The sequence below is a fragment of the Pseudonaja textilis genome, chromosome Z, assembly GCF_049901715.1.
Source record: "Pseudonaja textilis isolate UNSWEBS1 chromosome Z, rPseTex1.2, whole genome shotgun sequence".
Classification (NCBI taxonomy): domain Eukaryota; kingdom Metazoa; phylum Chordata; class Lepidosauria; order Squamata; family Elapidae; genus Pseudonaja; species Pseudonaja textilis.
In genome coordinates this window covers 106,514,351-106,586,439 of record NC_142008.1, presented here as the reverse complement: position 1 = coordinate 106,586,439, position 72,089 = coordinate 106,514,351, and the positions used below count along the sequence as shown (strand labels likewise).

General features: G+C 36.2%; 5 protein-coding genes and 1 pseudogene across 5 annotated transcripts; 4 read left to right on the top strand and 2 right to left on the bottom strand.

Moving 5' to 3' along the window:
* Positions 1–10,266: 10,266 nt before the first annotated feature.
* On the top strand, positions 10,267–11,187 carry LOC148124218 (olfactory receptor 14I1-like). Its single transcript, XM_087915988.1, has one exon. The coding sequence runs from the start codon at positions 10,276–10,278 to the stop codon at positions 11,185–11,187; it is 912 nt and encodes a 303-aa protein (XP_087772114.1). The 5' UTR covers positions 10,267–10,275.
* Positions 11,188–22,664: 11,477 nt separating this feature from the next.
* Positions 22,665–23,591, top strand: LOC113448566 (olfactory receptor 14A16-like). Its single transcript, XM_026719268.1, has one exon. The coding sequence runs from the start codon at positions 22,665–22,667 to the stop codon at positions 23,589–23,591; it is 927 nt and encodes a 308-aa protein (XP_026575053.1).
* An 8,280-nt stretch (positions 23,592–31,871) lies between these two features.
* LOC148124217 (olfactory receptor 14J1-like) lies at positions 31,872–32,648 on the top strand. Its single transcript, XM_087915984.1, has one exon. The coding sequence runs from the start codon at positions 31,872–31,874 to the stop codon at positions 32,646–32,648; it is 777 nt and encodes a 258-aa protein (XP_087772110.1).
* Positions 32,649–42,282: 9,634 nt separating this feature from the next.
* Positions 42,283–43,074, top strand: LOC113448565 (olfactory receptor 14J1-like). Its single transcript, XM_026719267.2, has one exon. The coding sequence runs from the start codon at positions 42,298–42,300 to the stop codon at positions 43,072–43,074; it is 777 nt and encodes a 258-aa protein (XP_026575052.2). The 5' UTR covers positions 42,283–42,297.
* A 9,702-nt stretch (positions 43,075–52,776) lies between these two features.
* Positions 52,777–53,746, bottom strand: LOC113448563 (olfactory receptor 14I1-like; annotated as a pseudogene).
* Positions 53,747–58,819: 5,073 nt separating this feature from the next.
* Positions 58,820–59,743, bottom strand: LOC113448562 (olfactory receptor 14A2-like). The gene has a single exon (XM_087917953.1). It carries the CDS (start codon positions 59,735–59,737, stop codon positions 58,820–58,822), a length of 918 nt encoding a protein of 305 aa, XP_087774079.1. The 5' UTR covers positions 59,738–59,743.
* Positions 59,744–72,089: the final 12,346 nt, after the last annotated feature.

Here is a 72,089-nt window from a genome sequence, read left to right as displayed (position 1 = left end):
AAATGGCCTCCAAGGTCCCTTCTAACTCTGATATTCTAAGGATCTCCTGCTGGAGCAGGGAGTTGGATTAGAACAGGGGTCTTCAAACTTAACAGCTTTACGACTTGTGGACTTCAACTCCCAGAATTGCTCCTCCAGTCATGTTAGATCAGGAATTCTGGGAGATGAAATCCACAAGTCTTAAACTTGCAAAATTTGAAGACCCTTGGACTAGAAGATGACCTCCAAGATCCCTTCCAGCCCTAGATTCCTGTGCTATTTCAAAGAGTCTTCTGATGCCAGGGTTTGTGTCCTTCCTTCCTCTCCTTTTTTCCTCTCTCCCCCCGTCCTTCCATGTATCTATCTATCCATCCATTTATCTCATTCACTTTCTCCTCTCTCCCTCCTGCTCTCTCTTTCTTTCTCTCCTTTCCTTCCATCCTCTCTTTCTTTGTCTATCCTTTTCTCTTTCTTTCTTCCTTTTTCTTTCTTTCCCTTTTCTTTCTTTTCTCTTCCTTCTCTCTCTCTCTCTCTTTCGCTTTCCCTCTCTCTTTCTATCCCTTCCCTTCCTCCTTCCCTCTTTCCTTCTTAAGCTAGGAGAGGAGACCCACCTGAAACAAACACACACACACACACACACACACACACACATGCTTCCAAGTGCCCACCTGAAACAAACAAACACATACATACACAAGCTTTCAAGGGCCCGGCAACATCACTCCTTATGAGGGTTCTTCCTGGGCAGTCTCTGGTCCTGCATTGCCTGGAAAAGCTGGCAGGCAAGGTTCCAGGTCCAACAAAGAACCCTCCCCTCCTGCTTCTGGGGAAACAAAAGGGCTGGGAACTTCAAGCAAGGCATGTGCTGCAACCTTACATCCCCCCACCACCGGCAGCTTGGGGGTAGGGAACAGTTTGGCTTTCCTGGCTGCCTGAAATGTTATCTTCCTCCCACAGCTGGTGGCAGAGGAAAAGGCAAGCCAGCCAGGTCAAAGCCATTGGCACCTGGCTCCCTGCCAGCCCACATTTCATCCCCTGCCCGGATTCTCCAGAAGCTTCTGGGGCTCACCTGCCAGGAGGCACCGGGGGTGTGTGACCAAGAAGCATGAAGCTATTCCACCTGTATTGCCCCTCTGCCAGCTGCCCCTCCCTCACCGAATGAGCATTTTGGCAATTGTTGGGGGCAGGGCAGGGGAGCTTCATTTGTTCAACTTCTACCTGTCCAGCCACAAATGTAATGTATGTAAACATTTCATCTATTTAAGCTAAATAATTTTTTATCTTGATTTTAAGCCTAGCTTATTAGTCAATTTCCCTCATTTTTTTTAATAAATCTGCAGTTTAATCATAAACATTATGTTACTGAACTTTTCTCTTCGTTTATGTAGCATCAACTTGTGGATACCATATCTTTATTTTACATCCAGGCAATGGACATTTGTATACATAGATAACTCCCATCCTCAGGTGGATAGCATGAGCATGACATCACAATGGATAATGTTTTGTTTCCATGTAGACTGAACTACCACAAAATGTATAGACAAGCTTAGGTAGCACTTCAGGCACCCAAACTAATAAGCCAAATCTAAGACTGAATGTGATGTGGTTGAGTAATCTTGTAGTTCTATTGCACACATATCTAAGGATAATCAAAATGTTGGTAAGATTCTGCCTATTTTAAATTTCCATTTTCTGAAGTTTTGCATTTCCATTTAGTTCTTATATTTTAGGGAAAAAATCTGAACAATGAATAATAATTTTCCTAAACTTAACAAGAAAAACTGTTTTATCCCATATATACTTCATCAATTTTTTGTTGCTATTCTTTGAGACACATTTAATTATACCTTCTCACTTTGTGTTCTACGTGCCTTGTAAATGGGTAGGAATTGGCTTCTTTAGATTTCTTGCAATATAGCCTTGGTCAATGGTTGGAAGCTTATGCAAAGAAAATCCTCATATATCATTTAATGAGATGTTAACCTCTCAAGAGTGAAGTAATGTAATCTACATTAATGACAAGGGAATACATAAATAAAATTTAATTAGTTCTCCAACAAATAGCACATGATAACTAAGATTTCTTTTAAGCATTTTCATGTCCACATTTTTCATTCACATTCTTATCAAATCCTATCAGGAAAATTCCTGTTAAGCATGAGGGCAAAGAAAATAAGTTGTAGCATGATAAATCCATCCTTCTCCTTTCTGTCACTGTTGTCCCTCAATAATTCTTGCGGTACTTTTTTATTAAATAATTTTTATTAAATCATATTAGCAAATAGATAAAAAATAAAGCATACTAATAAACAGTATATACGGAAAATGGAAAAGAAAGCAAAATGTGTAAGAAAAAAGTGTTAAGAAAAATGAAACAGAATAAATAATAATAATGTGATTTTCAACATTCTGTGGAACATAAGTACAAATATATTTTAACTTTCTCTCTACAGTTAGTTTGTATAATGTATTCTGCCTAATGATTGCTGCTACCAATCCTGGAGTAGATATATGTTGCTCAATGTTCAATGTTCAGCTTGTGGTTGATTTCCAAAGTGCTCCAGTTTAAAACTAGTCAATTCATTGTTCTTCATACAATTAAGAACACATTCCTTACTTTATTTTTTAAAAATTGCTTTCTTATTATGTTTGAATCAATTTTCTCTTCCTTTTCATTGTCAAGTTACTAAATTTAGATGCAGTTGATATGAATCACCAAAACTGTTAGACATTGAGTAAAATATCATTGGTCCCTTAGGCCAAGTGGGAAAAACAAGTGCAAGTCAGTGGCTGAAGCTGTGGATAGCTCCCTTTAAATGGGGTTGCCATGGTACGATTTCTCCCTTGCATTCTCCGGAACTGAATAAAGAACTTAGAAGTACTTTGGTGTCCTGCATCTTCACTCTGTCCACTATACAACATTGGAAAGGAAGGTGGGATCCTGAAGAGGGATCAGGACTGAAGCGAAGGCATCCACGTGCTATTGTCAGCTATTGAACTCAATCTGGCCAACCCCAAAATGTCTGCAGTAATCATTCCATCAGCTCCACTCAACCTAGTGGGAGAAGACTGGTACTCCTATATGGATCACTTCCACATGTTCTTGGAAGCAAACAACCTCCTGAGCCTCTTGGAACAGATGAAGAGGGTACTCTTCCTCAGTCATTGTGGACCCATGATATTCAAATGGCAAAAGACCTCTCTTTACCAACTGAGATGAAAACCATGACCTGGCTGGCACTAGAGTGATTGCTCAGGGCACATTATGCCTCACAAGCCTCTTTATTCACGAAATGGCATGAATTCTAGTTCTGGGAATAACAGCCAAACAACTCAAGCCACAGAAAATGACACCAAAGGACTACCAAAGAAACCGAATTCCAGTGCTGGGAATTGGTTGTTTCGAGATAACATTTAAAAAATTCAACAGACAACTCCCCTGACCATAGTAGACTGGGACTGGCCTAGCCTGCTAGAATGGTTCAAACCCCTTGGATTAGCAGTGACTGGTATCAACAACATAGAAGATTGCAATTTTGAGACAACCTCCTAAAGGACTTTGAGGACGTGTTCAATGGAAAGCTTGGCAAGTAAACAGGGACACCTATATCTTTCAATATAGATCCCAAGGTTGCCCCTGTCCGGATGAAGCCTGGAAGGGTCCCATTGCTCTTCGGCCCAAAATAGATGAACAATTGGATAAGTTAATTGCTCAAGGGGGTTGGAACTGACCAATCATGCCAAGTTGGAAACCCCCATTGTAATCCCACGAAGCCAGATGGGTCAGTGTGCATATACACTGATGATAAATGCACAGAGTGTTGCAACAGAGTACATACCTTTTGCCAGTTGTGCAGCACCTATTGTATTCCCCGGGTCAAGGAAAAACCTTAGCAAAGCTTGATCTGGCTCAAGCATACCAACAATTACATGTCAATGATGTGACAACAGAAGCCCAGACAATTGTCATCCACCAGGGGTATTCAAATGCCGACAGTTGCAGTTTGGGGTAAGCATGGCCCTGGGGTTGTTCCAGAGTCTAATGGAATGCCTAATGTTATGATATGTACAGAATAACCCTTGATTAACAAGGATATGCACATGGAAATGTTTATGAGAATAGTTATGAGTAAGTATTCAGCCACACACAGATACACTAAATTGAGTTAAAGTTTACTTTAAGAAATAGCACAGTTGAATAAACAGTCCAGGTCATATACGTTTTACAGTCCAAAGAATATCCAATTACAAGGTCTTCTTACTGGTTGTCTTTGTCATTTACAGTAAACAAAAATATCAAAGTATAAGGACAGCATAAATACAACAGAGAACCTTAGATAGCAAAAGAATGTCAGAGAGACAGAATGTCAGAGAGATAGAATGTCAGAGAGAGCAAGTTATAATCTCTAGCTCCCTCTTATGGAAATCTGCAATGCAATCAACCAATTGGAACACAGTACAAATCAATACAGTGATTTTGTCTTAAAGCTACAAACATACATTGCTGGTTTATATATTGCCAAACCAACTAATTGGTGGACAGATTCCTAACACCTCCTTAAGGGGAACCAAATGGTTAGTGCCCTATTCTGATGACATCCTCATGTCAGCAATGGACAGAGAGCAATTACATCAATGTTTATGAATAGTCTTGAGCCATTTTCAGGAAGTCAGTTTAAAAGTGAAGAAGGAAAAGTGCCAACTAGCTGTCAAAAAGGTTGAATTCTTGAGATACATAATTGATAGTTATGGCATACACCCCACTGACAGTAAACTGAAGGCTATCTCAGAAGCCTCAACCCCCCCAAAATAAATCAGAATTACAAGCATTCCTGGTGTTACTTAATTTCTACAACATTTTCTTGCCACAGAAGGTGACGATTGCTAAACCTCTTCATCAGCTACTAGACAAAAGGGCAGAATGGAGATGGGGACAAAAAAGCAAGCGCATTTGGGGAAATAAAAAAACTTTTAACATCAGACAGTATACTTGTGCAATATAGTGAAACATTACCCCTGGTATTAACGTGCAACACTTCAACTTTCAATATAGGGGCTATCCTTAACCATCGCATGCCAAACAGACAGGAAGCCCCTATTTTATTTTACTCTAAGACATCCAAAGCAGAAAGGAACTAAAGTCAGCTTGATAAGGTTGCAGTTGCTGGAATCAAGCGATTCCATGAATATTTATATATGGGAGAAATTTTGAACTAATCACCAACCATAAGTCACTCCTGGGAATCATTGTGGGGGATCACCTAACACCGAATATATTGTTCTTGAGAATGATGAGATGGACAGAATTCCTCGCTGCATACAAATACCAACTTATCTACAGACCAGGAAAAACCATCAACCATGCTGGTGCATTCAGCAGATGTCCCTTACCAGAACCCATGGAGTACCCTGCTCCAGCTTCATCCACACTTCTCATAGAAACTCTCATGAGCAGTCATGGCATCAGAGATTATGAGAGCTACGGCCAAAGACAGAATGCTAGCATGAATTTTAAATTGGGTATGGAAGGGGTGGCCAGAGGCTACAGTAGAGGATGAATTCAAACCATTTAAAACTCACCAGCTTGAACTATTGGGACTAAAAAGGTGTCTGGGCGGGGTGATAGAGTAGTAATCCCTAAAGCCTTACAGGAGACAATTCTTGAAATGCTACATAAGGGACACCCGAGGATGGTAAAAATGAAATCATTGGCTAGAAGCTATGTGTGGTGGCCAGAGATGGACAAGGAGATAGAAACATAGGTTGCCACATATACACCTCACCAAGAATCCAGGCCAACTCCATACAGAGCACCCACACATGAATGGGAAAACCCAAAGACATCCTGGTCCCAAATTCATATTGATTTTGTGTGACTATTTTATCTTGGTTCTGTCTTGTATTTTTCCACAAAAAGAAATCTTGCTAAAAAGCACGTATTCAGTTCAGAACATTATAGAAGGAAAGCACTGACAGGAAGGGAGTTAATAAAAGATTAACCTCAGACAATTCAAAGAAGATTTGCTTATCTATAGTAGTTACAAAGTAGCACCTACAGAGTACGTTGCTCATGTCACGTAGACTGGTCTAAAAGATTTACATTGTATCTCTTTATCTTCCTGTAAAATTCCTCTCTCACCTCCTCCCTTGAATTAGCACAATAAAGGAGGACAGCAAAAAGCCTGGGGAAGAGGAAGGAGCAAAGAAGCCCAGAAGCCCGGACTTTTCCATCTGTTCCAGGGCAGCCGGGGAATCCCATCTCCCCCAGGCTCAAAGTGTTGCCTCATTTTAAGATCTCTTGTGTTTTGTGTGTTTTATTTCTTGAGCTTGCTTGGCAGTCACTCTTGCGAGAGTCTTGCCTAGCCTCGCCCTTGCGAGGGCTATTTTCTCACCCTTGCGAGGGTTACTTTAAACTTCGTCCTTGCGAGGACTAATCTCGCCCTTGCGAGGGCTACTTTAAATCTCACCCTTGCGAGGGTTATTCTCTGAGAGGAATTCAGCAATCAACCAGAAAGGCGAAACAACAGACCGGTCGCTCAACGCGACAATTTTGCAGGAACATGTCAGGGCAAAACTTTCTTTATCATAGTTGATGCATACTCTAAATGGTTAAAGGTCAGCATCAAGACATCGACCATGACATTGAGGCAGTAATCAGGGTTTTAAGAAAACTATTCACAACACAGAGGTTACAAGATGTGGTGGTGTCAGACAATAGTCACCAATTCACCGCCAATCAATTCAAGATTTTTCTGGCAGCCCAAGGGATCTGGCATCCATTATCCATGCCTGGACATCCCTTGACCAATGGTCAGGCAGAACGGATGGTGAGCTCCACAAAAGAAACACTATCCATGATGGGCCTCAGGGACACCCCAGCTAAGATAGAAAATTTGCTAAGCATCCAACATATTACACCAAGCTCCACCACTAACAGAAGTCCAGCGGTGTTACTGTTGGGTAGGAAACTAAGGTCTCCACTGGACAGACTACACCCACAATATAACACAGAGGTAACCATAGACTCTACCAGTAAATGGTAGAGTAAACAGTAAACAGAGTAAATACCAGGAACTACAGCGGTGACCTTACCTGGATATCAGCAAAAATAATACAAGTTACAGCCCCCCTCTCTTACTGCACAGAGATAGACAATGGAAGAGCATGAAAAAGACACATTGATCAATTCCGAGGATGAATAACCAGAAGGGGACACAATACCCAAGAGAAGGCCTTGGAACGAGAGGGTAAACACAACCAAAGAATAGCAGATTCTGACCAGGCTCTACCAAGTATCAAAGCAAACACACAACAATTAGTCTCAAACCCAAGCATAGGTTGCAATCACTTAGCTGAAGTCTATCAGTGGGTCCAGGAAACAGTAGAAAGTCCCCTGGCACCACAGGAGAATGAAGCGGCATCCAGTTGGAAAGAAATACCATGCCTCCAGGAGACTTTGAAGCATTTCCACAGGCTAACACAGGAGCAACAACTCGTTAAACTCTCAGTCCAGGGCTGCCGAGTCAGATTAGGTCAGGTTGCACCCACAAGCATCTCATCTACTCACAGGACCACGTTCCATAACTCAATCTGATTGGGTAAAACTATTCCAGAGGGGAGAGCTGTTAGATATTGAGTAAAATGATGTAGGGACCAATTATTAGTCAGGTGAAGCAGGAAAAACAAGCACATGCTGGAGCCACAGATAGCTCCCTTTAAAAAGGGCTGCCATGGCATGATTTTTCCCTTGCATTCTCTGGAGCCAAATAAAGAACTTAGAAGTACTTTGGTCTTCACTCCACCCACTATATAACAAAAACCTACTTGCTCAATAAGTTAGATGAGAATATATTGTATACTAGAATAATAGAGACTGAAGTTTGCAAGTTACTAATTAAGACAAGCATATAGAGTTAACTGCCATCACACAAAAATAACAAAACATATTTTATGATGTGTTGGTCAAAGCCTTTTCTTTTCAAACCTTTGCTTCAACATCACACATAAGTTTATGAAGGAGGGCATTGGACACATATTTTTTCACATGTGCCATTTATACTTCTGTGGATGCCTACAGGATATTAGATTTGTGTTCCTTGTATCACTGATGGACTCTGCTTGCAACTAATCTTATTTATTCAACCATAGATCTTTATTCAAATCGACTTTCATTGGGCAAATAAAATTTTTGATGTACAGTAGTCTTCATTGTAAAGAATAGTTGGGATACATAGAGTGGTGTTTAAGGGACAGTTTTAGCTCATGACATAATATTTTTTGAAAACTAAAGGCAGAGATTGAAAAGATAAGATATTATATCAATCCTTAATTACAGAAAGAGAAACTTGTACTATTCATTATTTGCTAAAGTAATATTACTCTCAGTAATATTTTGTACCTATACTATATGTTGTAATGATGAGGCAGTCGAGTTGTTTGATCATGAACCACTGAATTATGATGATCTTTATTGGAGTATAGTCTTGCATTTACATATATTTTTAGTTATCCTCCATCATTGGTTAACTTTGGTTACTGCTTAACTTTCATTACTGTTTAGTACAGTAATCCATACAATTAATTATCTCTAGTTAAAGTCCCTTATATGTCTACTTCCCCTCTCTAATCCTCCTTTATCCATAGATTAGTGACTTTGTTTGTCTGAGTTGTATTTGCTTGGAAACATTCTTTATCTGAGGTTTGCCATCCGAGATTGGAACATTCCTGCAATTACAACTCTACAACTATACATTCATTTTATTGAATGTAAACATTATGTGCTTTCAGTGCCCTGGAGAATGGCAGCTTCCACCTTTGTGTATAGAAGTCTTCAATATTGTGTGCATGTTCCCTATGGGACTAGTTAATAAATGTTGAGGAGGAAGCCATGTCTGAATCTCACCAAATTTGCAGTATGTAACTGCTGGATGACAAGAATAGTAGCTGTAGAATAAGAATTTAAAGATACATCAGCGAGGAAATGTTTTTCTTTATTCTTTTTTAAAAATTATGTCTATTTTTGAATACAAGTAATACTCTCTGGATCCTAATTAAGGATTCATTTCCCTTATATAATTATCATATCCACTGGTGTTCAATGCTAGCCTTTTTCCATTGATCTGTATCATACACTTATGCTTGAAATAGGGTGTGCTATAAATCTTCCACAAGAAGACTTTGAGAGGTTGTGAAAGAAATATAAAGAAACAAAAGAAAAAAGTGGACATAGACCACCTTGCAAAATTATTTCCATTGTCAATTTAAAATGATCAATGGAGAAAAAGTAAGTTTTTAAATTTTAAATTTGTAAGTATTATTCAAAGAAGATTTAACAGGTAACCTATCTTCTTATGAATTTTGACAAAGGAGTTTTATTGTTGTTGAATTCATAGTTTTGATAAACATAGGCTAAAGTCTGAAAGGAGAAATGTAACATTACCAATAAAACAACTGAAGTGCTAGTTTTGTGCTAATCAACAGATATTGAACTTTCTTTTGACACTTCACATCCTTGAATATATCCCATGGCTGCAGATAATTTCTCTGTAACAGTAGAAGAAAGGTCTATCTCTAAAATTTCAAAGGTTGGTAACTCCCTACTGATATGAAAAAAATAAAATGCTCCTCTAAAGTTTGATAACCATAACAGTGCTACGTTCTTCTTTAAAATTTCTTTTCTGATAACAGGAAGCTGGAATGAAGAACTGTCTTTTTAGCTGAAGATATGGTCTTTTATGATACAGGAGATATCATTTAATTATTAATATAAAATAATTGATGTAAATCTGGGTTCATATCATCACAAGAAAACTTATATCACCTTTATTTTTAAAAAATTAAAATTTCAGTAAAATGCCAGAATAACAGTCCCCATTACCCCTCCATTATACATAAATAATTTAAGTAGGCTTGAAATCCATCTTGAGGTATTTCATATCTTTAGGATGTCAAGCAGTTGAAATTTTTTGGTGCAAAGTAACAATTTTTGCATATTTGTATCTGAATTCCAGGTTTAAATAAGACCAGAATTATATGATTAAATAAGAGAATAACAATTCAACTATATTATATTTTTCTCCTGCAGAATTGGTTCCTTAATAAAGGACATCACTACTGAGGAACTTGAACTTATATAGCTTTCTATGTTATGGAGTGCGCATATCAAATTGAAAATTTGTTAATTGGAGTGTACGGTTTTCTAAAATAGAATCATATTCAATGGGACAACTGGTTAAATTGATATGATTTTCTCTAACAGTTAAAATTTCAACAATGCCGAACAGAACCATCATCATGGATTTCTTGCTTATGGGATTTTCTGAGCAACGAGAGTTTCAGCTTTTGCATTTTGTGGTCTTTCTCATGATGTATCTGGTTATACTGACAGGAAATCTTCTTCTCGTTATTCTAGTAGTAATGAACAACCATCTTCAGACACCAATGTATTTCTTTCTGGTCAATTTAGCGATTGTTGATCTGGGATCCACCACTGTCACCATTCCTAGATCTATAGCCAGCGCCCTCATGAGTACAAGAAAGATATCATACTCTGAATGTGCTGCACAAATGTTTTTCTTTGTTTTCTTCCTGTCATCAGACCTTTTCCTTCTCACTGCTATGGCCTATGACAGATATGTGGCTATCTGCTATCCTTTACATTATATGTCTATGATGCAATGGAGAAACTGCTTCCAGATCGCAGGGGTTGCATGGATACTAGGGTTTCTTAATGCTGCCATGTATACAGGAATCATTTTTTCATTGCCTTTCTGTTCCACAGTCATTCATCAGTTCTTCTGTGAAATCCCACACCTCATGAAGATTTCCTGCTTTGATCCCAAATTCAATGAAAAGTGGGTACTTCTTTTTAGTGCTTTTCTTGGTGTTGTTTGTTTTATGTTAATTATCATATCATATGTAAAAATCTTTAAGACAGTACTAAGCATGTCCTCAATGGCAAGTAGACAGAAGGCCTTCTCTACTTGCATTCCCCATCTCCTTGTTGTCTGCTTATTATGTGGTACAGGTATATTTTCTCATTTGATTCCAAATTATGATTGGGATGAGATTCTTGCAGTGATCTATTCTGTGATTCCTCCAATGATGAACCCTGTAATCTATAGCATGAGGAATAAGGATATCAAAGTTGCTTTATGGAAGTTGTTTAATCAAAGGATTACAAATCAAAATGCAAAACCTGCTTAAGTTAAATTCTTAAGATTACTTTTGCTGAATGTTTCAAAAATCCCACTAACTTTGTTAACCTAGAGACTAACATCTTTATTATCATTTATATCTTGTGAACTATGGTTTGCTTATTTGGATGCATAGGGACAGTTCAGAGAACTCCACACATACACTTATCTGAAATTGTTGAAAAATTGCCATTACTTGCAAGTAACCTTTAGCAAAATAGAAATTAGATGTAGCACACACATTTTAACATTGATATATTCATTACAGTATACCTGTTTAATCAATTGAAAATATTCTAGTCTTCCTATGAAATCTCTATTTTGTTCTCATTTTCTGTTTTAAATCTTGAAATCAGGCTCAGAATGCCCTGAGAAATGCTTTTTACTGTTATATGTTTTGTTTTATCCCATCTAAAATGTATTGAGGCCAGGGTCATAGATGATAAAAATATGTGCTTGTCCTGTGAAATTTGCATGAAAAAATGGGATTTGTTATTCTGCATTTATTACACTGGTACACTATGCTTTTGCTGATTGATAACTTCTTCATCCAACAAAAAATGGAAACAGCAACTGCAAACAGGGAAAATACCAATATTAGATGTAAGAATAAACATTGTCAATCCATTGAAGGTAGCACAACAATCTATCTGTTGCTTATTGTTATTCTCCATCTACCATTTATTGTGTATTTCTGAAGCTCTAACAGAATACACACATTACAAGAAGGCATTACTTTTGATGCTGAAGTAATATATGCCACTGTAGAATCAATCTACATATAAACAAACACACACACTATAATAGTGAACAATTGAAACTCATTGAAGCTGGTATTCCCCAGAGATTGCAATATATGTTATAGTTAGGAAATCCTTAACTATCATCTCCTACACAATTTTGCAGATACTATGTGCCTATGGATATTTGGACCTTTTCTCTGAGAACTTTCTGTCTTTAATTTTGGATGAGGTTGCATGGCTCCACTCAAGACTGGTACACAATCTGGTAGTTGCCCTAAACTCATAGCTCCTGCTCAATAGTAGATGGCAGCCATGGCCAAGAGGACCTTTGCAGCAGTTTATTTAATGTACTATTTTTATCTGTTCCTAGAACAGGAGATTCCCCCAGATGGTCACTCATGTGCTACTCACTTGATGACTGGACTACTGCACTATGCAATATATATGAAGCTGCTCTTGAAGAAGTTGCAAATGCTACTGCTGGTCCCGAATATGTTGGTGCAATTAATGATGGACATGTTACATTCTGTCTAGCTGATGTCACTGTATTTGAGTGGCAATTGCTACTAGTTTTATTCAATCTGCAGTTCATGATTATGGTTATCACCAATGAAGACCTTCATGCATAGGGCCTATTTATTTGTAATATTACCTGTTTCCAATTGTTTGTGCCTAGCTGCTGACATCACACTTCAGGTCCCTTTGATACAACATCATCTATTCAGGGGTGGGATTCAAATTTCTTAACAACCAATTCTCTGGGCATGGCTTAATTTGTGGGTGTGTCTTGGTGGTCATGTGTCTGGGTGGGTGTGGCTCAGTGGTCACATGACTGGCTGGGCATGACCAACTCAATGTCACTCATGTCAAGGGTTACCTTGCCTGGCCCCTCCTTTTCCAGCCACACCTAGCCTCAATGTTTCTATAGTTGTGTAAAAATGTTGTTCACCTTTTTTTTTAACTTTATTATCTACATACTATAGCTGTACTGTCATAGACCACTGAAAGGAGGAAATGCTTTGCCCAGGAGGATGATAGGCAACAGGCTTTTAAGGGGTTGCCAGAAAGAAGGGGGGGGGGGGGGCGCAATGTATTTTCCAAAGAAGCAGAAGCCAAAACAAGAAGCAATGGATGGAAATTGAACAAAGAGAGAAGCAACCTAAAACTAAAGAGAAACTTCTTGACCATGAGAACAATTAACCAGTGGACCTGCTTGTCTCCAGAAGTTCTGGGTGCTCCAGCACGGGAGGTTTTTAAGAAAAGACTGGATAGCCATTTCTCTGAAATGGTATAGAGTTGCCCCCAAGGTCCCTTCTAAGTTCTGATACCTTTCCCAGAACTTCCACTCAGATCCAAAATGTGGCTGTGTTAGTTGATCAGAGCCCCTCTGTTTTTTTATGTGCAGCAGCGTTAGTGTTTAGGACAGAGGTCTCCAAACTTGGCAACTTAAAGACTTGTGGACTTCAACTCCCAGAATTCCTCAGCCAGCAGAGCTTGGGGACTCCTGGTTTAGGATCAGATCTAAGTTAGATGCTTCTCTGTTAATACATAATCCTTAAAAGGGCTCGCCTGTAGGGACCTTACATGGTCTAATTCAGAGGTTCCCAACCTTTCTGGCACCAGGGAATGATTTCATGGAAGACAATTTTACCATGGACCTGTCTCTCTCTCTCTCTCTGTAGATGTGTGTGTGTGAGAGAGAGAAGTGGGGAGGGGGAAAAAAAGAAAAGTATAGAGTTTGGGAAAGAATCACAAAAAGAAATGGTAAATGAAATAGTGGATGGCCACACATGGAGTAAAATAAGTGTGAGGTTGTTTCTTAAAGCCTGCCATCAGATGATTTTGCTTTCTTTTGCTCCTGGAGAAAATCAGAATAAAGAACTGGAAAAGCCTTCACAGGAAGAGGCTTTTTTGTTCTGCTCTGGAAGAAAATTAGAAGATACAGATAAATCTTCACTGGAAGAGGCTCTCTACTTTTGCTCCAAAGGAAACCCCCAATAAAAGACCTGGGGAAGCAGGAAAAGGGTGAATGACCACCACCTGCACTTTTCAATGGTTCAGCACAAGCAATTCTCTTCCAGATTAGACCTGTGACTTTCTGCTTCTAAGACAATTCTAACTCACCCTTCCAGCAAAACAAACCAAAGATCCAGCACATTGAGGAAGTGCTGACAAAACCATTCAAAAGAGAGAAGGAGGGGGAGGGGGAGAGGCAGAGACACACACAGAGAGACCAAACAAACTCAACTAGTAGTCTTGGTGCAAACGAGAAAGGAATTCCCTTGGAGATCCAGCACTTAAGGTGACATTCCCATGCACATACATACTTTGGAGGGGTCCCCTTCAACAAGGCTTTGGGAAAGCACTTTGTTGCAAGTTGTGTTGCTGCTTGTTTGTCTTGCAAACTTGGAGAGGTGCAGGAAGGGAAAGCAAGCCCAGGTGCAGTGCTGGAAGAAAAGTGGGAAAGAAGCAGAGGAAGGAAGAAGAGGTAGCTGGAGAAACAGGAAGCAGGATCAGGAAGAGGAGGCAGAAGCAGGCATAGCACAAGGAGCCGGAGGAGGAAGGACCTGGAACTCAGGTGTTGCAAACCAACTGCAAGCCCAGCTGCTGGAGAATCTTTGCACTTTGCAGGTGCCAGCCTTACTGTCTGAGGGCAGGAACAAACTGAATGAAGCCCTTACATGCCAGCCGGTGGGAGGGAGAGCAGGCAGCCCTTGGGTGAGAGAGGCAAACTAATCACCTAATTTAGCAGCCCATTCTCTGCCCTATTCACCAGCTGGTTGGGTGTGGCCAGGAGTGAGTGACAGGCAGCACTCCTCCTGCACCCCCCTGAAAGCAAAAATGGGTCATTTTTAGTATAACAAGCCTACCTGGAGCCTTAGGAGACCCAAAATGCGGCATGGGGGGCACAGGGGAGGCAGTGGGGCAATGCCCCCCACATCCCCCACACCCCATTTTTGGCCTTACAAGTCTCCCTACACTTTCCTGGGAGCCAGAGCCAGGAACATGGGGACTTCTGGGAGGGGCGGGGTGGGGTGGGTAGGGCCAGCTGGTCTACGGAACTACTGGTTCACTGAACTGGATGTACAATTAACATCCAGTTCACCTGAACCAGCCTGAACTGGTAGAATTCTACCCCTGCATCTATGGGGACCAAAGAACTGAGCCTTCTATGTTACAACTGCAGCCTTCTGGAATAGTCCCCCCACCCCCGCTCCCCAGAATTCTATGTACTTTTAGTTGAAGATATTCAGAAAATTATTGAAAATCTGACTATTCTCCCAGGCTGCTAGTAAGACTAATCCCTTAGAGAATGTTTTATTGTTTTATCATCATCATCATCGTCATCAATTGACTTGTATTGCTACCTATTTGCCCATGGTGACTTGAGGTGGTTTACAGAATGTAAAGCCATATTTAAAAAGAAAAAACAACATAAAAACTAACAAAAAGAATCAAATAAATGAATAATGTACAATAGAACAAAATCTGAAATTTTTTTTTTAAAAAATCAGCCCCAAAGACAGCAGATCACATGAGCCATTTGATGTGCTCCATCCTGCTCTGGGTTCCCCAGGCCCGCAGGCAGAACCTTTTGGAGAGTTTGCCTTCTGGATGATTATGATTTTTTTTTCTTTTCCTTTCCCCCCTCTTTTTTTCATGTAAGCCACTCAGAATAATTGGGGATCTTGTTTCTAAATTATATTAAATGAATAATTTTATCTTATGCTTCTCTGAGATAAACAACTGGTTCTTAGATTCACAGCTATTGTCAGTAGATGGGGGGGAAAAAATCCCAACATTGGCCACTTGCAACCTAGTTCAGAGTAAGAGGATCTGACCATTCATGTTTTTATCAGGATAGATTACTAAAACGTGCTATAAATTGGCAGAACATTGGACAATACTTGAAAAGTGTAGTTGCAGAAGAAACCAGATGCTCAAATGCTTCATTTACCCTATATATTTCATTCATTTCTTTGGTCAATTTATATTCAGTAGTTTTCTTAACATATGACTTATGGTAATGTGTATTTCATAAAATATAAAAAATATGGCAGTAAATAGACAATTATATCAAAAACTATTAAAAAATGAAAACTATCTCAACAAGTTTGGAAGATCACCTTACAGGGTATTGAATGTCTAGGAGTAGGACCAAGTTTTCAAGGGTTTACAAAAGATAGCAAATCTAGATTTAACTTTGAAGATAACTCAGAAAGTGCATTTGTAAAGAAGGCAGATGTGAATGATTATAGCCATATGATATCTATAGTGTGGTGAGTGATAAATTTTGGATAAGTTTCTAGATACAAATAAAAAAAAATGGTTTTAAATGTTAAGGTCCTATATGCTGGCTTCTAGGTATCTAGGTATATAAAGAACAATATTTTCACATAGGTATTCAATCATTTGTTTAGTACATTTGCCCTGATTGGTAGTATTGAGAATCCCTCTATGTGAAAAGTGGAGGATTAGAGGTAATGTTTCTTGGCAGTAGCTAGCCTCTTGCAGAATAACTTCCATATGGAAGTCTGATTGGCATCAACTTGGGGCCTTTAGGTACACTGATTATATTTATCTGATTTTATTGTTTCTTATTTGGCTTGTAAGTTATCTTATGTTTTATTATTTCCCACTCCTTTCAGTTTCAGTTTGGAGACTTTTCCATGCATACTGAATCACAAGTTTAGGTAGCTTTTCAGGGACCCAAATAAATAGGCCAAGTCTAAGACTGAATGCAAGTTTTCCATGACCTTGTGGTTCTGTTGGACATAGATCTAAGTATAATTAGAATGTTTATCTTTACAAAGACACACACACACACATACACACACACACACACAGAGTGAGCAATTGACATTTGCATCAGTAGATATCTCTTATCCCCAGGCATCAGTATAACATCAAAGTGGGTAATGTTTTGTTTCCACATAGACTGAATCCTCACAAAATAGTCAAGCTTAGGTAGGTTCAGGGGCCAAAATGAGTAAACTTATACTCAGTCTTTGACTAAATTTCTCATGAGGTTGCGATTCAACTGGACACAGTTCCAGGGATAATCAAAATGTTGATAAGAATCTGACTATGATAAAAGTTACAATTTTATGAAGTACATTTCCATTTCATTTCTATATTTTACAAAACAGATTTCTGAACGGGCACATTAGTTTTCGCATTTTTGCTTACATCTTTGTATTATAACAATTATTTCCATGTATTACATTAATTTAGATTCTAAACATAGGAGTTTACGGAAGGAAAAGCTTCCACTTTGGACTATTTGCTGAACTAATGCTACTATCTGTCATATTTTGTACCCCTAGTGCATTTTCCTCAAGTTGAAAGAAGACATCGCATCCTTACAGTGTCTGGGAAAATTGCATCTAACCACTATAATTCTAATTGTGCAATCAATCCATCACACATAGAGGTCATTAAAGTTGTTCCCTGTGGAACTAGTTAGCAAATGCTGAGGAGGAAGCCATGTTTAAATCCCACCAAATCTGTAGCATGTAACCATTGCAGTGAATAAATGGTAGCTGGAGAATGCGAATTGAAGGATAGTATGTTACTGAGAAACATAGTGTTTTTTCTCTTTTTTATTTTTTAAATTCACTTCTGTTTTGGAATAAGAACAATAATCTCTGCATGCTGATTAAGGATTCATTTCTGCAGCCTGCTTGAACTAGAGTTGTGCTGCAAATCAGCTCCAAATGATTTTGAGAGGCTTGTGGAATGTGAAAGAAATACAAACAAAAAGAAGAAAAAAGAAGCTTGTATCGTTGTTTTCATTATGAATTTAAAAGGATCAATAGGAAAAAGTAAGTTTTTTAAATTTAAATTTCTAAAGATTATTCAAGAAAGGTTCAATAGGCACTTTTTCAAAAATTTCTTATGCCTTTTAACCAAGGTTTTGTTGTTGTTGTTGTTGTTGTATTCATAATTTTTATTAAAATAGACTAAAAACTGGAAGGAGATATGTAACACTTTAAACGATATAAATGCAGGGCAAATTTTGTGCTAAATAACTAATATATCAAGTATAGAGGTTTCTATTGAACAATTGTAGATATGATTAGTTATCTAGATTCAGGCTTCTTCAATAGCATTCTATTGTCTACACAAGGTCTGCACAAACAATATGGTAGTTCTTATATTCTATTCCAGATAGAGAATTAAATTAAATCTGCAAGCAAACCTGATTTATTTCATATCCTTGGATATATCTCAATTTCATAGCTGCAAGTTTGGAAGAGGGGGTGTAAGTATGAATAATATTTGTAATATCTCTAAATATTAGAAGAAAGGCCTATCTCTAAAATTTCAAAGGTATGCAAAATCAGTATTTCCTAGTGATATGAAAAAAATCTAATGTCACATTAATGTAATACCATAGCCACACCATGCTTTCCATCTATGATTTTTTTTTCTTTAAAGAAAGGAAGCTGACACTGCAGAACTGCCTTTTCAATTCTAGATCTGGCCTTTTATGTCACAGAAGTTATTATATTATGATGAATATAAAATGGTTGGACTGTGTTGTGTCATTATATGGGATCATATTTTCATATAAGCAGCTTATATGGTCTTTCTTTTCAGTTTAAAGTTCATTGAAATCCATAACAGGACACAGTGGCCCCTCCATTAGAAATAAAGAATATAGCAGGATCCAATCTGGGTCAGTCACTGGGACCAGAGGTTTTGTCTTCTGAGCTTTTGGACTTGTGCTGAAGCCCAGCTTCAAGGAACTTCTCTATAGCAGACACGCACATATTATTAGAGATAAGTTTTTTGAAGATGGGCTCCTGCACGAGCTTGGATGACAAAGCCTCTTGTTCCATTGACTGACCCAGATTGGATCCTGCAACATTATCCTGGGACATGTTGTATATTTGCCTTCATTGATAAAGAATCTAATTGGGATTGTATTTAAGCCTGATATATTTCACATCCCTGAGATATCATGCAGCTGAAGATTTTACAGGTGTAATACCAAACAATATTTGCAATATCTTTGCATATTAGAAGAAAACAAATTCCTATTTGAACTTCAAGTTTAAGCAAGATTGTAATTATCTGATTAGATAAAATGATAAAGTATTGCACTATATTATATTCTTCTCCTGCAGAAATGCTTACTTAATAAAGGATGTCAGTACTGAAGAACTATCTTGAATGTATAAATATAGCTTTCTTGTTCTGGGAGTCACTATATCATATTCAAAAGCAAGAGTTGTTATGATACTTCTTTCTCTGACAGTTAAAATTTCAACAATGCCAAACAGAACCATCTTCATGGATTTCTTGATTATGGGATTTTTTGAGCAATGAGAGTTCCAGCTTTTGCACTTTGTGCTCTTCCTCTTGATGTATCTGGCTATCCTTATAGGAAATCTTCTCCTCATTATTCTATTAGTAGTGAGCAACCATCTTCAGACACCAATGTATTTCTTTTTGGTCACTTTAGCAATTGTTGATCTGGGATCCACGACTGTCACTATTCCCAGATCAATAGTCAGTGCCCTGATGAAAGCAAGAAGGATTTCATATTCAGAATGTCTTGCACAAATGTTTTTCTTTCTTTTCTTCCTGTCATCAGACCTTTTCGTTCTCACGGCTATGGCCTATGGACAGATATGTGGCTATCTGCTATCCTTTACATTACATGTCTATGATGTTGAGGTGGTATTCAGCAGGTTCTGACCAGTTCTGAAGAACCAGTAGTGGAAATTTTGAGTAGTTTGGAGAACTGGCAAATACCACCTCTGACTGGAGATTTTACAGTATCCTTCCCCTGCCACGGCCACCAAGCCATGCCCACACAACCGGTAGTAAAATTTTTTGAATCCCACCATTGCTATGATGCAATGGAGAAACTGCTTCCAGATGGCTGGGGTTGCATCGGGGTGGGATTCTACCAGTTCCCTCTGGTTCTATAGAACCATATGTTATGATTCTGCTCAGTTCGGAGAACTGGAAAATCATTCCCTTGGCTGGTCCCGCGCCTTCCCCTCCTGGCCACTTGCCTCTGATGAAGCTGAAGATATGTTTCTGGAGCTGTCGGACTTTAAGCCTGGAACAAGAATGCCTTCCTCTCCTCCCCCATGCCATCCCATTTGGAAGATATTGAGTTTTGCTCTTGCTGACGATGTCCTCCAAGCTTCCTAAATGAGGTAGATCGAGTGGGAAGTGGCTGGTTTGTGTGTGTGTGAATTTAAGCCTCCTTCCTATAAAATCCATTCAGAAAACAAAGAAGCAGATATGGTTCAATTCTGTTTCAGCCCAGATTGCTGGGAGAGAAAGTAGTTTAAAAGTATTATTTAATTGACTAATTCATTGGCTTCCCGGCACTTCTTGTAGTACTGAGCTTGCCTTTTAAAATCCAGCGCTGAAACCCAAGAGTGCTGGATTTCAAAATAAAAGCCAAGGAGCTCAGTGCTACAAGGAGAAGTTCCCGGAAACGTTGGAGCTGAACCGGGTTTCAAAGAATTTTAAAGTAGCCTGGAGCAAGTATCCCTTGCGTGGGGACTTTAATATCTTTAAAGCTGTGCCCTTGTGATGAAGGGGAAGTTTATATTACATTTTATAGATTAATCCACCAGTAGAAAACAGGTAACATCCATTTGAGGTCAATCCATGCATTTAGTGAGGAGGAGGAGGAGGAGTAAGAGGCAATATTAAATCAGAACCTTGGTACAAGGAGCAATCCAGTAGAAGTGCCTTGATGGTTCTGTCCAAGCAGAGACAGGAGTGTGGTAAGTATGGAATCTTACTAAATCGATTCATACAGAGATACAATCCTCAGTATCTTTAAAGTTGGCAATTCTTTCATGTTACTGACTTGGGAATAATCAAATGATCAGGTCTCATGATGCCTGAGGAATTCTGGGAATTGAAGTTCACATGTCTTAAAGTTGCTAAGCTTGAAAAACATCAGAAGTACAACTTCTTGTAAGCCTGGGTTATTTTCCTGCGTTTTGGGAATAAGGAAATTATCCTATGTACTTGATGCAGAGATGCAGCTGAAATTTAGTTAGATGCTAATTGGAAGGTTAAAGCAGCAGATACAGATAGTCTTTGACTTACAACTATTTATTTAGCCTCCATTTAAAGTTACAACAACACTGAAAAAAAGTGAGTTATCTTCCCTCCCCCCTAGGGACGGTCATACAGAGAGCGATGGAGGGAGAGCAAGAGAGAGACAGGAGACAGAGAGAAAGGGTGGGGAGACAAGAAACACAGAGAGAGAGAGAGAGAGAGAGAGAGAAAGAGAGGGAGAGGGAAAGAGAGACAAGAGACACAGAAAAAGAGAGAGGGAAAGAGAGAAACAAGAGATACATACAGATAGAGAGAAAGAAAGAGGGAGGGAGGGAAAGAGAGAGAAGACACACACACAGAGAAGACAGAGAAAGACAGACAGTGAGGGAGAGAGAGAGAGAGAGAGAAGAGACAGATGAGAGAGAGAGAAAGAAAAAGGGAGAAAGAAAAAAGAGATGAGAAAGAGGGAGAAAGAAAGAGAGAGAGATATGTTTAAAAGAAAATAGAAAATGGCTCTTTGAGTGTTTAAGGTTGCAGACCCCAGGTTAGGCAAACACATTAAGTGAACCTTGTGGTCATTAAGCAAACACTGTGGTTGTTAAACAAGTCCATTTTCCCCAATGGGCTTTTTAACTGGAAACCAGAAGGAATTGTTGGAAACTGGCAAAAAACATAGAAAATCTCAGTCACAAGACTGTGTGGGATGTTGTAACTGATCAAAGTGTGTGTGTGTGTGTGTGTGTGTGTGTGTGTTTATGGCTGTCAAAACACCAAAAACATGGGAGGTCAGTCATAAATTAGAACATTTGCTAAGCAAGTGGCCATTAAGCGAGGACCACTTATATTTGGTTTGCTAGTCACATGGCCACCTAGCCACACCTACCCCAGTCACATGACCAACAAGCCACACCCAGCCAGTCACATGTCCACAAAACTATGCCCAGTCAGCAAGCCACACCCAGCCAGTCACATGACCACCAAGACACACCCACAAATTAGGCCATACCCACAGAACCCTTTGTTAAGAAATCTGAATCCCATCCCTGGGTTTCATGGATACTAACTAGCCTTTCTTAATGCTACCATGCATACAGGAACCCTTTTCTTCATTGCCTTTCTGTTCCACAGTCATCCATTAGTTCTTCTGTGAAATCAAATACCTCATGAAGATTTCCTGCTTCAATCCCAAATTCAGTGAAATCAGGATTCTTCTCTTTGGTACTTTGGTTGGGGTTGCTTGTTTTATGGTAATTATCATGTCCTACATTAAAATATTTAAGAAAATATTTGTTTTATGTTAATTATCATATCCTATGTAAAAATCTTTAAGACACTACTAAGCATGTCCTCAATGGCCAGCAGACAAAGGTCTTTTTTACCTGCATTCCCCATCTCTTTTTTGTTTGCTCATTCCTGCGTACAAGTATATTTTCCTATTTCATATCAAATTCTGGGTCTTTTTACAATTGGGATGAGATACTTGCAATGATCTGTGATCCCTCCAATGATGAACCCTGTAATCGATAGCATGAAGAATAAGGATATCAAAGCTGCTTATAGAAGTTGTTTAATCAAAGAATTAGAAATCAAATTACAAAATTTTGCTAAAAAACTACTTAGTATTTTTGCTTAATATTATTTCATATTCAATGCGGAGATTTGTTAAATTGATTTCTTCTTTTTGACAGCTAAAATTTCAACAATGCCAAACAGAACCATTATCATGGATTTCTTGCTTATGGGATTTTCTGAACAACGGGAGTTCCAGCTTTTGCATTTTGTGGTCTTCTTCATGATGTATCTGGTTATACTGATAGGAAATGTTCTCCTCATCGTTCTCGTAGTAATGAACAACCATCTTCAGACGCCAATGTACTTCTTTCTGGTCAATTTAGCAATTGTTGATCTGGGATCCACCACTGTCACTATTCCGAGATCAATAGTCAGTGCCCTCATGAATGCAAGAAGGATTTCAAATTCTGAATGTGCTGCACAAATGTTTTTCTTTCTTTTTTTCCTGTCATCAGACCTTTTCCTTCTTACGGCTATGGCTTATGACAGATATGTGGCTATCTGCCATCCTTTACATTATATGTCTATGATGCAGTGGAGAAACTGCATCCAGATGGCAGGGGGCGCATGGATGGTAGGCTTTCTTAATGCTGCCATGCATACAGGAAGTCTTTTTTCATTGCCTTTCTGTTCCAAAGTTATTCATCAGTTCTTCTGTGAAATCCCACACCTCATGAAAATTTCCTGCTTTGATTCCAAATTCAATGAAAAGTGGGTACTTCTTTTTAGTGCTTTTTTTGGTGTTGTTTGTTTTATGTTAATTATCATATCATATGTAAAAATCTTTAACACACTATTAAGCATGTCCTCAATGGCTGGTAGACAAAAGGCCTTATCTACTTGCATTCCCCATCTCCTTGTTGTCTGCTTATTATGTGGTACAGGTGTATTTTCCCATTTCATACCAAATTCTGGATCTTCTTATGAATGGGATGAAGTCCTTGCAGTAATCTACTCTGTGATCCCTCCAATGATGAACCCTGTAATCTATAGCATGAGGAATAAGGATATCAAAGCTGCTTTATGGAAACTATTTAATCAAAGGATTACAAATTAAAATACAAAACCTGCTTAATTTGAATTTTTAAGCAACTTTTGCTTATGAATTCAAAAATATCTCACATTGTATTAACCTAAGAATAATATCTCTATTATCATTTATGCCTTGTGAACTACAATTTACTTATTTGGATGCAATGGTCATTTCAGAGAATCACACACATACACTTGTGTAAAATGGTTGAAAAGCTGCAATTACTTGTTGTAACCTTTAGCAAAATATAAATTAGATCTTACATCCATGTTTTAGCATTAATATATTTATTATACTATATATTGGGATAAGAAACTTATCAATGGAAAATATTCTTAAGTCTTCTCTTGCCCAAATAATTTGTCATAAAATCTATATTTTGCTTTTATTTTCTTTCTTAAATATAGCCGCCTTGAAATCAGACTCAGAATGTTCTGAGAAATGTTTTTTACTGGTGTCAGTTTTTGTGTAGAGGTGCTCTGTTTTATCACATGTAGAAGTTATTGAGACCAGGCTAATAGATGATAAACAAATCTTTGCTCCTGTGAAGTTCTGAGTGAGACAATGGGATTTTTTTTTTACTCTGCATTTATCACATTGGTGCATTCTGATTTTGCTGATTAATAACTCCTTCATCCAACATATCTGTCTACAAGCAAGTGAAGGTCACTAACTGAAAACAGGGAGCATGTCAAGATTAGATGTAAGAATAAACTTTGTCAATGTGTTGCAGGTAGCATAACAATCTATTTTTTTTTGTTTATTGTTGTTCTCTGCTAGCAATTATTCTATTTCTCAAGCTCTAAAAAAAGACACACATTAGAAGAAGGCATTACTTGTTGATACTGAAGTAACATGTGCCACTGTAGATTCAATCTGCACATAAATAGTAAACAATTAGAAATCTTTGAAGCTGATTTATCTATCTATCTATCTATCTATCTATCTATCTATCTATCTATCTATCTATCTATCTATCTATCTATCGTATGGCAAATTCATGGACTTATAGTGGTTCAAATGTTACTGTTCAGATTACCCAGCCGTTCAAGGACAGGGTGCTTTATGTTGAAAAAAATCCAAGCTTTTGATTTTCAAATCCAAAATTTGAAGCTGGTATTTACCAAAGATGGCAACGTATGTTGGAATGAGAAAACCCTTAACCATCATAACCTGCACATTCTTCTCTGAGAACATTCTGTCTCTAATCTTGGATGGTGTGGCATGTCTCCATTCAAGACTGGTGCACAACCTGATAGTTACTTTAAACTCATAGGTCCTGCTCAAGAATAGATGGCCGCAGTGGCCAAGAAGCCTTTGAATAAATTTATTTAATGTACTACTTTTATCTGTTCTTGGAACAGGAGATTCCGCCAGATGGCCACTCATGCCCTAGTCACCTCATGAATGGATAATTGCACTATGCAATATATGAAGCTACCTTTGACGACAACTCTTAAGCTATGGCTAAGCTATAAATATGTCAGTGCAGTTAGTGATGGGCATGTCACATTCCGTCTATGCGATTTCACTGTATTCAAGCTGCAATGGCTACTAGTTCTATTCAACATGCAATTCAAGATTCTGGTTATCACCAATGAAGACCTTCATGCATAGGGCCTGTCTACTTGTAGGGTTGCCTTTCCTAATTGTTTCTGATTGTCAGGTAACATCAGACAAAATGAGCATACCTCAAGTCATTTATTGGAACCAAATAACTGAGGCTTCTCTGTACAGCTCCTGCATTTGGAATAGTTCCCCATCCCACCTCCCATACTTCTATATACTTTTAGTTGATGATATTCAGAAAATTATTGAAATTGTGACTATTCTCTTAGGTTGTCAGCAAGACTAGCAATTGAGCCCTTATTGAATGTTTTTTGTTTTGGAGAGTTTGTCTTCTGGATGATTATGATTCATTTTTTTAAATTACTTTTTTTAATGTAAGCCACTCAGAGCCATTTGGGATCTTGTCTCCAAATGAATGATTTTCTCTTATGTTTCTCTGAAAGAACACAACTGGGGTATTTTCTTATATTCATGGCTATTGTCAGAGGAAAAGATGGAGGCCATGGGCAATGAATTATTCCAGTTTTAGCCACTTGTAATCTTATTTAGAATAGGAGGATCTGATGATTCATGTTCTCATCAGGATAGATTACTGAAATGTGCTATAGATGGGCATAGCATTGAACAATACTTGAAAACTACTTGCAGAAGAAAGCAGCAGCTCAAATGCTGCATTTACCCTGTACATTTATTCATTTATTTGGTCAATTTATATTCAGTAGTTGTCTTCTTAACATACAGTTTATGGTAATATACAGTTCATAAAATATGAAAATATAGTAAATAAATAACAGTTATACTAGAAGTCATTCAATAATAAACCCATACTATTCTGGACAAATTTGGAAGACCACCATACAGGGTTCTGAATGTCTAGGGGTAGAACCAGTGGTGGGATTCAGCCAGTTCACACCAGTTCGGGAGAACAAGTTGTTAATTTTCTGAGCAGTTTGATGAACTAGTTTTTGGAAGAAATCATTAGGGCAGAGAACCAGCTGTTAAATTATTTGAATCCCACCACTGGGTAGGACCAAGTCTTCAAGGGTTTACAAAATATAGATTTAACTTTGAAAATTACTCAGAAAGTACATTTGTAAAGAAGGCAGATGTGAATGATTATAGCCGTATGATATCTATAGTGTGGTGAGTGATAGATTTTGGATAAGTTTCTAGATACAAATCAAAAAAGTGGTTTTAAATGTTAAGGTCCTATATGCTGGCTTCTAGGTATGTAAAGAACAATATTTTCACATAGGTATCCAATCATTTGTTTAGTACACTTGCCCTAATTGGTAGTATTGAGAATCCCTCTATGTGAAAAGTGGAGGATTAGAGGTAATGTTTCTTGGCAGTAGCTAGCCTCTTGCAGAATAACTTCCATATGGAAGTCTGATTGGCATCAACTTGGGGCCTTTAGGTACACTGATTATATTTATCTGATTTTATTGTTTCTTATTTGGCTTATAAGTTATCTTATGTTTTATTATTTCCCACTCCTTTCAGTTTCAGTTTGGAGACTTTTCCATGCACACTGAATCACAAGTTTAGGTAGCTTTTCAGGGACCCAAATAAATAGGCCAAGTCTAAGCTTGAATGCAAGTTTTCCAGGATATTGTGGTTCTATTGGACATAGGTTTAAGTATATTTTATTTATTTATTTGAGAAAAACTTACATTATAACAGAAACAAGTATAAACATAAGTTTAAATACAAGATGTAGGAATTAATAATTGGGGACAATAGGACAGGGATGGTAGGCATGATTGTGCGCTTATGCCCGCCCCTTAGCGACCTTGTAGGAATGGGGTAAGGTCAATAGAGGTTAGTTTGAGGGTAAAGGAGTGGGTGTTTGAGCAGGTGACAACAGAAGCAGGTAGTGAGTTCCAGACATTGACCACTCTGTTGCTGAAATCGTACTTCCTGCAATCAAGTTTGGAGTGGTTTACATTAAGTTTATATCTGTTGTGTGCTCTTGTGTTGTTGTTGTTAAAGCTGAAATATTCATTAACTGGTAAGATGTTGTAACATATGATTTTATGTACTATGCTTAAGTCCAATGTTAGTCAGCGTAGTTCAAGGTTGTCTAAGCTTAGAATCTCAAGTCCAGTGCTGTAGGATATTCTGTTGTGAACAGAGGAATGTAGTACTGTTCTGATAAAATACTTCTGGACTCGCTCAATTGTATTTATGTCTAATATACAGTGTAGATTCCAGACAGTAGAGCTGAATTCAAGTATTGGTCTAGCAAAGGTTTTGAATGCCCTAGTTTACAAAACAGTATTACCAGAGGAGAAGCTTTGTAAAATTAAATTTACAACTCTTAAAGCCTTTTTGGCAATACTGTTGCACTGAGCTTTGGCACTTAGATTATTCAATATGAGAACTCCAAGGTCCTTGACAAAGTTAGGGTCATCAACAAGGTCATATCCGCCTAGCTTTTATTTGGTATATAGATTTTTTTTTTAACCAATGTGTAGGACAGAGCATTTGTTGGTAGAGATTTGGAGTTGCCAATTGTTAGACCATTCAGACACATAATCAAGGTCTTTTTGAAGGATGGTAGCATGGACGGTTGTGTTGAATAGTTTTACATCATCAGTGAAGAGGACACAGTTGCTAATAAGGTGATCACAAAGGTCATTTATATAGAGTGTAAAGAGTATAAAGATCCTAGAATTCTCCCTTGTGGGACACCGCTGGTAACTGGTACAGGGTTTGATAGGGCATTTCCTATTTTTACTATTTGTTGCCTGTCTGACAAGAAGGCAGTAATCTACTTGTGAAGGGGTCCGGAAATGCCATAAAAAATTATTTTAATAGTAGTTTGTCATGTACCACTGACTCAAATGCTTTGGAGAAGTCAATGTAAATCCCATATAAATCAATCTGAATCCATCTGTTTTCCTGGATTGATACATTTCACCCCATGGGAATGAAACGTACCTCTCTGGGAATGTAAAAACCTCCATTCCACACTTTTGAAGTATGCTGTTAATAGCCTCCTTGTGGTCAATTGTGATCAATTAGATGGACAATAGGAGAAGAGATAGGGAGAGATTTGTCTTTTACAGGAAAGATGTAAATCTAAGTTAGAGAGTTTTACATTGCAGTTGCTCCACTTCTAAGAAACTTAAAAGTACATGGCATTTTTCTGTATTTTGTAGAATTTTCCTCCCATGTCTCTTGTGATGTGCTAGGAACTTCTTCCCAGATCTTTAACTTTGATCAAAGAATAAAAGTCTGTTTTGTTTAATTTGCAAGCCTCCATTTAAGTCTTTGTTTTGGTTCATTTTTGGCTTAAGCGTGCTGCCAGACCTTACAGTGCCTCTAACAGAGAAGAAAATTGGCAGAGGAGTTTATTAGGACAAGGCTGCCATGCAGAGGAACACAAAGATAGTCCTTCACTTATGATCACAATTGAGCTCAAAATTTTGGTTGCTAAGCAAGAGCGTTCTTAAGTGAGTTTCACCATATTTGCTCATTCCATGACATCTCCTAGGTTCTTACAGTCATATGCAGGTTAGGGAAGTAAATCTGAAAGTGTGTACAATGCTCTAATGTACAGAAATTATAGTTAAATGTGTGGTAGAAAGTGGACTCAGTTTCCAGATGCAGTGAGGTTGAATGTATGTAGTTTTAGAAGAGCTCTATGTGTGGTTGTGTGTGTGTGTGTACACATACACACCATATATATAGTATAGTGTATCTTTTTGTGTGCCTATACACACACTATACAATGTAATATGTATATACACATATGGCATATATACATAGCATTAAATAGTGTATTTTGGATGTTCAGTAGTAGTAAATAAATAGAGAGGGAAATTGTATTTCTGAGGTGAGGAGAGGCCAGGCAAGGCACCCCTTGATGTGAGTGCTGTCAAGTTGGCCACTCCCACTGAGTCACATGACCACCCAGCACACCCACCCAGCCACATGACCACCAAGCCATGCCCACCAAATAACCCATGCCCACAGAACTGGTAGTAAATTTTTTTGAATCCCACCACTGATCAGTAGATATCTCTTATCCTCAGACATCAGTATGACATCATAATGGGTAATGCTTTGTTTCCATGTAGACTGAATCCTCACAAAATAGGTCAAGCTTATGTAGGCTCAGGGGCCCAAGTCAGTAAACTTGCATTCAATCTTTGACTACATTTTCCATGATATTGCAATTCAACTGGACATAGTACTAGGGATAATCAAAATGTTGATAAGAATCTGATTATGATAAGAGTCACAATTTTATGAAGTACATTTCCATTTCATTTCTATATTTTACAATACAAATTTCTGAACGGGGACATTGATTTACAGTTTTCTCATTTTTGCTTACATTCTTGCATTATAACAATTATTTCCATGTATTACATTAATTTAGATTCTAAACATAGGAGTTTACGGAAGGAAAAACTTCCACTTTGGACTATAGTGCTACTATCGGTAATATTTTGTACCCCTAGTGTATTTTCCTCAAGTTGAAAGAAAACATCACGTCCTTGCAGTGTCTGGGAGAATTGCATCTGTCACCACTATAATTGTAATTGTGCAATCAATCCATCACGTACAGAGGTCATTAAAGTTGTTCCCTGTGGAACTAGTTAGCAAATGTTGAGGAGGAAGCCATGTTTAAATCCCACCAAATCTGTAGCATGTAACCATTGCATTGCATATATGGTAGCTGGAGAATGAGAATTGAAGGATAGTATGTTACTGAGAAACATAGTGTTTTTTCTCTTTGTAATTTTTTAAAATTCACTTCTCTTTTGGAATAAGAACAATAATCTCTGGATGCTGATTAAGGATTCATTTCTATCATGTAACTCTCATATTCATTTGTGTTCTTCACTAGGTTTTTCTCCATCAATCTGCATCCTGCTTGAACTAGAGTTGTGCTGCAAATCTGCCACAAATGATTTTGAGAGGCTTGTGGAACGTGAAAGAAATACAAACAAAAAGAAGAAAAAAGAAGTGGATACTGAATGCTAGTGTGGTTGTTTTCATTATCAATTTAAAAAGATCAGTGGGAAAAAGTAAGTTTTTAAAATTTAAATTTCTAAAGACTATTCAAGAAAGGTTCAATGGGCACTTTTTCAAAAACTTCTTATGCCTTTTAACCAAGGTTGTCATTGCTGCTGCTGTTGTATTCATGGTTTTTATAAAAAATAGACTAAAAACTGGAAGGAGATATGTAACACTTTAAATGATACAATTGCAGGGCAAATTTTGTGCTAAATAACTAATATATCAAGTATAGAGGTTTCTATTGAACAATTGTATATATATTAGTTATCTAGATTCAGGCTTCTTCAATAGCATTCTATTGTCTACACAAGGTCTGCACAAACAATATGGTAGTTCTTATATTCTATTCCAGATAGAGAATTCAATTAAATCTGCAATCAAACCTGACTTATCTCACATCCTTGGATATATCTCAATCTCATAGCTGCAGGTTTGGAAGAGGGGGTGTAAGTATGAATAATATTTGTAATGTCTCTAAAATATTTAGGCCTATCTCTAAAATTTCAAAGGTATGCAAAATCAGTATTTCCCGGTGATATGAAAAAATCTATGTTACATTAATGTTTGATAATCATTGCCACACTATGCTCTCCCTCTATGATTTTTTTTCTTTAATGAAAGGAAGTTGACACTGCAGAACTGCCTTTTCAGTTCTAGATCTGGCCTTTTATGTCACAGAAGTTATTATATTATGATGAATATAAAATGGTTGGGCTGTTTTGTGTCATTATATGAGATCATGTTTTCATATAAGCAGCTTATTTGGTCTTTCTTTTCAGTTTAAAGTTCATTGAAATCCGTAACAGGACATAGTGGCCCCTCCATTAGAGATAAAGAATATAGCAGGATCCAATCTGAGTCAGTCACTGGGACCAGAGGTTTTGTCTCCCAAGCTTTTGGACTTGTGCTGAAGCCCAGCTTCAAGGAACTTCTCTATAGCAGACACACACATATTATTAGAGATAAGTTTTTTGAAGAAGGGTTCCTGCATGAATCTGAAAGCTTGGATAACAAAAACTTTTATTCCATTGACTGACCAAGATTGGATCCAGCAACATTATCCTGGGACATGTTGTATATTGGCCTTCATTGATGAATCTAATTCAGGTTGCAATTAAGCCTGATGTACTTCACATCCCTGAGATATCATGGAGGTGAAGATTTTACAGGGTGTAATACCAAACAATAGTTGCAATGTCTCTGTATATTAGAAGAAAAAAAATCCTATTTGAACTCCCAAGTTTAAGCAAAATTGTAATTATCTGATTAGATAAAATGATAAAGTATTGCACTGTATTATATTCTTCTCCTGCAGAAATAGTTCCTTAATAAAGGATGTCAGTACTGAAGAACTATCTTGAATGTAAATAATATAGCTTTCTTGTTATGGGAGTCACTTTCTTGTTATGGGAGTCACTTTATCAAAATTAAAACAAAGGCAGTTGGAAACTATTGTTCTATAAAATGGAATCATATTCAAAAGCAAGAGTTGTTATATTGATACTTCTTTCTCTGACAGTTAAAATTTCAACAATGCCAAACAGAACCATCATCATGGATTTCTTGCTTATGGGATTTTCTGAGCAAGGGGAGTTCCAACTTTTGCACATTGTGGTCTTTCTCATGATGTATCTGGTCATATTGATAGGAAATCTTCTCATTATCATTCTAGTAGTAATGAGCAACCATCTTCAGACACCAATGTATTTCTTTCTGGTCAATTTAGCGATTGTTGATCTGGGATCCACCACTGTCACTATTCCCAGATCAATAGTCAGTGCCCTCATGAATGCAAGAAGGATTTCATATTCAGAATGTCTTGCACAAATGTTTTTCTTTCTTTTCTTCGTGTCATCAGACCTTTTTCTTCTCACGGCTATGGCCTATGACAGATATGTGGCTATCTGCTATCCTTTACATTACATGTCTATGATGCAATGGAGAAGCTGCTTCCAGATGGCAGGGGCTGCATGGGTGCTAGGTTTTCTTAATGCTACCATGCATGCAGGAACCCTTTTTTCATTGCCTTTCTGTTCTACAATCATCCATCAGTTCTTCTGTGAAATCCCACACCTCATGAAGATTTCCTGCTTCGATCCCAAATTCAATGAAATCAGGATTCTTCTCTTTAGTACTATGGTTGGTGTTGTTTGTTTTATGTTAATTATCATGTCCTATGTGAAAATATTTAAGACAGTATTGAACATGTCCTCAATGGCCAGCAGACAAAAGGTCTTCTCTACCTGCATTCCCCATCTTTTTGTTGTTTGCTTATTCCTGGGTACAAGTATATTTTCCTATTTCATATCAAATTCTGGGTCTTTTTACAATTGGGATGAGATATTTGCAGTGATCTACTCTGTGATCCCTCCAATGATGAACCCTGTAATCTATAGCATGAGGAATAAGGATATCAAAGCTGCTTTATGGAAATTGTTTAATCAAAGAATTAGAAATCAAATTACAAAACTTTGCTGAAAAGCTACATATCTTTTGCTTAATATTATTTTGTTAAATAAACCCACAGATTTTGTTGTCCTAAAAGCTAATACCTTTGTTATCTTATAAGCCTTGTGAACCACAATTTATTTAATTGGACGTGTGGTACAAAGAATCACATGCATAATCTTTATGAAATGATTAAAAAACTGGAATTACCTGTAGTAACCTTAAACAAAGTAGAAAATAGATGTAACATCCAATTTTTAATATTAATATGCTGATGACACTATGAGAGAAGAAATGTGGCTGTCTGTATAATCAATGAAAGCTAAATTTAATTTTACCCAGCTTTTAGATAATAAAATCTATTTTTCTCTCATATTTTTCTTAAGGGTTAGGATAAGGATAGCAATGTTGAAATGAGGCTGATTGCTCTGGGAAATAACAGAAAAATAGCATTGGAAGGAACTATATCATTCTTGACAAATGGCTGTCTAGTCTCTTCTTAAAAGCCTCCAGTGATGGAACAACCACAACTTTTGAAGGCAAACTGTTGCACTGGTTAATTGTTCTCATTGTTAGGAAATTTCTCCTTTGTTCTAGGTTGTTTCTTTCTTTGATTATATTTTATTCATATTTTCTTTTCTTGCATTTTGGTGCTTTGAAAAATAGGTTGACTTCTTCATCTTTGTGACTTTGTGTAGTCCTCAATGGAACTACATCTACATGGAGGAAAGTGTGCACTAGGGTACCACAAGGCTCTGTTTTAGGCCCAGTGTTCTTCAATGTGTTCCTCAATGATTTGGATGAGGGGATGGATGGGAAACTTATCAAATTTGCAGATGACACCAAGCTGGCAGGAATAGCCAACACTCCAGAAGATAGGCTTAAGATATAGAAGGATCTTGACACACTTGAACATAGGGCACTGTCTAACAAAATCAAATTCAATGGTGAAAAAAGCAAGGTTCTATATTTAGGCAAAACCCCCAAATGTACAGGTACAGTAAAGGTGGTACCTCACTCAATAGTAGTAACTGCGACAAGGATCTTGTCCTAGTCGACAATCATTTAAATATAAGTCAGCAGTGTGCAGATGATTTCTGTAGTCTGCAATTTTTCTGGAAATAAAAACAAAACAAAACAAGAAAGTCAAGTTGCCCCTTGAAAAAGCACCTTTGGGACAAGCATGACTGAGAATGTCCACAGACTTTTTAGCTATGCACTTTGGGATGAACATCCTTCGAATGGTGTGGGACTATGAATAGGTTTCAGAAAAATTGCAGACTACAGGAACCATTTGCACTTCAGTTTGAGATGCAGACAACATAGGCTTATCCCCAACAGTCTGTGCCTGTCTTCAACAGGGAAGGGACACAGGGCAAAAAACATCTTGCAGCCAAGAAGGCTCCATACTCATTTTCACTACACAGGAGACCCTGAAAAGACAGATAAACCTCCTAATGGCCTAAATGAATTTCTAAAAAAATGCAAATGCCAGCTATCTGCAAGGAATGTAATCCTATTCTCCACCATCCAGTCAAAGCTGAAGAAGCTTCTTGGATGAGAATCAAAACTTCTTCAAAGAAAAAAGAAGAAAGTCCAGTTGCCTCTTGAAAAAGCACCTTTGGGACAACTGTGTCCTGAATGACTGAGAATCTCCATAGACTTTTAGATTGTAACCTTGCAATACCTTAATATGCTGAGTCATTTCTGATAGATTTCTGGATACAAATCAAGATACGGTATATGGATTGCCTGCTCATTATAATTATAATACTGTATATTCTTTTATGTATCAATATATATTATACTATTTTCCCAATTTGTACTTATTTCTTTATTTTCATGTTTGTTGGGGTTTTTCTATAATCATCTTATTATCTTTAAACAAAGCTAATCTCTCTTTATTATTTTTTATCATTTTCTCCAAAAATATATGTAGGCATCAGTAACATTTCTTCATACAATATACTTATTAACCCCTGTTAAGTCACTAATGTTTTAATATTATAAATATCAGTGTTCCACCACATTTTCAATATCTCAGTTTTATGTAAACACTAATATAATCAATTGTTAATCAGATTTAATCAATCCCAAAATTATATCTAAATCCCCTGAATTTATAATCCTTGAAAACTATATATTCCATTATATTTTTGTACCCTGTTAATCATACCCTGTTAAATATACCTAGTCCTAATCTTCACCTCCTAGTCTCAATATATTTATGGTTATAATAAATGCTATTATATATCTATATATGTGCTACTATTTTGCCAATTTAAACTTTTCACTTATTTCTATTGATTTTTAATATAATTGCTGTAATGCAAAATATTATGTTATCTATCCATCATCTTTCAGTCTTTTTAGAAGTTCATCATTTATTTTTTCATGATACTTTTATATTTCTTTCTTGAAATCCTATATGTCTTTCTAGCATTTTTACCCAAACTGATCGTTTCTTCTGCCTTACCTTTTATTGCCTTCTGCTGCATTTTTTGAATATCCATCCATCTGTAACCCTTTCATTACTTTTGGAAAGTTTTCCTTTTTTTCTCTACTCTATTATAAGCTCTTAAGGTATTATTTATTTGATTTTTAGTATTTATTGTTACTGTCTTTTCAGTGTTTTATCTGCTTGTAACTTGTTTTTATCTTCTTGCAGTTTATTTTGCTTTGTCTCCTCCATGCCTTCTTCTAATTTCTCATCTACTGTATATTATATTCATCTTTTACCACCATTTGTTGAGGGCCTTCTACTTTCATGTTTTTTATTTGGGTTAAATCTCTAAGGTAACAGTTGAAAGTTATTTCATCCAGTTTCACTGCTCTGTCCATGCACCACTCCAGCTCAAGATCTTAGTGTCCTGGTTGTCCCAGCTTGTGACAGACCAAAATGACCATCATCCCTGCTGCCATTTGGGAGAGCTTTCTTTGCATCATTGAGGAAATTGTGATTTCCCCTCAATTGATGAAGCACCTCTCCTTTCTTCACCACCCATCCAGGATGGTTTAACCCCATAGGATCTGTTAGCAATCAGTTGCTGGCTGTATTTCATGGAGCCAGGTGGAGCTCTGCTATTTTTCAGCTGTTTTCACTATGATGTCAACTGGAAGTCCCCTGTAGTGTGTTGTTTTCATGTAGACTGAAACCCAACAAGGTATCCAGAAAAGCCAAACTGAGGCAGACCTTCAGGGACCCAAATGAGTGAGCCAAGTCTTAGATTGAATGTAAGTTTTTCAATATTGATAGGATTCTAGATTATGTAACTGTTCTGTCTCATCTTTCTTCTTTCCAAAAAGATGAAAGAGTACAAACTCACACAAACACAGGCAGGCAGGCTGGCTTGGACTTAACAGAGTTAATTCTTTGGAACTGATAATGTCCTTGGCATTCCAACACGCTCTCCCTGCCAAGTCCAAACTGATAATAAGTAAAAAGCTACTTACAGAAAATTACAAGGCAGACCACAAAACTCATTCACAAAGAAAACCTGAAGTAAGATCAAACTTTGTCCCGTACAACGTTCCAGCCAACAACACACCCACTTTTATCCCCTGTGGGGTGTGGCTCAATGACTCAGCTCATTCTCTGACCCTCCCACGCCTCCTACGTTGCTGCCCACGTTTCTCCCTACGACGCTGCTTAGGATCAAGCCAACATTCGTCCTCTTGACTCCCTGTCAGGGGTTGCTCCGATATGCCTTCCTCCTGATTAATCTCAGGCTGTTCCTCTCGGTTGTCTGATGAAACCTGAGGCATTATCAGGGAGGAAGGCATTGCCAGAGAGGAAGGTCCTGGGGAGGAAGGCATTCCCAGTTCCTCCTCCTCATCTTCCAAGTCCTCTTCCTCTAACAGCACAAGCTTGGGAATCGGAGCCACAACATGTAACTGTTTCCATTTTCTGAAGTTTTAGTTCCTATATTTTAGAAAGCAGTTTTCTGAATGGTGATATTGATTCATTCAGTTTCTCATCTTTCTTGCATTATAACAATTGTTTACATTTTATTACTTTAATTTAGATTTTATACATAAGAATTATGGGCAAGGAAGTTTGTATATTGATGTTGGGGACATTAGGCTGCTTTTCCCCTGTTAAGGACTCCTCAATAGTTTTTTGAGTTGTTGGTGGGGTCGGTGTCAACGTAGTCGATAGGGTTGGAGTAGCCTTCCTTCCTGTTTTTAGGGCCATAGTTGTCATGGATGTCATCTCTCTAAGTATTTGTTTTTGTTGATGCACAATTTTAGATATATTATCCCAAATCACCATTCAGTGTTTGGGTCCTGTATTTAAAAGTCTATTTTCGTATTTCAATTTAATATCTCGCTCCACAGTCTTTTCCCCTATATTATAAATAGATATCTACTACAATATTCTAGTCTATGTAATAAGAAAATTGGTCAGCAATAGTACATCAATTAACACTTTAAGGAATTAATCTTAAATGTCTTAAGTAGTCTAAATAATTTATAAATAGTTTATATCAACAGAGTTTATCCCTCTTTGCTATTAATACTTAAAACAGTAATCTCTTAACTCTATAAAAATAGTATACCCCCCTCTTTCTTTCTTTCCCCCCCCCCCCAAATAAGTAAAATTATGTAAGCTATTTAGGAAATACAATAGGGAGGCAGGGGGCAAGATAATAAGAGAAAGGATAAGAGAGAGATTACCACAACTTCAGAAAATCAACAAACAAAAAGCAAGGAAATCATCTTAAGGAGAAAGTAGTGCCAAACTAGTAATATTAAGTAGTACCACGTAATAAAGGAAGCAAGTTGGGTGAGCTAATAGTCCATCTTCCAACTAGAGTGTTCTTTTCAGCATTCCAATCAGCAAATGGTGTAATGTGCTGACTAATCTGCAGCCCCAAAGCCATCTTTCCCAGCCTTCTGTTTGTCTCTGCCTTCTTCCTCTTGCTTCTTCTTCTTTCTTTGCTTTCCAACTTTTAAATCAACATACAAATCTTCCAAAGTCCAATATAATGCTCAGTTTGTCTTCTCCACAATATTAAATAGATGTGATAGTCGTGTTGTACTCAGATCTGAGGGTTCATCAGACTCAATCAATACCAGTATTCTTTCACCTCCGTCGCCTCCCTTTTCTCAAGTAAAGTCAAAAAGAAAGGTCCAAAAGTCAGATGAAGCTCCTCACAAATTCTGGACCTCCGATCTCCTGGTTTTGACAATCTTCCTCTTTCCCCGGAGCTTCCCTTTCACAGGGTAAAATCTGCGCTTTCACTTTTGTGCTTGGGCTTTTCCGCTCTCCATTATAGTTCTTTCATTTTTCCCAGCCGCTTTTCTGGCCGTTTTTCTGCCCGACTTCTGAAAAGTGCTGATCACAACCAGGAAAGAAGATTTTACGCCGCTGTCATTCTTCTGTCATTCTGCTATCTTCAGTCTTCAAAGGATCCAAGTTATAAACCATTTCTCTGTTCCTGTTACTCTCAGCCTCGCAGGCTATCACTGCTTTGCTTATTCACCCAAGTGGCAGACCGGACTTGAAGCCGCCATAGAATGACAGCTTACTCTTCTGCGCCGGGCTCGGGAACTTCCCTCTTCGCTGTCCACTGGCAGTTTCAAAGGTTATCCGGTCATCATGGTGATGAGATATCACTAACGAAATAAAGTGTTTATATTTTTATGGCAATTGTGAAATAATGATAGAAATCACTATTTGTGGAAGTCTGGTTAATCACAGAACTATAATGTAGAGCTATAATCCAGAAATCACTATAACTGTTAGATTACTGTTAAAATAATTTAGGAAAGACATGTTTTGTCTCACTTAATCTACAGTCAAAAGGATGTCTGGTTATAGGTTTTCTGACCATAGTTAGCCCCAAGTTCTAAAATGGAAATGTATGAAAATTATCCATAGATGTTATTAATTTTGTTTTACATCCTAAAATTAACCAGAAAAAACATTTTATCCCATATATACTCCATCAATTTTTCATTGCTAATCTGTGAGTCACATGTATCCAAATTTTCCCATTTTCTGTACTCCATGGCTTATGAATGGCTAGGAATCAGCATCTTTAGATTGCTTGTGATGTAGCCTTGATCAATGATTGAGAGTTCATGCAGAGAACATCTTTCATTCAATGAGACAGTGATTTCAAAAGAGTGAAGCAATGAATAATCCACACTAAATGATGAGAGTGCACAAGCAAAACTTGGTTAGTTCTCTAACAAATAGCACAATATAGCTAAGTTTTCTTTCTCTGTTGGGCCTCAGTGATTTTTTCATTAATTGTTTCATTGCAAAATAATTTTTATTAAAACAAGTAGATAAAAACTAACAAATGAATAGGTAGCAAGCAGGGGAAAGAGAAAAAAGAAAGCAAAGAAAAACCAAAATAAACGAAAAAAGTTTAAGGAAAACAAAAAGGAAAACAGGAAGAGAAGTGATTTTCAATATTTTTCATAGCATTATAAGTACAAATATATATTAACCTTTCTCTCTAGTTGTTTGCATAATCTACAGTCTATACTTTCTATAATCTATCATATCTAAAGATTGTTGCTGTTGTTGTTGTAATAAATAGATGTTGCTCAATGTTCAACTTGTGATTGACTTCCAGAATGATCTGGTTTCAATTTAATCCATTTACTGATCTTCACACAGTTAAGACCACATTCTTTAGATTTCTTTTCTTTTCTGTTTACATTTTTGTTATGTTTGAATTTCTTTTTCTCTTCCTTTCCCTTGTCAGATTATTAAATTTAGATATAGATATGAATCATCAAAACTTGTTTACTCAGTGAGTTAGAGAACATATATTAGAATCATAGAGACTGAAGTTAACAAGGACTTAATCAAAGCAAGCATAGATTGCTAACCACCATAATGCAAAAATAATAGAACATATTTTGTGATGTCTTGATGGAAGCTTTTTCTTTTCACACTTGGGTTGCAGCATAACCATAGAACTTTATTCAAATTGCCTTTAATAGTGCAAATCCATGTTGTGACATAGTGTTAATTCTAAGGAATAGTTGGGATAGATACAGTGGTCTTTAACAGACAGTTTTATTTATTTATTTTATTTATTTGATTTGTCAATCACTTACAAAATAATAGGTATAAGTATATACATAGTTATAAATACATGAAATGGGTACATATAAGAAAAATAAAAGAAACAATAGGACAGGGACGGTAGGCATGTTGGTGCGCTTATGCACGCCCCCTACAGACCTCTTAGGAAAGGTGTGAGGTCAATAGTAGACAGTCTAAGTTTAAAGTTTTTGGGATTTGGGGAAGAAACCACAGAGTCAGGTAGAGTATTCCAGACATTGACTACTCTGTTGCTGAAATCATATTTCTTGCAATCGTTTGGTGCGGTTAACCTTGAGTTTGTATCTATTGTGTGCTCTTCTGTTGTTATGGTTGAAGCTAAAGTATTCATTGACAGGTAGGACATTGCAATGTATGATTTTATATATCATACTTAGATCAGACTGACGTAATTCAAGGTTTTCTAGGTCTAGAATTTCAAGTCTGGTGGCATAAGGTATTCTACAACGAGTAGAGGAGTGGAGAACTCTAGTTGCGAAATATTTCTGGACTTTCTCAATTGTGCTAATATCAGATATGTTTTTTTACAGTTTTTTTTACAGATACAGTTGTTTTAGTTGATGACATATTCTGGAAAACTAAATGATCATGAAAAACTAAGGACATTAATTGAAAACATCAGGTATTGTCTCAATCCTTAATGACATAAACATAAACATCCACTTCATTTTTTGCTGAAATAAAACTACTATTAGTAATATTTTGCATCTCTATGATACATTCCTCTTGTTGAAAAGAAATATCATGTGCTTGCAACGCCTTGGAGAATTGTGTCTGCCACCATTACAGTTGTGATTGTGCAATCATTCAGTTGTATATAGAGTTCTTTAATATTGTGTCTATGTTCCCTATGGGACTAGTTAGCAAATGTTGAAGAGGAAGCCATGTCTGAATCTCACCAAATTTGTATCATGTAACTGCTGGATTATGTGAATGCTAGCTGAGGAATGAGAGTTTAAAGATAGTATGTTAGTGAGAAATTTTTTTTTCTTTTTAAATTTATGTCTGTATTGGAATAAGAAATATAACCTCTGGATACTAATTAAGGATTCAGTTCCATTATATAACACTAATATTAATTGATGTTCAATGCAAGCTTTTCCTCTATCAATCTGCATCATGCACCTATGCTTGAAGTAGAGTTGTGCTGTAAATCTGCCACTAAATGTTTTTGAGAGGCTGTGGGATATGAAAGAAATAAACAAACAGAAGAAAAGAAGTGGGCACAGTGTGGCTTGTCTGATCATTTTTATTATCAGTTTAAAAGGACCAATGAGGAAAAGTAAGTTTTTACATTTTAAATTTCTAAAAATTTATTCAAGAAAGGTTCAATGTGCAAGCTTTCAAAAACCTGTCTTTTTATGCCTTTTAATCAAGAGGTGTTTTTCCCCCCATTTTATTCATAGTTTATACACAGGCTACACTCTGGAAAAAGAAATGTAACATTAAAATGATACAACTCCAGTACTTGTGCTAATCAAATAATCTATCAAATCTGGACCTTTATCAACTGTTGTAGATATCATTAGTTATCTGGTAGTTTTACTAGAATGCATATAGCGAATCCAATTAAATTTGTAATCAAACCTGATTTATTTTACATCCTTGGATATATTTCATGGCTGCAGATTTGGAGGTGGGAAGTATAAGTAAAAATCATATTCACAATATCTCTGTAATATTAGAAAAAATATCTATCTCTACAATTTCAAAAATTGGCAAAATCAGTATTCTCTGGTGATATGGAAAAAAATCAAATGCTGCTCTAAAATTTGATAATCCTAATCATGCTATTGTCTTCTATGAATTTTTTTATTTAATAAAAGGAATCTGGTATTGAAGAACTATCTTTTTAGTTCTAGATGTGGCCTTAAGATGTGTCATAAGAGTTATCACATTACTATTAATATAAATTGATTGGTATTTATTGTCTCATTATATGAGGTTATATTCTCATCCAAGAAGCTTACATGGCTTTTATTTTTCAATATTTAATGTTCTGTGAAATGCTAAATGGAACAGTCCATGGAAGACTTACTATTACAGATAAAGAATCTAATTAGGTTTCCTATTGAGCCTCATTCACATCCTTGGGATATTACGCAGTTGAAAATTTTACAATATATTTAAAGCCTCTGCATGTTACAAATGAGTAAATTTCTGTCTAAGTTTAAATAAGATTTATAATATCAGATTAGGTAAATGATAAAATATTGCACAATACTATATACTTATACAGAAATAATTCCTTGATAAAGGATGTGATTACTGAAGAACTAACGATTTTATAATATAATTTTCTATGTTATAGAAGTTACGATATCACCATGAAAACAAAATATTTGACATGTATAGTCTTGTAAAAATGGAAGAGGTTTGTTAAATTGAAACACCTTTCTTTGACAGTTGAAATTCAATAACATGATGTCAAACAGAACCATCATCATGGATTTCTTGCTTATGGGATTTTCTGAGCAACGGGAGTTCCAGCTTTTGCACTTTGTGGTCTTCCTCATGATGTACCTGGCTATCCTGATAGGAAATCTTCTCCTCATTATTCTAGTAGTAGTGAACAATCATCTCCAGACACCAATGTATTTCTTTTTGGTCAGTTTAGCCATTGTTGATCTGGGATCCACCACTGTCACCATTCCCAGATCAATAGCCTGTGCCCTCATGAATGTAAGAAGGATTTCATATTTGGAATGTTTTGCACAAATGTTTTTCTTTCTTTTTTTTATGTCCTCAGACATTTTCCTTCTCACTGCTATGGCTTATGACAGATACGTGGCTATCTGCTATCCTTTACATTATATGTCTATGATGCAATGGAGACACTGCTTCCAGATGGCAGGGGCTGCATGGGTGCTAGGTTTTCTTAATGCTACCATGCATGCAGGAACCCTTTTTTCATTGCCTTTCTGTTCCACAGTCATCCATCAGTTCTTCTGTGAAATCCCACATCTCATGAAGATTTCCTGCTTCGACCCCAAATTCAGTGAAATCTCTGTTCTTCTTTTTAGTGCTTTTCTTGGTGTTGTCTGTTTTATGTTAATTATCTTGTCCTATGTAAAAATCTTTAAGGCAGTATTGAGCATGCCCTCAGTAGCCAGTAGACAAAAGGCCTTCTCTACTTGCATTCCCCATCTCCTTGTTGTCTGTTTATTGCTTGGTACAGGTATATTTTCCTATTTCATACCAAATTCTGGGTCTTCTTATAATTGGGATGAGATCTTTGCAGTAATCTATTCTGTGATTCCTCCAATGATGAACCCAGTAATCTATAGCATGAGAAATAAGAATATCAAAGCAGCTTTATGGAAGTTGTTTAATCAAAGGATTGCAAATCAAAATAGAAAAGTCTGCTAAGAACAATTAAACAACTTTTTTTAAGGAATAAAAGAAATCCCACAAATGTTGTTGTCTTGAGCAATAACCTTTTCATTATTATTTAAGCATCGTGAACTACAATTTACTTATTTAGATGTATTGGACATAGTCCACAGAATCACACACATGCAATTCTAGGAAATGGTTAAAAAGTTTTTAAAAAATTGAATTAACAATAGTAACCTTATCAATATATATACCTACATATTGGGATAAGAAACTTGGCTGATTCAGTGGGAGATTATTTTACGTCTTCTCTTGCCCAATTATTTGATCATGGAATCCATTTTCTTTTTTAAGGTTATAAATCTTGAAATCAGGCTATAACTACTCTGGGAAATGTCCATTACTGGTGTCCAATTTTGTATAGAAGTAGCCCATTTTATCCAATTAAAATGGACTGGGGTCAGGGTAACAGATGATAGCAAATTATTTTGTAGTCAATATTTGCTCCTGTGATGTTATGGATGAGGCAATAGGATGTCTTTACTGTCTGTGTATCACCCTAGTGCTGTTTTTTCTAACTAATAGCTGCTTCACTTAGGATAGCTGTCTGCAAGCAAATGCAGATCACTGAATTCATGTAGCCATATGTCAACTATAGTTACTGCACACATGTTGTCATGGCATTGCAGATACCACAACAATATTTTTATTATTTATTGTTGGTCTCCACCTAGCATTCACTGTATTTATTTCTCAAGCCCTTAAAAAAAGAACAAGGCATTAACGGCTAGAACTGAAGCAACATTTCCTTTTTCTGGAATCAGTCAGCACCTAAACCAAGATAGAAACACTGAAATAGTGAGAAATTTAAACATATTAAAGGTGGTATTCATCATAGATGGCAATATATGTTGCAATTATAAAATCCTAAATCCTCAGCATATTCATGGTGTTGCTGTAGGCCTATGGATATTGTCCTTTTTCTGACAAATACTTTTTTTTAGGATGTGGTTTTATTTCTCAAAAAGTACTCAAGAAGTTAGCTACATAATTTGGATGTTCTCAAAATCTCAAGATTTCTGTTGATGGATTGTTATAGATTGTTATAGAAACATAAACTGTTTCAACTCCTACCCTCAAAATGACGCTATAGAACACTGCATACCTGAACAACTAGACACAAGGGCAGTTTTCCCCTGAACACTATCACTCTGCTAACCAAATAATTCTCTCAACACTGTCCAACTATTTACAAAGTCTGCATTACTATTACTATTAATCTTCTCATCACTCCTTATCACCCATCTCCTCCCACCTGTGACTGTATGACTCTAACTTTGTCGCTTGTATCCTTATGATTTATATTGACTGTTTCCTAGTATGATTTGATTGCTTATTGTACTCTATGACTATTATTAAGTGTTGTACCTTATGATTCTTGACTCTTGACAAATATATCCTTTCTTTTATGTACACTGAGAGCATTTGCACCAAGACAAATTCCTTGTGTGTCCAATCATACTTGGCCAATAAAGAATTCTTTCTTTCTTTCTTTCTTTCTTTCTTTCTTTCTTTCTTTCTTTCTTTCTTTCTTTCTTTCTTTCTTTCTTTCTTTCTTTCTTTCTTTCTTTCTCTCTTTCTTCTTTCTCTCTCTCTCTCTCTTTCTTTCTTTCTTTCTTTCTTTCTTTCTTTCTTTCTTTCTTTCTTTCTTTCTTTCTTTCTAGATGTGGCTCTTTATGTAATTGTGCCTTTTGTGTAGTTATCATATTATCTTTTACAACAATTGGTCTATATTAATTGGGCAATTAACTTTCTCAAGGGGACAGGTGAGAAACTGGGGCTGTTGTGGAGGATCTAACCAAGAGGCCTGTATACACATTTATATTTGATTTCTATTTTCCAATTGACCTCACACAGAGACAGCCAATGGCCAGGGTTTGGCCAGGTCTGGTCTACATTGTCTCATATGGGATCATATTCTTACATTTAGTTTCATGTCATTTCTTTCCCAGTAATTAAAACTTAAGTGAAATGCCACACATAGCTGTCATCATAGATTTCTTGCTTGTGGGATTTTTGGAACAATGGGAATTCCAAATTTTGCATCTTTGAATTTGTATTGGAGAATTTTTTTGAGAAATCTGGAAACAAACAAATGGACCTTTGTCAAATCAACATGGGGTTCTCACTCAAGGTGCAGACTATTCTACTTTGGACATATTATCAGAATAACTGTCTGGAAAAGGCTATAATGCTGGGAAAAGGAAAAGGAAAAATAGGATGCTCAACAATTAAGGTGCTTGAACTCAGAAAAGCAATGTATGCACCAATGGGAGACCTGGGATAAGATATTAGGAACAGATTATCTTGGAGAAAATCTGTGTGGCCACTAAGTGTTAAAAATAACTTGATGGCACAAAATTAATCCTTAATCAAAAGTCAACCCTTTGTGTCATGGGATATCTTGATAATATATACCATACTGCACTCTTATTCAGATTCCAGTCCCCAATGAGGTGTTTTAGGAAGCAATTTGACATTAAGTGGAAATAGTTGTACCCTCAGGCCATCTATGTTTTGATGATTAGCCATTGAGGGTGATGACATTAGGCTTATGTTCACTGTGAATGGCCTGACCCTTGACTCCAACAATTCCTTTCATTGTACATCAGTACCATGATTTTCCTGCCTGCCTCTGAGACACTAACTTCCCCCACCCTCAAACTTACTTCCTACCTAATCATAGTCACTGTTAATACACTCACAATAGTCTGGATAGTAAGCATCAGGGATATTCTGACTAACATTCATCTGTCAGGATTCCAAGCACAACCCAACAGCTATAGGAGAGAAAGTGGCTAATCCAGTGGAGCAATTAAATAGAAGATTAGTCTGGAATCCCTATATGGGCACAAGATGAAATCTGATCTCATTTGAATGCTGTTGAATTTTATCTTGTCTCACTCAGCATGAGAAGATTCCTATATATAGGCTTGAGCAATCATGCTTGGGTCTTCTTGTTACCAGACATTAGCCCCTTCTCTCCTCTGAACTAGTTCAGCCTTTCCCCCACCAAACTACTGCTTATTCTACAGGAAACTAGATTAAAAACAACCAAATAAAAAAATAAATAAAATAAAACAAACAAGAACTCAGCAAATAAAGCTTCTATTCAGTTTTGTAGTGTAAATTTAGTGCCAGAAAAATAAACACAGATGGTTGAGGCTTCATTTAACTTTTTTATAAACACATGAAGTAAATTTTACAAACCAACGTCCCACATATTATCTAGGCTGTTCAAAACTAGGAGTACTTTTTGAGATTCTGGAATCCTCATCCCATGCTGTTCTAACTCCACAAACAAAGGTTGCATATGAACAAAATGCTGTTCCACTGAATCTCCTGGCTGCAAACTTTCTTGATAATTGTATGATGTTGCATGCAGATACACTCACATGAACATTCCTCAGATAATACCAGACTTCCTTTGCAGTCTTTAAATCAGCTTCATCAGCCACCAGATCAAGACTGAATGCACCAATTATCACATTAAACAAGAGGAAAACCTTCTACGCACCAATTCCACCCACACTTTCTACAATTTTGTAAACAACAAACTAAAAGGCTCATGGTCTATCCCACTCCTGAAAGGACCTAATGGTAAAGACTGCAATGATGACACCATTAAAGCCAAATTAAATTAAAGCTCTTTAACACATTATTTGGCTCAGTATTTGTAAACAGCTATGGATCATGCCCAATATTTCCTAGTCAACCACAGACAACTACGATAATCTGATACATATTGATTTTACAGAAGACAATGTTGAAAAGGCACTATGCAATCTAAAACCATCTCTATTTATTGGACCAGACAGAATATGTACTACTTCTTAAAAAAGCTATCCACTGCCATAGCCAAACCTCTAAGCATAATCTTTGAAAAATATTTCAGGACCAGCTCCTTGCCAAAACTATGGTCACAAGCCACAGTCATCCCCTTCTTCAAAAAGGGAGACCCCAGCCTAGCTGAAAATTATAGACCAATCTCTTTATGCTGCATCACCTGTAAAGTAATGGAATCAATTATTAACCAATCCATTATCTTCCACTTAGAGACAAACAACCTACTCTCTAATAAACAATTTGGTTTCAGAAAAAACTATCCTGTAATCTGCAACTCTTACACTGCAAAAACATATGGACTACACAACTCAATCAGGGTAAAGCAATAGACACAATCTACATAGACTTCTGTAAAGCCTTTGATTCAGTGGACATGACAAACTACTACTAAAACTAAAATCTTATGGTATCTCTGAACACTTGCATAACTGGATAGAAGCATTCCTATCAAACAGACCAAAAATGGTCAAAATTGGGAGCATCCTATCAAATTCTGTACCTGTCAACAGTGGTGTCCCCCAAGGGAGTTTTCTAGGACCAACTCTCTTCATACTCTACATAAATGACCTCTGTGATCATATTAAGAGCAACTCTGTTCTCTTCGCTGATGATGTAAAGCTATTCAACACCACAGACAATACTGCTACCCTTCAAAAAGACCTTGACTACGTATCAGAATGGTCAAACAAATAGCATCTTCAAATCTCAACAAATAAATGTTCTGTCTTACATCTTGGCAAAAAAATCAAAAAATAAAATGCAAGCTGAATAGTCAAGACCTTGCTGATAACCCAAACTCTGTCAAGGACCTTGGAGTACTCATCTCAAATGATCTAAGTGCGAGACCCCACTGTAACTATGTAGCTAAAAAGGCATTAAGTGTTGTAAACCTAATCCTGTGGAGCTTTTTCTCTGGTAATATCACTCTACTAACTAGAGCATACAAAACATTTGCTAGACCAATACTTGAATACAACTCATCAGTCTGGAACCTGCATTACATATCTGATATTAATACAATTGAGAAAGTCCAGAGATATTTCATGAGAAGAGTCATCTACTCGCAACAGAATACCTTGTGCCACTAGTCTTGAAATTTTAGGCTTAGACAACCAAGAACTATGCTGCCTTCAGTCCAACCTAAGTGTAGTACATAAAATTATCTATTGGGACTTCTGGTTTGCCAGGCTTTGGTGACAGCAGGGATTCGCGTTTCTCTGCGATCTCTGCTGTGCTAGCCGTCTTGGTGCCTCCGATCCTGACAGATCTGGAGGATAAGCCTGCCCTGTTGGGGCAGCTGAAGATAGGGGGGATCCGGACAGGGGTTGAGAGGTATCACAGACCCCCTCCCCAGCCAGCAATAACCCCCTTTTCTCAAGGCGGTGGAGCGGCGGTCTTAATGGCCACCACGAAGAAGCCGGCAACTGGATTAAGAATGCGCAGGAGGAAGAAGAAGGAAGTTTTAAAATGAAAGTTTTTTCTTGGCTGAACCGGGACTTTAAGGACATATCTAATACCTGAAACATTATTATTCTTTTTGGACGCTACAATGTTCCCAATGGAGGTTTTCAGCGGAGAAGAAAAGTGTTGAAAAGGGAAAGTTACTCTCCCTCCCTTATCAAACTAACAAATGGATATGGAAAATCTGCTTTCTAACAGAAGGTAAAAATTTAAAGCCCTTTGTTACAAGTGGGAAGGGAGAGGCTTGGAAAAAATAATATTTTAAGACTTTGTTGGAGGAGATGCTTTGAAGATAAAGAGATTAGAAGCTAACTGCAAAAAAGATTTAAAATACAGATTGGATTTTTTTCCCTAATTGACTTTACCCCAGGAAGAGAAACTGTAAAAGGAAGAAGTTTGTGCTTTGCCTGGACTGTTTGATGACTTTGGGATTTTGGGACCTTGGGGAATTGTTTTAAGTTTGGAAATATTTGACTGGCTTAACAACAAGAAGAGGATACAGAAAAAGAAGAAGAAAAAGTTTATAATGGCTCTATCTCTCAATGAACTAAAAAAACAATATCTAAAAATAAGGAAAGAAGGCAAGGACGCTATGGGAGAAGCCCTTTTTTTTCTAGATATGGCGCTTGCTATGTATCAGCAAATTAAACAACAGTTGGAAGAAGCGGAGGAAGAAGAAGCCATTTTTAATGAACTAAATGGTGTGATTAAGAAAGAAAGGAGAAAGAGAGGAGGGAAAAGGAAGGACTTGACATAAAAAAATATTTATGAAAGAGAAAAATAAGATGCAAAAACAATATAATGCCAGAAAGCAAAAGGAAAGAAGAATGCAACAGAAAGGGGAAGTCAAGAAGGCAGAGGTTTGGAGAGGAGTGGGTAAAAAGTCTAGGTGGGCCAAGAAAGAAAGGGAAAAGGGGGAAAAAAGTTACAAAGGTATAAAACAAGATGGGAAAAAGAAAATTTTTTTTAGGGACAAAGGGTAATGTATGGTTTTTTTTTTTTAAAAAAAAAAAGGGATTCTGCAAAGTACACACGATAGTATTGTAGCAGTTGTATTTGTGTTAAAAATAGACAATTAGAATTCTATAAGATTTAATAAAAGATTAAAATATTAAGGTACAATGTTAAAAGATTTAATAATGAATGATTTTGAGTTTTAATAAAATATTAAAGGAAATGTTTAAAATATTAGTTTAAATATAGAGTTTAATGGGCCAATGTGTTGATTATTATAGACTTATTATTGTAGTATTTGTTTTTGAAATAGTAGAATGTACTAAGCAGAATCAGATTGGGACTTAGGTGTTATTTCAAACTTCAATTTAGGGGAATGATAGAAAAGCATCATACTCTGATTAGTGACTTCAGGGAAATTATCCTTTTTTATATTGGGAATGAGATAGATGTAAATGGAAAAATGGACAAAAGATATAAAAATATTGTCTTAAAGCAAGATGAAATATATAAAATAGAATTAAGAAGAGGGAAAAGTGGGGAGGAGTTATATAGAAGATATAGAATGGTAAACAAGATAGGTAATGGTATATAAGAAGAGCATGAATTTAATTGAAGTCCATACAAAAAGAGGTAATCTGGGGCCAAGTTACTTTCTAAAAGAAAGTTTTATGTTTTTGTGTTTTATGTGTGTGTGTTTAATTGAGAATTAACAAAAGAGGAAGGCCAGATGAGAACAATTGTAAACAAGCCAGAGGAAAATATAAATGTGATGATTGAATAGCAGATAAATTAGAAAAGAAATGTGATTGAATAAGAGTAAAGAGAAATAATGTGAAATTTGTTAAAGGAAATTTACGTGTCTACATGGAAATGGGATAAATTACAAGTATATGATATAAAATAATGTGTTACCTGCCTTGTAAAGATTTATAATGGAATGAGGTTTTATGTTTTTAATGTCTAATGATGTTTTGTTTTGTTTGTTTGTTTTTAAAATCAATAAAATTTGCTTAAAAAAAATTATCTATTGCAATGTCCTACCTGTCAATGACTACTTCAGCTTCAGCCACAACAATACAAGAGCACACAATAGATACAAACTCAAGGTAACTGCACCAAACTTGACTGCAGGAAATACGACTTCAGCAACAGTCAATGCCTGGAATACACTACCTGATTCTGTGGTGTCTTCCCCAAACTCCGAAAACTTTAACCTTAGACTGTCTACTATTGACCTCACCCCTTTCCTAAGAAGTCTGTAGGGGGCATGCATAAGCGCACCAATGTGCCTACTGTCCCTGTTCTATTGTTTCTTTTTTTTCTTATTCGTATCCATTTCATGTATTCATAACCATGTTTATACTTATACCTGTTATCTAATAATCACTTGACAAAATAAAATAAATAAAAAATAAAAAAATACATAGATAAAATGATCATCTTCTAAACTTAAGATGATATAAGCAAATGCTCTATCATGTACCTTCTGATCTGCAGCATTCAATGGTGCATGGAGTGGATTTTCAACAATATTCCAAAGCTCTTTAGCTTTCAGGAAACATTCCATCTTTGCAGCCCAAATAATATAGTTCTTCTGACCCAACCGGGGTAGAGAGCTCTCTTTAATTTTTTCAGCCATGCTACAAAGCCTCTTGCCTTGTTTTGTACTTTTAAAACAGGCAAGCTTTTAGCTTTAAGTACAATTCAGTCTTTTCTCTGGGCCCATAATCTATTCAGAGTTTTGTAGCATAAATTTAGTGCTAGAAAAATAAACATAGATGAGGCTTCATTTAATTTCTATATAAATATATGAGGTAAATTTTAGAAACCAGTTGTAGATTTCTCCAACATGGAACAAACTCAAATAGAAGTAGACATGTTACAAGTGCAGAGCTTCAGCAGCACCTCAGGAGCTCAGAAAGAGAGCTTTAGTTCAGCAGGCAAGCATTATGCACAGCAGAAGAGAGAAGCAGTTTTATTTTCAATAGACAGACTCAGAACTTAACATAGCTGCAGAATTATAGAGCTTAATATAAAGCCACGCCTAGGCTACTTCTAGTTTCAGTTTCCAAACAGTTCTCATTGGCTGATTTAGTTGCTATTCCTATTCATTGGCTGACCTTGTTATCATGCTCTATTCCAGTTCATTAATATACTTTGACAGTTTTATTGTCTCTTCTATCATCTACATCAGACCTGGCTAGTTATGGTCACCTCAGGCTCTTAGGCAGTCCAAAATCAGCCTGTGGTACAGTGGCATCAGCAAAGTGGTGGTGGTGGGGGGACGACAGGATGTTGGCAGCATCAGAGTGGGGTGGCAGCATCAGAGGGTGAAGTGGTGGCACTGACCCTTCACAAAAGTCCCAGTTTCTCATGTGGCCTTTTGATCAAATTGCCCGCCTCTGTCATATATCCTTTGAATATAGATGGCTATGTAGGATTAGTTCTTTGTGTACTGCAGAGGGATGATGTATAGTTTACAAGAATTTCTACAATGAAGTACTGTATTTATCCTTTTCATGACTGTGGTCTTCAAACACAAGCAAATTTCTGAATATGTGGTTTAGTGTTTGAAAAAGCAAGATTGCCATATGCTGCAAGAAGTTTGATAGGGAGGTCTGTTTTTTTATCTTTGAAAAAATTGACACCTAGTTTAAATCATGTTTACAGAGAGTTTTGCAATTCTTCTAAAAACGATCAAATCTCCAATGACTTGCTCCATTATTAGAACTGCATAACAATCCAGACAGACTAGTTAGTTTGGATGATGAACTAGCTAGACCTCTTAGTGTATCTTTATAATGCAGATTCATGATTATGATATTTCACTCTTAGATACTGTGTTTTATTCATTATTCCAGTGTCAATGAAAAGGGCTTGGTCAGGGTTGGGATTCAAAAATCCCAACAACCAGTTCTCTGCCTGGTTGCTGGGTGGGCATGGCCATGGTGGGCATGGCCTACTGGAACTTCTGGAGGCTTCCCTTGAGTCTCTGAGAGGGTGAAAACAGCCACCCCTGGGCTCCAGAGGCCGTCCAGAAGCCAGAAACAGACCAGTTTCCAGTCTTCTGAATTTCTGGGAGGGCCATTTTTCACCATCCCACAGCCTCTGTGCAGACCCTGCACTTACCTGCATCTAAAATGGGATGCGCGGAGAATCCTGGAAGGAGCAGGGTGGGATGGGTGGGGCCAGCCAGTTGGTTCAACTACCGGTTCAGCAAATCAGATATGAATTTAACATCTGGTTTGCCTGAACCAGCCTGAACTGGCTGAATCTGACCTCTGGGCTTTGTGTAATGTATGAAACAAGCTCCAATAATTCAAAAGTCTAATGAATTTCTTTCTTTTTTTCATCTTAAAATACTTTGACAATGGGGATGCATGATAGTTAATTTCTAATTTAGTTTTCTAGTTAATGGAAGGCTGCTTCCTTAAGAGAATTGATGTGGAAAGAATTATTAAAGGAAAAATATAAGAACCGCCACAATTTATATAGCACAGATTTGATTTTATTTCTTATGCTATAGATGATTGGATTACACAGGAATGGAAGTAAAGAATATAGGGCAGTTAGTGTGAAATCTAAATAAGATGAGCTGTTAAAGATAGGTCTCAGATATGCCATTCACCCTGTTACCAAAAACATACAAATGACTATAAGGTGGGGAAGACAAGTGGAAAAGGTCTTCTGCCTTCCTTTCACAGAAGGGATTTTCAAAACTGCCTTGAAGATCATAGTGTAGGAGATAATGATAAAAATAAAGCATCCTAACCCTAGAGATTATACTAGCCACAAGAAATCCTGCTTCAACTAGATTGAACCCAAAGCAGGACAGTTATAGCAAATGTGGAATTTCACAGAAAAATTGGTTGACAACTTTAGAACAGAAAGGGGTGTAAAAAGTACCAGCGGTGTGTCACATACGATAGATGAGGCTTGTCACCCGCACCAGAATCATTATTTTGGTGTAGGCTTTCAAATTCATCACCGATTCATAATGCAATGGATGGCAAATAGCAACATACTGACCATATGCCATGACTGTCAGGAGGAAGTAATCAGAAGCTTCAAAGCAGGTAAAGATCAATAGTTGTGGAAAGCAATCGAAGTAAGAGATGTATCTTGTGTCCATGAGAGAATTGATCATGGATTTGGGGACAGTAGCTGAAACAATACCCACATACTGCACTGCCAAATTCACCAGAAATAAGTACATGGAGCTGTTTAGTTGATGATCAAAAACTATAGCAGAGATGATGAGACGATTTGCTGTTGTGATTGCCAGATATAATATGAAGAATAAGAAGTATAAAAGCTGCATATGCCGATCTTTGGAGAATTCCTGGAGCAAAAAGTAAGAGACAATTGTTTGATTCTCCATCTTTAAGCTGTGACTGAGATGAATGCCACATCTTTAGGAAATCAGAAGTGAGAATACCATTAAAACAGTGAAGCTACAGCTTAATACATACTGGAAACAGAAGGGAAAATATAATAATATTGTGACAATTAAAAGAGAACTATAAAATTGAAATAATGCCAATGTCCAATCAGAACACTCTCTCTAAATTGCAATTAATCATTGATGAAATAACTAACCCGAAAGACTTTTATTTCCCACCCCCCTTCTTCCATTCCCTGTAATGGTTAAAATGTTTGTTTCCAAATATAGAGAATCTGCCGTATACCTTTACCACTGAGAAACTTCATATCACACCCACATACAGAGAGGAGGAAAACATCTCTAGAATATTTTTGGCTGAAAAATAAGATAAAAGATTTGGGGTTCAGCCTGAGAGATGGCCTTGAAGAAAACTGAATTTTCAATCTGTTATTTCACTTTCACCACTGAATCTTATTTTGTTTTCTGGATAAGGTATGGATAGACCAAATAAGAATATTGTTGGGTTGTGAGTAAATTACTAGTTGGTCATAATACAGCTCAGCACCCTTCAAATGTCCTTTCAGTGAAACATGATGTACTATAATTCTAGCAGTTACAGGATATAAAATAATATAAAAGGGGCCTTATTCGAAGCCAGGTCCTCACTCAAGTGTTTCTATTTGCATTGCTGATTGCTGTAATTTTATATATAATCAAATGTGATATTTCACATAAATTTTCAACTGTTTATAATTTTTGGATTTATAGTATTTATCTTATATATTAGTGAAGAGGTAATTCGTTAATTAATTAAAATTTTATTTTGTACTTTTGGAATGTATGACCCTATTTAATAACATTGCTCAGGCAGACATCTGTTCATAATACAAGATTATAATTCACATCTCCATATTCACTGGATATAAAAGGATAATAAGATATTTTATTGAAGATTATCTAAATATAAGATACAAATGGAAATAAAGACATAAGGAAAACAGTAAAGGAAGTGGAAGGAGAAAGAGAGGTAAGAGGAAGGGGGAAAAAAGCAGCCCAGTAACTTCCAACATTTTTTGGTGCAGTATATTACAAGGTAAAATTACAGTCTCAACTTTTTACTTTCATATAATTAATAACTACTAGCTGTTTCTATACAACAAACTAATATAATAATAAAGTAATAAATAACTAATAATAATCCAAAATTGAGGTTTCATAATCTCCAAGTAAAAGCAAAGCTAGGCACATTCTTTTTCTTGATTAGTTAATCTTGAAAGTTAATTATGCTATCTCTATAATTTTTATCATGGATGAGAAGCAAAACATTTTTTTTCTTCTTCCTCAAGGAAAAAACAGTCCACTTTGCTTTTTGAAAAAGCACCTTTGAGGCTCCCAGTTCCATCACTTTTTCTATCCATTCTTCCATTGTGGGAATTGATACATCTTTCCATTTTTTGCATATATAAAATTATAACTGCAATCAGCAAATATAATAACAAATTTCCAATATTTTTTTCAAGATCCTTATCACTGAGTCCCTAAAAAAAAGTTTTGGTTACAACTGTATATTTGTTTTAAGGGTTTTCTGAATTGGCACATGAATCTCTCCGATATTTATCTACTTTCTCAAGGTCCTCTATGTATGATAAAAAAAATCATATTTACAATTGCATTTCCAACAAATATTTGACAATTTGTCAGGGATGAAGTACCAATGGTTTTCTAAAAATCCTCTTTCAGGTTCAGTGTAAATTTCAGCCCTTTCAGCCACCTATTTTCCCACTGTTCAGGCATTATAGCCAAAGATTTTCATCCATTAAATCAAATAGTGTTTATCATATTCATTAACTGGTTCAACTTTAACATTTTAGAAACCTTAGCAATAGCTTGTTCATTATTAACACATTATATAATTTCAAATTCAGTTTTTACCATTTCAAAACCATAACTTTTCTTATCTAAATTAAAATTTCTTTCAGTTGTAAATATGTAAGTCAGTGATAAGCATATCCTTCTAACTCTAATTCTCCAATCAACTCTAGTCTTAATGGCAAACACAGACAGGATAAATCTGGCTTCTTCCCATAATCTTTCCAAACAGCAGGTGAAGAATCTGAGTAGAGTAGAATAGAGTATTCATTCAGCATTTCACCTTCTTCTTTATGTTGCTTCTGTTTAGTGCATTACACTTTGATCTGTGTGATTAAAGTTATCTCCCGACCACGTGATAGCAACTTGGTTGTCATAAAAGTAGCACAAAATTTCTCCAGATTGAATATTGGGAAAGTTTTTTTAAAGGAAAATCAGGTTGATGAGGGGCCAATAATCCAGATGATTTGTTTTCATTAGATATTTTCAAGAAGAGTATGTACAGCCATCTGTCAAAATTAATTTGTATCTGTGCAATGAGCAGGGAATTGTATCCTCAATCACCTCTTCCATTCTATGATACATTTTTGTAATTCCTAGCCACCACCATACTTTTTTAGTTTATTACTTAGTGTACTTAATACACTTACATACTATCATAATGTCATTTTTAAATGGAACATTCTACCCATTGATAAGTGTTGATATGGAGATATTTTTTTGAATTTTTCATACATATTTTATACGTCTCTAATTTAACAGAGGAAACTAATGTAATATTGATTTTTTAAGCTAAGCTAAAAAAAATGGTTGAATATTCCCTGCAAATAATACTGAAGAGGGATTTTTGCCCAACCATTTTTTGCTGTAACGTTTTAGTGCTATTAAAGTTCAGCATTCTAGTTAAATGTGAAACAAACATTTAATCATTTTTAATAACCCTCATATATACAGATGTATGTAGAAATGATGCTAATTCTCATTCATAATAATTTTAACATACGTTTCATAGTCTACATTTTTGAAAACAATTCTCTCTTTATTATTCTCCTATCCCTAAAATATTTTCTATTACAGCAAATCACTGGGTTCTAATTTCATTTTATTAAATCCTGTTCCAATAAAAACAAAAGTAGAAATGCATCTAATACAGAGTCAACTCATGGATATAACTGCCAATTTGCCCCCGATGCCTAGAAATGCTTTTCTGTAAAATAACCAATAACAAAAATCACTTACATTTTTCTTCACTGAATTATTGTTTTTCTTGATGTCTGCTGTTTAAAATCTTTAGTATGAATCCTGTAATTAATAAATGCTACCCTTGTTCAGTCATGAAAAAGATGTGTCACAGTGGGAATATTTGACTTTATATTTGATAAGCTTAATAATGCTGACTTTATATCTATATGATTCTATAGCTTCCCTCTAGACCATAGAAACAACATTAACAAATATTATATGAGTTGCTTGATTTTTAACATAATTAACAATTAGCAGCTATTGTTTTCCCTGCTCAAATGGGGATTAAGCGAGAAGGCTTTCATGATATATGTTCTATAACATATTCAACATCGAGAATACTATTTTACAGACAGATTTTTGTCTTTATTTTGTCTTCCAAGCAGATTTCTTCATTGTTTCCCACTTTGACACAGAACCTTGCCAAACTAAAGCATGCCACCAGCCCCATAAAACCTATTTTGGGCACTATTAAGAATGAGCTATCTTCACCCTCTTTCTGAGTGGTTTATAAGAAGCAATCCAGTTACAAAGAATAACCACAACAAAAGCTAATAATCAATAACAGGTAACCTGGTTCATAATCATGCACTTTCCCAACTGAGAGTAATTCATTCTGTATCAAATGCATGGGAATAGCCACATTTTAAAGCCTATCATCTAAGCATGGACCCAGCTGAATATCAGAGGGGGAATGATCTGGCATTAAGTAAAAAGAACTGCACTCAGGCCACCTAAGGCTTGATGATTGATCATTGTAGAGGATGACATTAGGTTCATATTCTCTATGAATTAGTGGTGGGATTCAATTTTTTTTACTACCGGTTCTATGGGTGTGACTTGGTGGGCGTGGCAGAGGAAAGATACTGTAAAATCTCCAGTAAGAGGTGGTATTTGTTGATTCTCTGAACTATTCAAAATTTCTGCTACTGGTTCTCTAGAACTGGTCAGAACCTGCTGAATACCACTTCTACTATGAATTGACTGGTCCTTGTCCTCCACAATTCCTTCCCTTGCTCATCAGCACCATGATTTTCTGCCTGCCTCTGACGCAATATACAACCACATTGTGCCTCTACCAATTCATTTCCCACCTCATCCACAATCATTCCCATCACATCCACAATGCAACAGATAGTAAACACTAGGGAGATATTGGCTAATATTCAGTACTCAGCACTTTAAACACAATCTATCAGACCCCTTTCTTCTCTGAATTTGTTTACCTCTTTCCCAAACCATTGTTTATCCTCTGGCATACTAAAGTAAAAATATTCAAACACCCAACAACTATGGTAAGGCTTCATCCCTTCTCCGGTCCCCTACATCCTTTGATACAGATGGCTATGTAGATTAGATTTCTGTATATTGCAAAAGATATATGCAGTTTCAAGGATGTATACAACAGAGTAATTATCTCCTACTTCATGACAGTGAACTTCAACCACAAAAGAATTGAGAATATGGTGTTTAGTGTTTGAAGAATCAAGATTTATTGCCATATACCACAATAAATCTGATAGGAACACCTGCCGTTTTCTACTTTCAACAATTTGACAAAGTTTAAAACATGGTTACAGTTATGCAATTCTTCTAACAGTGATCAAATCATCAATTCCTTGCTTCAGAACAATATATGATCCAGGCAAGCCAGACGAATGACGAAAGAGTTAGACCACTCTTATAAAGCTACTTCATAGATTATGATATTTCAGTTTTCGAAATTGTGCTTTATTCATTATCCCAGTGTTAAATGAGCAAGGGGTTATGTAGGAATGTATGAAATATGGTCCACTAATTCAACCTCTCAGTCGAACTGCTTCTTTTCATCTTAAAATACTTTGACACTGGGGATACATGACAATTTCTACTTTGATTTTTTTTCTTAATGGAAGGCTGCTTCCTTAAAAGATTCAGTGTGGGGAAAAATAGAACAGAAAATATTGTCAAGGGAAAATATCATAAAGTCCATAATTTAGACACAGCAGATTTGATATTTTTATTCCTGATGCTATAGATGATTGGGTTAAACAGAGGTGGAAGTAAGCAATATAGGGCAGTTTGTATGAAATGTAAGTAAGATTGGGTGTTAGAGGGAGGTTTCAGATATGCCAAACACACTGTTACCCAAAACAATGAAAAGACCATAAGGTGGGGAAGACAAGTGGAAAAGGTCTTCTGCCTTCCTTTCACAGAAGGGATTTTCAAAACTGCCTTGAAGATCATAGTGTAAGAGACAATGATAAAAATAAAGCAACCTAATCCAGCAGTGATTATACTAGTCACAAGGAATCCAACTTCAACTAAATTGAATCCAAAGCAGGACAGTTTTAGCAAATGTGGAGTTTCACAGAAAAACTGGTTAACAACATTAGAACAGAAAGGAATGTAAAAAGTACCAGCAGTGTGCCACATACCATACAGAAGGCTTGTCACCCACACCAAAATCATTATTTTGGTGCAGGCTTTCAAATTCATCACCAACTCATAGTGCAATGGATGGCAAATGGCAACATACCGATCATATGCCATGACTGTTAGGAGGAAGTAATCAGAAGCTTCAAAGCAGGTAAAGATCAATACTTGTGCAAAGCAATCAAAATAAGAGATATATCTGGTGTTCATGAGAGAATTGATCATGGATTTGGGGACAATGGCTGAAACAATTCCCACATCCTGTACTGCCAAATTCATTAGAAATAAGTACATGGGGCTATGAAGTCGATGGTCAAAAGCTACTGCCGAGATGATGAGAAGATTTGCTGTTGTGATTGCCAGATATAATATGAAGAATAAAAAGAAATGTAAAAGCTGCATATGCCGATCTTTGGAGAATTCCTGGAGCAAAAAGTAAGACACTATAGTTTGATTCTCCATTTTGATATTTAAATTAGGAATGCCACATCTGTAAGGAATCAAAGGTTAGAATACCGTTAAATTAAAATAGTAAAGGTACAGCTTGATCCATTCTGGAAACAGAAAGAAAAATAATAATAAATATGTGACAATTAAAAGAGGAATACACCATTGAATGAATGCCAATGTCCAAACACAACAGCCTCAACATATTTTAGTTCATCATTGATAAAAATACTAACCAGAAACCTTTTTCTTCTTTTCCCCCTTTTTACATTCAAATTCTTTTTCTTGTTAGGGGTAAAATATTTGCCTAGAATGTTGAAGAGCTTGCCACATACACATTTAGCACTAGAAAATTTACATCAGACTGGTCAATGGAAAATTGGAAGAGGTAATGGTGTATAGAGTGATTTGATCTCCTGAGAAAAGAAAGGATAGAAATACACCCACACAGAGAGAGGAGGAAAATGTTAATCATATTGTCAAGTTCTTTAGGAGATGCTTGGTTGAAAAATAAGACAATAAATATAGGGTCCATTCTGGGAGATTAATTGGAAAATATCTGAATTTTTAATCTACTATTTAACATCCAGCACTTACTGAATCTGATTTTTTTTCCCAGTTAAGCAATGGGCAGCCTAAAGAAGAGCTTTGCTGGCTGTGATTAACAGTTGATCTTAATCCAGCCCAGGTGCCTCCAAAAGTCTTTCAGTGAATCATAGTATACTATAATTCTAGTAGCTACAGGAAATAAAAACAATATTAAAAGGGACTTATTCCATGAAAAGTCATCCCACAACTTTTTCTGTCTGCATTGCTGATTGCTGTAACTGCTGTAAATATTACGCATGCTATATTCACCATAAACTTTATTTCCCCATAAATAAACTACTTATTATTTTTGCCTTATATTCTTCTTCTCATATATTAGTGAACAGATAATTTGAGTATTTATTAATTATAATTCTATTTTACAGTTCTGGGATGAATGAGACTGTTCAATGATGTATAATATAAAAATCACAAAAGAATTGTTGCTGAGGCAGACACCAATTCATAATATAATATAGACTTTAATGTCTATATTCACTGGGTAATATGTAAAAGCATATAGTTAAAGTACAAAGAACAATTGAAAATAAAAAGGTTTCCTTTCCTAATCAATTCTAATATTTTTCTATTAAAAGACTTTGCTGAATTTTTTCTTAGTACAAATTACAAATGGAAATAAATGCAATAAAGACAAAGAAAAGGATGAAGGATGAGGAAGAGGAAACAATTTGAGGGGGAGATGAAAAGAAAAGAAAGCACTGATTTCCAATTTATTAGTGTAGTATATTAGAGAGTAAAATTATAGTCTCAACCGTTTGCTTTCATATAATTAATAACTACTAATCAATTCTATAAGAACAAACTAATTTGATTATCAAAACCCCAAGTCAGGGTTTTTTTTTCTGTTTCAAATCAAGATCTGGAAGCAGTTTCCAAGTAGAAACAAAGCTGGTTAGATTCATTTCCTTGATTAAGACAGTTAATTTGGCCATCTCTGCCAGTTGCACCATCTTTTCCATCCATTCTTCCATTGTAGGAATTGACATAGCTAAAAAACACATTAAGAAAGTTCAGGTTTTTTTTCAAGTTGATCATCATAAAAAAGAAAAAGTTCCTGGTTTTGATTGTACATTTTTGAATGGTTTTCTGAATTAGGGCATGAATCTGGTCCCAATATTTCTTTACTTTCTTATAGGACCACATCATATAATAAAAAGACTTCTATATAAAGACATCTTTTTACATCTGTAATAATTTGTCAGGCATTTACAACAATACATCCTTTTGTAAAAACTTCTTTTAGGTTATAATTCAATGTAAATTTCAGCCCCTTTCATCCACATATTGTTCAAGAATTATATTATCACCACTGAATCATACAGTGCTTAACATTAATTTTCCAGCTTCAACTTTAACAACATTTTGTAAACCTTAGCAATAACATGTTCATCATTAGCATACAATACAATTTCAAATTCAATTTTACAGCTTCAAGATTATAACTTTTCTTACCTCAATTAAGTTTTAATAAAATTATAATTTTATTAATCTATTAATTTAAGTATCTCTCCAGCTTTTCACTTTCTTTATGTTGCTTTTGTTTAGTGCACTATTCTTTGATCCATGCGACTAATGCTATCTACCCATTATCTACAGCAGTAATGGCTTTGTTGTCATAAAAGTAGCAGGAGTCTCTGTCAACATTTCTTCTCAACATTCAGATTGAATATTAGAACTTTTTTTTTTTAAAAAATAGCTTGTTGAGGGTCCAATAATACAAGAACTGATGATTTGTCATCACTGGATGTTTTCAAGAAGAATATCGGCAGCCATTCTGTCCAAAGTTCTTTAATTTGGATCTTTGCACTGAGCAAGAAATTGTATTCTGTAGTCTCAATCACTTCTTCCATTCTATGATACACTTCTGTAATTCTTAGTCAACACCATACTTTTCTAACAATTTATTACATATATGTTAATACAATAATGTGCCATCATAATGTTGGATTTAAATGAACATTTCATAATTTAATAGTGTTGGTTTGGCAGTATATTTCCTTGATTTTTTTCATATATATTATACACTCTAATTGAATAGAAGAAACTGACTTTTTAAATTAAATTATTTTGAAAACATAACTGAATTTTCCCATGAAATAATATTGAAGAAAGATTTTCCCCCAAGTATTAAAATTTCAACACCATGTTTAAATATGAACCAGAGATTTAACCAGTTTCTTAAAAAAAAAAATATAGCAATTGTACCTAGAAATAAAGTTAGGCAAGCAAATTCAGCAATTAACGATCAGCTCACACAATCAGGCTAAATGTATGAAACCTGTAAAATATCTCTATTTTTAATATTCTATGTGGAGGATATGCCATCATATTAGGTATGCACTTTTTATTACTTAGGAAGTGTTTATACCACCCTCTTCATTGCAATAGATTCATATTATTCTAATTGAGCCTTGGTGGTGCAGTGGTCAGAGTGCAGTACTGTAGGCTACTTCTGTTGACTGCCAGCTGCCTATAATTTGGCAGTTCAAATCTCAGGCTCAAGGTTGACTCAGCCTTCCATCCTTCCGAAGTGAATAAAATGGCGACCTAAATTGTTGGGTGCAATATGTTGACATTGTAAACCACTTAGGGAAGGCTGTAAAGCACTGTAAAGTGGTATATGGGTCTATTGCTATTCATAATAATTATAACTTCTTTTTTACAGTCTAAATCTCTGAAGACAATTCTTTTTTTTCTCCTAACCACTAAAACCCTTTTCTATTACAGCAAAGCATTAGGTTCTAATTTAATTTTATTAAATCCTCTCCCCAATGTCAAAATATAAAAGTGCATCTAATCCCAAATATGCTTTTTTTTCAGGAGACTACTGGATTTTCCTGATTTTTTTTTCTTTAAATGTATTTGATTTCTCATCCGTGAAGCTTCTTAAGCTCTGACTGGATGGTGGACAATGGAAGGATTTATATTCCTTGCAGACAGCTGGTCATTTGCATTCTTTTAGAAAATTATTGAGGCCACTTGGAAGTTTATCTGTGTCCTTAGGGTCACCTGAATAATGTAAATGGATGTGGAATCTTCTTGGCTTCAGGATGTTTTCTGCCCTGTGTCCCTTCCCTCTTGAAGACAGGCACAGACTGTTGGGGATAAGTCTATGTTATCTGCATCTCAAACTGAAGTGCAAAGTGTAATCTGCATTTTTTAAAATTTTATTTATTTGTTTGTTTGTCAAACATGTACAAGATAGCAGGCATAAAGATGAACAAAGGAAGTAAACACAGATAAATAGGGACAATAAGACAGGGATGGTAGGCACGCCCCCCTTATGGACCTCTTAGAATGGGATGAGGTCCACAGTAGACAGTTTGAGGTGGAAGCTATGAGGATTTGAGGCTGTAACAACTGAGTTGGGTAGAGCATTCCAGGCATTGACCCCTCTGTTACTGAAGATGGCAAGAAGTAACAGGCAACAGAGAGAAAGCAGAACTGCTTAACTCATTCTTTGCATCTGTTTTCACACAAAAAGAAACTATAGCTCAACCCACCAAAAACATAACTGTAAAAGACAGACCAGAAATAAAAGTTAAAATAAGCAAAAAAAAATATAGTAAGAGAACATCTGTCTGATCTTGATGAAAACAAATTGCTGGGGCCTGATGGATTACATCCCAAAGTTTTAAAGGAGCTGGCAGAGGTCATCTCAGAACCACTGCACCATATCTTTCAAAAATCCTGGAGCACTGGGGAACTACCAGAGGACTGGAAAAGAGCTGATGTGATTCCCATCTTCAAAAAAGGGGAAAAAAAACAGACCCAGGAAACTAGACCAATCAGTCTAACATCAATACCTGAGAAGATACTGGAAAAGATAATAAAAAAACAGATCTGCCAACATCTAGAAACAAGTAAAGTAATAACTAGCAGTCAGCACGGGTTTGTTAAGAACAGATCATGCCAAACCAATCTTATTTCATTCTTCAACACAGTGACTAAATTAGTAGACCAGCAAAATACTGTGGACATAAATATAAATATATTTCAGCAAGGCATTAGACAAAATAGATTACAACCTACTTCTTAGTAAGCTAGAAAAAAGTGGAATAGAGAGCACCACCACTAGGTGGACTTGCAACTGGCTGGCAAACCATACTCAACGAGTAGTCCTTAATGGGTCTAAGTCTACATGGAGGGAAGTAAGCAGTGAGGTGCCAGAAGGTTTTGTCTTAGGCCCAGTACTCTTCAATATCTTCATTAACGACTTAGATGAGAGAATAGAAGGGGAACTTACCAAATTTGCAGATGGTACTAAGCTGGCAGGAATAGCTAACACCCAAGAAGATAGTCTCAAGATCCAGATGGATCTTGACAGACTGGAACACTGGGCCATATCTAACAAAATGAAATTCAATGTAGAGAAAAGTCCTACACTTAGGCAAGAAAAACCAAAAGCACACATATAGACTGGGTGAAACCAGGCTCAACAGCATTAACTATGAGAGGTATCTTGGAGTCTTAGTGGACAACCAGCTAAATATGAGCCAGAGTGTGCAGCAGCAGCCAAAAAAGCTAATGCAATCCTAAGTTGTATTAACAGAGGGATACAGTCAAGATCAAGGGAAGTACTAATACCACTCTATAAAGCCTTAGTAAGACCACACCTAGAGTACTGCATCCAGTTTTGTTCACCACATTATAAAAAAGATGTTGAGACTCTAGAAAAAGTACAGAGAAGAGCAACCAGGATGATTAGGGGACTGGAGGCTAAAACACAACGAACGGTTGCAGGAACTGGGCTTGGCTAATCTAGTAAAGAGAAGGACCAGGAGAGACATGATAGCAGTCTTCTAATATTTGAGGGGCTGCCATAGGAAGGAAGGGATCAAGCCATTTTCTAAAGTGCCTGTAGGCCAGACAAGGAATAATGGATAGAAACTGAACAAGGAGAGATTTAACCTGGAAATAAGGAGAAACTTTCTGACAGAACATTCAACCAATGGAACAGCTTGCCCTCGGAAGTTGTGGGAGCGCCATCACTTGAGACTTTCAAGAAGAGATTGGACTGCCATTTGTCAGAAATGATGTAGGGTCTCCCGCTTGGGTAGGGGGTTGGATTAGATGACCTATAAGGTTCCTTCCAACTCTGATTATCTGTTTGAAGTCATATTTTCTGCAATCAAGTTTGAAGTGGTTTACCTTGAATTTGTATTGATTGTTTACCTGTGTATTGTTTTGGTTGAAGCTGAAGAAGTCTTTGACAGGTAAGACATCGTAGCAGACAATTTTGTGTACCAAGCTTAGATTGGACCACAAGCAGCATAGTTCCAGATTGTTCAAGCCCAAAATTTCAAGCCTGGTGCCATAAGGGATTCTATTGTTAATAGAGAAGTGGAGCATTCTTCTTGTGAAATATCGCTAAACTTGCTCAATTGTGTTAATGTCCGATATACAGTGGATTCCAGGCGGATGAGCTATATTTAAGAATTGGTCTGGCAAAGGTTTTGTATGCCCTAGTTAGCAATACAATGTTACTGGACAAGAAGCTTTGCAAGATTAGGTTAACAACTCTTAATGCCTTTTTGGCAATGCTATTACAGTCAGCTCTGGCTTAGATCATTTGAGATGAGTACTCCTAGATCCTTAACAGAGTAGGATTGTCTACAAGATCATTTCCACCCAACTTGTATTTGGTGTTCTGATTTTTATTGCCAATGTGTAGGACAGAGCATTTATTAGTTGAGATTTGGAGTTGCCAATTGCGCGACCATTCTGACACATAGTCAAGGTCACTTTGTAGAGCAGCAACATTGTCAGTGGTGTTAAATAATTTTATGTCATCAGCGAAGAGGATGCAGCTGTTTTTAGTATGCTCGTATATTTACATTGATGTAAATCAGAAAGTGTGGGTCCTAAAACTCTGCCTTGGGGGATACCACTGTTAACTGGGCCATCCCTATTTTGACTATTTGTTGCCCGTATGACAGGAACACAGCTATCTACTTGTTCAGGGATCCAGAGATGCCATAGGAACGTAGTTTTAACAGTAGTTTTTCGTGCACCACTGAATCAAAATCTTTACTGAAGTCTATGTAAATGTAAAATTTCTGGAAAATTTGTTCAGACTCCCACACCATTCAAAGGATGTTCATCCCAAAGTGCATAGCTAAAAGTCGATGGAGAGTCTTAATCATCCAGACTCTCTAAAAGAATGCAAATGACTAGCTGTCTGCAAGGCATATAAATCCTTCTATTCCCCACCATCCAATCAGAGCTGAAGAAGCTTCTTGAATAAGAAGTGAAACATCTTCAAAGAAAAAACAAGAAAGTCCAGTTGCTTCCTGAAAAAAGCAGCATTTGGGACAACCATGACCTGGGTATTTGAAAATCTGAAAAGTGCATCTAATATAGGGTCATCAGGGGCTGATTTGCCCACATGCCTGGAAATGGCTTTTCTGTAAAATAATCAATACATAAATTACTTACATTATTTCTTGACAGAATTATCATCTCTCTTGATGTCTGTTCTTTAGAATCTTCAATATACTGTAGTCCAGGAATTAATAACTGCTACTCTTTTTCAGTCATGAAAAAGATGTATCATCAGTGGGAGCCTTTGATTTTATATTTGATAATAAGCTGGCTTTATATTTTGCAATCATTTTTTTTCCCTTTAGTCAATACAAACACAATTAGAAAAATATGATAATGAGCTGCTTGATTTTTAACACAATTAGCAGCTATTGCTTTCTATGCTCAAATGGGAATTAAGTGAGAAATCTTTAATTACATATGTTGCATAACAGATCTTAACACCTGGAATCCTATTTTACAGACAAATCTTCATTTTCATTTTCATTTTTATTTCTCTCTCTCTCCCTCCCCCTCCCCCTCTCTCTCCTTCTCTCTCTTTCTTGCAGTTTTTAAGCAGCTTTCTTTATTGCTCCTCACCTATAGACAGAACCTTGCCAAGCTGAAACATGTCACCAATCCCACCAATAGAGATGAGCTGTTTTACCCTCTTTTTGTTTGAACTATCTGATGCTATCTGAACTAAGAAAAAATGATTTTTTCTTTTAATGTTGGAGAGTTGAGGTATTCCTTCAAAATAAAGACAATCCTCTAAATAATTTCAGCCACTTTGTTATCATCCTTCCTAAACTGATATTAAGAGATAAAGAAGAAAATATACACCCATTTTTCTTTTCTATTTTTGCTCTCAGACTGATAACTGACTGCAGATATATTTTATGAAAATCTATTGTTCATTCTTTTTACTATTGATAAGATCATAAGTGGCATATTCACAACATCTTAGGAAAGCAAAGTAGCTTCCATAATGTGGATTAGGGCCAAAGCATCCATGCCTGCATTGTTCAGGATGCCCTTACTATTTCCGTAGTCCCTGCTTTTTCTTGGGTTGGCTTTTCCATTTTTTTTTACAAATATCTTTGCTGCATTTCATAATCAAACATTATCTGAAGTGATAATGCACACTGCAGCTCACAGATATCTCAGGCCTGTATTGTGATTGCAACGTGTTCCATTAATTAGTTATGAATAGTGTAAATAAATTCTTTTAGACATGACTTCTGGTTTTTTTCAACCATTAATTGAATGTCACCAATTTACAATATTAGTGTTTCTATCATTGCTGAGAACCAAAATGCTCCAAAAGTGTGTATATGATGAGGTAATTTAAATGGGACATGGAAGGATATTTATGTTAATGCTTATTTATCAGCAGATGAATGTTTGAGTCTGGTTTTGTAAAGTCCTACTCGTGTTCTCCAGAGTAATATTTATGGCCAGTATTTTAATTTTGTAAAAATGTTAATGAGTCTAATAGGTGTAAAATGTTGGTGGGTCTAGAAATTGCTTTTTTGCAGCCCATTCCTTCCTGCCTGTCTGCAAAATATTTTGTTAAAATAATTAAATTGTATCAAACAGGGAGCTTGGCAAATACTCATGTACCCCAGCATAAGACAAAGTTGATAAAGTAAAACTATCAATGATTGTTATTTATGCTTGCTCAGGGTTGGAAAAACAATAACATCGAATTTATTTATTTATTTATTTATATATTTATATATTTGTTTTTGCCTCCTATTCACCCATGATGACTCAAGGCGACTTAAGCAACGTAAAACCATATTTAAAACAAAAAATAAAAATAAAAAACAATAAAAACTAAAAAAGAATCAAATAAATTAATAAAGTACAATAGAACAAAATCTGAAAAAAAAATCACCCCCAACTCCCACTCCCCCACCCTTGACAACAGCAGATCACAGTAGCCATTTGATGGGCTCCATCCTGCTCTAGGTTCCCAAGGCCTGCTGACTAAACCAGGTCTTCAGTGCCTTCCGAAAGAGTGCTAGAGTGGGGGCTATTCTAATCTCTGGGGGAATGATATTCCAGAGAGAGGGAGCCACCATGCGGAAGGCCCTTGATTATGGGATCATTCACTTATTTTTCACATTATGGCACCATAGTAAAAGGCTTTCAAAAGTCTTCTCGTGACATGACATCAATAAGTTTTTTGAAGTGCTTTTGGTGACAAATCTGCCTTTCAGCATTGGATCCCATACACATAGTCCTTGACTTACAATGTTTGTTTGTTTAGTTTGTTTAATTGTCTGAAGTCACAACAATATTGAAAAAAGTAACTCATGACTGATTTTCACACTTATAAATGTTCCAGACTCCTCATGGTCATGTGGTACAAATTTGATGCTTGGCAACTTGCTCATATTTGTAATGGTTGTAGTGTCCCAGGGTCATGTGATCACCTTTTGCAACTTCTAACTAGCAAAGTCAGTTGGGAAGTCAGATTCACTTTGCAATTGTGTTACTAACTTAACTCTTGCAGTGCTTCACTTTACAACTGTGGCAAGAAAGGTCATAAAATGGGGGAAAACTCACAACTCACTTAACAATGGAAATTTTGTACTCAATTGTGATTGGAAGTTGAGGGCAAGAAGTCCTGCATCCCATTAAAAATGGAAGACCCATTGGTATCCATTCCCCCTTTAAGAACTTTGTTTTATTCACTGAAAGGGATTTAATAACATTTTTATTAGCTTGCATACATAGATATTATTTGATATTTGTGTGTCTTTGTTTGTGGTACCCATTCAGTTTGTTTTCTAGTGGAAGGACTCTGTCTGATGGTGTAAACCTTTTATGAAGCACCTTCTTATGAACCCTGTTTCAGAGCTGTTCTATCAGCCCAAACTCCATCCTCCTCTAATTCCACCATTTCTGTATCTTGTTTTTCAACATCAAAGATGCCAATAACTTCTTGCTTTGGATGTTGCACCATTGTTTCCCATGTTGAGATTCCTACATGAAACCTTGACATTTCATTAGCATATGAACATAAAGAAATGCAACACTGCATTTCTTTATAGTTTTTATATATATAGAAACAGCAAAACTTATTTTGAAAAATCAGGAGATAAAAATTCAATCTTGGAGTTAAGATGAAAGATTGTTAAACAACTTTTTAAAGCCACAAAAGTGTTAGAGTTAGCCTTTATAAAATACCACTCAAGAGGCCCTTCACTGGAAACTAGAAACACATGTTCACATACGCAAAGAAAAACAGAAACAGACACACAACACTCAAATTTATATGTCTGTCCACCTCAGCAATGCAACACTAATTGCTGAATGGTGTTATAAAAGAATATATATTAAAATGCAATAAAAATACTATTTCCAGCCAGCTAACACAATACTGCTTATTTAAAAAAAAACTTGGGTACATTGCCCAAGTTCTACTATCTTTGGAAAACAATAATATAAAGTTTTATATAAAAGAGACAGACCCTCCAAAAATCATTGGTAACAATGAATTTTGGCTTATTGCACGAAGTATATTAAGGATGAAATACTGAAAACATAAACCCATGCTTGGATATGCATCTTCGCTTATTGATTAAAGTTATTTTTCCTTCTTTGAACCTTTATTTTTTTTAAGTTATGATTTATGATGATGATGGGTGATGATGATGATGATGATGTAGGACATTGTTGTAGGAGAAATGGAAGTGCTAAGAACTCAGTTTTCCTTAATGCACTTCTCGTGGTGAGATCATAGGAGACCTTAAACAGCCTTATTAGTCTTGCTTCATACCCAAAGATGTATTCTTGTTCAGTCATTTACCTTTTTTTCAAGTTGACCCAATACCAAAGCCAAATATCAGTTCCAAATCCAGGAGACTCATAACTCTCATGTCATTTATAACCCTCCTCCCAACGGTTGTTTTTGCAGAAAAACTACAGTGTATTCCAGTTTAATGCAGATGTTGCCCATTGACAGCATTCTATCAAATCTCCATTCCAATCAGTAACTCCGAGACAAGCATAATCTCAAAAGTACCTTTATTAGAATAGCACCTGGCACATCTGTGGAATCTCAAAACTAAAAGTTTCCTGAACTTCCCACAATGTCCCAAACTACAATCCATTCTCTTTTCTCCCATCATCTCATCATATGGACCAATCACAATCTGTCTCAGTATAGGATCCTTTTTCTCTGCTGTGCCACACTTAATAATCATGAACTAAGAAAAGAATTTTCATTCACTTATTTCAATATAATACAAAGTCTCATTCTAATTGTGTATCATGAATAAATTTACATATATTACCAATTTCTATCATATCCTTTTATTTGACTTTTTATTCCTTTCTTGTCTATCTTCCAGACAACTGTACCATAAGTTCCAAATTTCATAGTATTCTGACTCCTCTTTGTTTCTGAGTTCCATTGATAACCTGTCCATTTATTCACATTCCAAGGTTTTTTTTAATGGCCATAAATTCAGGGGCGACACTTTCACATTTCCAATTTTGGGCAAAGGCAAGCCTTGCTGCTATTAGTATTATAGTATTATAGTATTAGTATTATATATAATAATTTCTTGCTCGTTTTCTGTTTTAGGATTCCTAATAAAAATATCTCTGGTTTCAACTCAATTTTAACTTTTGTGATTTCTTCTAAGCAATTTTTAATTTTCCTCCAATATTTTTTTGCTTTTGGGCAGGTCCATCACATGTGATATTAACTTCCCTGCTCATAGCCACATTTCCAACATCTTGCTGAATTATTGGGGAACGTTTTTGCAAGTCTCACTGGCAGTAGGTGGCAGTGATAAGACATTTTGTACAAATTCTCTTCGTAGGCTGCCGATAAAGTTAGTTTATAATTTGATATCCATAGATTTTCCCAATCTTCCAAATTAATACTGTATCCAAAATTTTTGGCCCAGGTTATCATTGTTTCCTTCACATTTTCTTCTTCCAATTTGTAATTCAACCAGTATTTATACATTTTAGAAATCATTTATCTTTTTGGCTCTTGTAAAATTTTATCTAATTCTTGTTGTTCTAAGTATATCCCATATTGTTCTTTGTCCTTCTTATATCTAGTTTGTATCTGTAGGTATGGCCACCAGCTTATTTGTATTCCTTGTAACATCAATTCCTGCTTAGATTTTAATTTCCCTTGTTCATCCAGTATCTCTTTATAGCTCGTTGTCTTGTCTAGATCTAAAACATTTGGGTATACCATTGCTTCCATGGTTGACAACCAGATTGGGATCTTTATATAGTGATTATGTTTCAATTTTTCCCATACCCCTAATAGTGTGTCTCTAATTTGATGTCTTTGGAAATATGAATGAAATTTGCTTTTCCTTTCCCACATGAACACATGCCAATCAATTTGCATGTCATGCCCTTATAATATCAATAGTCTTTTATTTTTTAGGTTTATCCAATCTTAGATCCATACTGG

Coding starts and splice junctions, on each gene's coding strand:
- LOC148124218 (XM_087915988.1), top strand. CDS start 10,276: ATGGATTTCTTGCTTATGGGATTTTCTGAGCAACGAGAGTTTCAGCTT.
- LOC113448566 (XM_026719268.1), top strand. CDS start 22,665: ATGCCAAACAGAACCATTATCATGGATTTCTTGCTTATGGGATTTTCT.
- LOC148124217 (XM_087915984.1), top strand. CDS start 31,872: ATGTATTTCTTTCTGGTCAATTTAGCGATTGTTGATCTGGGATCCACC.
- LOC113448565 (XM_026719267.2), top strand. CDS start 42,298: ATGTATTTCTTTTTGGTCAGTTTAGCCATTGTTGATCTGGGATCCACC.
- LOC113448562 (XM_087917953.1), bottom strand. CDS start 59,737: ATGGAGAATCAAACTATAGTGTCTTACTTTTTGCTCCAGGAATTCTCC.